The 72,089-nt window shown below is 34.6% G+C and overlaps 2 protein-coding genes across 2 annotated transcripts; one reads left to right on the top strand and one right to left on the bottom strand.

Annotated features, from left to right (window-relative positions):
* Nucleotides 1-17,496: 17,496 nt before the first annotated feature.
* Nucleotides 17,497-48,952, top strand: LOC120627046 (lachesin-like). The gene is made up of 11 exons (XM_039894885.1): nt 17,497-17,566; nt 31,758-31,817; nt 34,728-34,831; nt 36,963-37,170; nt 40,193-40,348; nt 40,968-41,096; nt 41,687-41,824; nt 46,255-46,404; nt 46,479-46,553; nt 46,826-46,909; nt 48,858-48,952. Exons 1-11 carry the CDS (start codon nt 17,497-17,499, stop codon nt 48,950-48,952), a joined length of 1,269 nt encoding a protein of 422 aa, XP_039750819.1.
* Nucleotides 48,953-51,312: 2,360 nt separating this feature from the next.
* On the bottom strand, nt 51,313-71,261 carry LOC120627045 (luciferin 4-monooxygenase-like). The gene is made up of 10 exons (XM_039894884.1): nt 71,227-71,261; nt 69,766-69,865; nt 68,901-69,108; nt 68,268-68,583; nt 67,588-67,750; nt 67,364-67,509; nt 59,403-59,535; nt 57,989-58,210; nt 51,503-51,673; nt 51,313-51,429 (listed from the first exon to the last, which is right to left on the bottom strand). Exons 1-10 carry the CDS (start codon nt 71,259-71,261, stop codon nt 51,313-51,315), a joined length of 1,611 nt encoding a protein of 536 aa, XP_039750818.1.
* Nucleotides 71,262-72,089: the final 828 nt, after the last annotated feature.

Genomic DNA, 72,089 nt, shown 5'->3' with positions numbered 1-72,089 from the left:
GTACACAAAAAAGTGGGTAATATAAAATACACAAATAACGAATTTAACCAAATTATAAATACTAATAACTATCCTTACTTCCCTAATTAATATTAAAAATGTATTTGTCACGCCTTTATGAAAAGCTACCAATCGTCAAGAAACTTGGTACAGATATTCTCAGATGTATGAAAAGTAACAAAGGAAAGTTTTCATCCCTAAAGCTCAATTATAAAAAAAAACCGGAAGAACGCATATTCATCTAGAATTGCAATTTATGAAAAAAAAACTCTCATACCGTATCTTGCAAAGCTTAGTTCGGATAGGTCGTTGAATGTCCATACCTCCTTTTTCGCCACGCTTGTACATTCGAGTTTAGCAACAAACAAGCTCAGTGTGTGATTGGAATACAAATTCCCTCCTGAAAATTCTTTGTTTTAAAAGAACTGTTACTAGCTGGACTTGATTTTAAGGTATGTGGTTTTAGTTGCATCGAAGTTGAACAAAAAATCCTTGCCTTTCTTATTAGGAAAACATACTTAAAGGAGCTGCTCCTAGTAATTATACAAAATTTAAATTAAAACTGAAATAATACTTCATAAGCTTTATTCCATTATTTATTGTCTCTTAGACTTGAACTGTGAAATTTAAACGCTAATAGTTTTTGAGGGAACCATTGTCATTGTTTTAACTTAAAGAAATCAGATACAGCCGTAATCACATCACATGCAAAAGTAAATTTCAGTTACTCCTGTCACTTTAGTAGGTACGTGTCGCGTTGCGTACGTTCTGTGCACGTGTCGGTCTTTTATCTTTAATAGGGTTGCCATAAGTAAACACTTAGAATGTTTTGAATTAGTTTGTATGAAAAAATAATTGTGATTCTTTTGATTTAATATTTTTTGCTGTCAAAATAGTTTGGAGATAAGCCGAAGATCTAAGCTCATATTTACAATTTGACTCAGCGAATCTGGTTTAGGTTTTTGGAACGCACTTAATGCAAAGACTAATATGAATAAAGCTCTGCATATTTTCCATGGCCACCTTCCACCATAAGATCAGCTCTATTTCATAATCATAATATGACTTTGATAACCAATGTTAATGCATAGCTCAATCGGAAAACTATAGACGGACAGACCATATTAAAATTGTTTGATAGATGTAATTATATTTTTGTATGTATATTTGAAAGAAATTTTTCAATTCACATAATAAACTAAAAAGAACTGTTTCGTATAGGTGTAGTACTTAAATGTTTTAAACTCGAAATAACAGATTGGAATTATTTAAAAAGTATCTTACTTCTACATAATCTTGATGTCAAAACCATTTATTTGAAACAGAATAATTAATTCTGAGATACTAACGTAACCCACTTTTGTTTCTACTGCCGATCTAATAAAATTTTAGAACATAATATAAACTAATGCGCCTTAACTATAATATTTAGATATACGGACGCGGACTTTTTTGGAGGTAATAATGACTAATCATGTTGTGTAATTTTTTTTTGTATTATTAATAGTTTTGCCAGCGTATGCCAAGTAATGCATTACATAGGCAAATTGTTGCTAGTTTAGGTTACATTTTTGCCATCTTTAACTTTTTTCTAAATAAATTTTAGCTTATGTTACTTCATCTTAGAATATATTTTAATATGTCCTATTAATAATAAAATTCTGGTGGATCTATGCTATAAAACCTATCTCCCAAAAGCATGAGGATTGTTCCGAGTAAGCTAGTTATGTTGCTGAAAAGTTATAGTGATTAGTCCGTCAAACAATAAAAAAAAACATATTAAACACTAATCGGTGAATACCATTCAGGCTATAATACTTCCAAATCATTGATTTAATATGCTCTGATTAAACTGAACTTTTCAATTCGAAAGTAAAATAAAACATGGTAATAAAATGGCTATAATAATTATAATAATAATGCTACATAAATAGATTTCATAGTCTATTGTGTACAACAAACGACTTTTCATAAATTCTCTTTATTTTAGTCACTTATAGTCACAATAATTTCACGTTACGTTTAACGATCATTTCTGAGATATCAGTTTATTTTTAGTTCTGACGTAGCTTGAACTTTCAGGAGTTACAATTACGTAAAAAGGAAAGTATATTTACGTCAAGAAAAAGTTTCTTTTCCCTGTGGTGCGTCATATTAACAACAATAAAGCCGCAGCCGGCATTCGTTATTGCCACCTTCCCGCATTTTCTTTCGTCACCTCCGTGTACGGTTTTATTGGCCTCCTTTACGCTTATCACGGGAAAATGTCTCACTCTGTGGGCTTTAGTGAAATCGTTCGCATAGCTACAACGGGCCAAACATAGTACGCCACGCTTCTGTTCCCATCGAATCGGTGCAATCCCACCCAGATATGTTTGAAAATACAGTTTTATTTTCGTCATTTCTCCATTTCACAGGCCACCTATCTGATTTAAAATGGATTGCCGCTTTAGAAGCGAAACATTCTATTACACCCCGATATAAATTTTCAATCACTTTGTTATGTTTTTATTTGAGGCAAAATGCAATTGGGCAGAAAGTTGCATAGTGGTATAAATACAATCGATTAATCATTGAGTTACAACGTTGACTACTTGAGAGTTAACAATTTATTTACAAAATTTTGCAAGAACCACGCCGATTTCCTTTTTTTTTAATTCACTACAAGTTAGCTCTTGACTGCAATCTGACCTGATAAGTACAGATAGCAGTCTAAGGTTATAACGGGACGTGGCAGTTATAGCGACGGCCGATTGGCGCAGTGGGCAGCGACCCTGCTTTCTGAGTCCAAGGCCGTGGGTTCGATTCTGGAACTGGACAACGTTTGTGTGATGAACATGAATGTTTTTCTGGGTGTTTATCTATATATTATAAGTATTTATGTAGGTATATTATTCATAAAATTATTTATCAATATCTTAGTACCTATAACACATGCTACACTTGCTTTGGGACTAGATGGCGATGTGTGTATTGTCGTAGTATATTAATTTATTTATTTATATTAAACCCACACTCCTAATCGGTTTCTACGCAACATCGTGCTGCAACGCTACATCGCTAAGCGGGACATATGGCAATATTCGGAATACAAACATTTTATTGGGACGGCAGCGTTCATTTCGAAGACCTATACCAGCTTAGAAATGATTTCATACAATATCTGCGTTAAGAATTGAAAAAGAAGAAATTGTAGCTGATATTCCGGGGCAACATATAGGATATTTTTTATCCCGATAAACAGCAAGTTTCCTAGTGTTTAAAGTTCTATAAAAGAGTCCACGACAGCATACGACTACTTTTTGGAGTTGACTCATTCGCGGACGAAGTCGCGCGGGCCGATAAAACTAAAATAATTACTAAAATATATTAACAATTTTTAACAATAAAACTAAAAAAAAACAAATTCATTTATTTCAAGTAGACAATATAAGCACTTTTGAAACGTCACGTAGGTATGCTCAAATACAAAAAAAAATATCTATGACTAGGCTAGACTATGAAATAAAATAAAACACGAATTCGGTAATGAATTCCCTTCATTAAGATTTCCGTTAAAACCAACAACTGTTTATTCGTGAATGCTGTTAATTAATATTTGTAACTGCAATGGAGTTTTGCAGTTAAAAAACGATTAACGTAAACGGCGAAAGACATAAATATAAACCGCTCAGCGTAAAACCGTTTTCATCACAAACATGTTTAGACGCCAGATTTATGTTTTCTGATCCATCTGCCTTGCCGTCTCGCATAATATTGCGGTCGGACTTGGAAAATAATAAAGGCGGGGAGAGATAAGGTTTTCGTCTGCTCCAAAAGAAACGTTGAAATTGACTTGGGACCATTTTATTTTTCATTTTCCACAATCCAAACATAGTATACGTGAATACACTTTGCCGTTTGATACATACATTCTCATCATTTTTAGATTAGGTATACATGAGATATGAGTTTTATTGTTTTTAAAATAATAAAATTGGCTAGGTACCTAGAATATTACCTACTTGTTTATTTTAATACAGAATGGAGTAAGCGGTTTTATTATTTATTATATTTTATCGTTATATGTGGAATTACTTTTTTTTTTTTAGTGGTTAATTTGATGTGGCGACGAATAAATTGCAATACCGATATTTACCAAAATAATTAATCAACTTTCACAATAATTTATGTATTTTATCCATAGACAACACTTTATCATTAATTGACGTGATAAATATCCAGCTTATCTTACTTACTAACGAAGAAGCATAATTTGAGTTAAGCTGCGAATAGTAATGTACGTAATTAGTCGAAGATCCAATTTGCAAGGTTGGAAGCTGTTGGTTAAACTCTAAACTCAATTTCTAATAGGAGCTAGGTATATTGAAAACAATATTGAACATAATATTTTAAATTTAATTATAATAATTAGATAAATAAAAGTTAAAAGCTAACAGGGAGTTATTGTGTTTTAAATGTTTATTTTGTAAAAACATACTTTAGGTGGAATTATATGTAATAAGGTATTTCTATCAAATAAAAAAGGTAAAAGTATCAATTTTGCCGTTTTCCTCAAAACCGATTCTTTATTCTATCGAAGAAATACCGCTATCGTTCCACGACAATATTGGGCCAGAGATTAAAACATCCATAACATACCAAAAGAAAACGAAATAATAAAAATAGGTTTCAGCGTAGCAAGTTTCTTCGGGCAGTGGAGCGGCAAGGAGAACCAATTTCTGAGCCGATGCGGGCCGTTTTGTTGGAAATAGCTTTCTTAAATCTGCATTTTCTTGCTGATTTACCAACTTTCATATAGAACGCGAACTTTCATGATATATTCAGAGCGGATAGGAACTTTGGACGAGTCGACACATTAAATTATTATTAAAGTTATCTGGCAACACTGAATTCCCAAATTGCTCAGCTAACTTTACAAAGTCAACATTTCAATTGAGAAAACAACGTGAGCATTGGCGTACGCTCATGATTGGGACATTAAAAAGCAATTAGGATTATTTTCAGACTGTGAATATTTTTTTGGTTTCGTTTGCCTATTGAACGCTAATAAGGAAAACCGGAAATTGTAGTACGAGTAAGTACCTACGCAGGGAAAAGAAATTACAATTTATTTTATTGAACTATTGCGACACCTATTGAAGTTCCTTCTAAAATATTTAAAATGTACATTAGTTTGACATAGATGGGTAACGAAATCGTAATATTATAAACCCATCTTCCAACAATTTTGCTGGTTTGCTTATAGAAAACAGTATAAGTTACTTATCTAAGCTTATTTAAAGCCCTCTTCCCAAATCAACCGACACAGCGACGTGACAGGAATTTCAACATGAAAAAACTCGCTATGAAAATTAGATTTGTAGCGTCAAATTATTCTTAGTTGATATTCAACAAGTAGGTGCCAATTTTAATTTTTGTCCTTCTGAGGAAAGGAGCCTGATTGAAAATACTTATTCATTTATGCAAGTAAGTGGAAATCTTAATAAGTGGATTTCTAAGTTAACTTAATATTTTGATAAGTTTACCTCTTTGCCTTATAAGAGTTTCTTAGTTAAACAAGGCACTTTTATGAAGTTACTGAACGATTTAAGTGTTAGAATTTAAACAGTGTCAATTTAGAAAGCTGGATGTATTATGACTGATTATACTGATTGACTGATGTGCATCGGTGGGCATTTTGATACAAATACGGTAAATACCACTTTTATATCCTACCGACACAATGACATGAACATTCGTTTTGAAATACTGTACTAAGCCGATTGGTTCTTTACATAAGAATCTAAAGATGTCTGATTAATAAATGATAACACAATAATGTATACATTTTTTTATCAATGCAAAGTTTGATTTTGGTGAGATTTCTCCTCCGCGCACCTCTGTAATAATAACTACTATATTATTATGCGCCAGTTTTTGTTGTCTATCTGGAAGTTAAGACAATGTAAAAGTGTATTATTTTCCGGAATGAGGAGGTGCGCGAAGGTTGCGAGAGTGCTCTGTGTTTTTAATGCACCGACTCAAAGGTAAAACACAACAGCGGTTACAAAAAAATATGAGTTACTTGAGTAAATATCATCATCATCGTTATTATCAACACATTACTTGTCCACGACAGGAGGGCACGGGCACTCTTAGAATGAATAAATGAATGAATAATGAATGGGTTACGCCTTAGTTCACCACAAGTGCCGGTTTTTAAAGTTCACACCCTATGAGAAGGTTAAAGAGAACTCTCAGGTATCAGATATCCTCACCGTTAATGCAGGTGATATTTTAACTGCTTGAATTAAAAACGCATGTTACACCGACAATTTGAGGTGCTGGGGATAGAGAACTCGGTAAGTGTTGATAAGTATTATTGTGTAATTGTTCGTAAGTATGTGTATAATAATGATAATTGTTAAAACCCGCCTATGCGCATTAGAGCAGAGTTGTGAATTTTTGCTAACTTGAGTCCAAAATAATAGAAAATGGGTTCGTTAGAGACGTAAAAGTTAATAAAATAGGAAGCAATCACGCGCTAACCAGAATAGAGGCAGCTATTCCGGTTGTATAACGGAATGAAATTTCAACGACCCACATAATAGAACAAGTGAAAATTTTAATCATTAATTAATAAAAAAATACATTTTAAATGTTTAAATATATTTCGGAAACTACAATTTAAACCCGCATCCCTCTGGTAATCGCGCGCCGAGTGCTTTGACAACTAAGCCACGGTTCTCATACCTCGGATGCCTAAATTATACTATGCTTTTTAATGCAATAAATAACATAATAAGAATATACTTATTTATATGCGCCACCTGGTAGAGATCGTTATGTAGCGATAAGGCTATCGATTTATTGTTGCCATTGAGTAGACTTGTTTATTTCTATTTTAATGTGTGTTTATATGCACCACATACCTCTCGTCTTGAGATTCGTTTTACGCCATTGGTTGCCTGGAGGAGATCGCTATGTAGCGATGAGGCCGCCAAGTTGTATACATGGTGTGAACTAGTTATTTATTAATTTTCCTGTATTTTCATATGTATGTATTCATTCATTCAAACTCAACGATTATTGAATAATTTCATTCGGTCATATGATTTCCATGTTTCCGTAACAGACTTCTATATGTTTCTCATTGTCCTCAGCCTATTAATGTCCCATTGCTGGGCACAGATTTCCATTCTCATAGGAGAGAACTTTACCGGTAGGTATCTAAATCTATTTATTGTATAAATGTTATCTAAATCGTTAGTTTCGTATGGGAATTACAACGTTGCATGACTTCTTTTAGATGGCGTTCTTTACGTTAAGGTTTTTTCAAGTTTACCGAGTCATCTTGTTAGGAATAAAATACTTACTTAAGTACTATTAAATTCTGTAAACTGCAAATTATATTATTATATTCGAGTCCAATGTTGACTTTAAAACTTGTCACAAAACTTTTCTTTCTTTGGAACGATGAAAGTTGTTACTTTTACATAACTTTGCCACAGTTCCTCTGCACCAGCAAATATGCTGCAGTTGGCATTTTCCCTCTTTATTCATTGTTGCCATAACTAGGTTAGAATAATAATTAGCTGGTCCTGTTTATAATGGTTAAAATAATATATATATGTCATTTATTATGAAAAGTGCGTAAATTATTAAACTTTGGATAACCATAACTAGTTACACATGTGTGTGTGATATTTTATGCATTGATTAGCATTTTTACAAATATACTTTTAATTCTGATATAATTTATTGCATAGTTTTTTAGAAATAATTCAAATTATATTTGTTTCTAGTAGTAATAGTAGTAACCTCACTGACTATTATTTTGTGTGTACGTAACTATACAAATACCAGTTTATAGGGCTGGATGATAAAATATGCTTATTTACGGACGGAGCAGATTGGAATTTCGTCACATTTTTCAGTGATATTGTAAACGTATAATAGAATTTAAATTCTACCTTCTTCTTGCTCTTATTAAATTCTATATAGTTCAAATATGTAAAACCACCAAACACGCAATAATTATCTACCTCAAATATCCACGATGATAATAATATACTTTTCTTTCTGTCTGTCTGAAATAGAGGATAAAAAAGATACTGAAGTATATACTGGACATATTCCAAGATAATGTGAGATGTAGGTCATTATACACTAATGAAATATGGTCGCATTGCAGATGCTAGGCTTTCTATCCCTTGAGACACTTTATTATAATATTATACTACTATTACCTACCAAATTTCGGACTAAATTAGATTTCAGCGGCTTGCAAGTTTGTACTTATTAATTTCTCTATTTCTAGAAAAATAACATCATAAGAGTGAATAAAGTGAAGACTGTTAAGTTATGGGTAAAAATGTACCTTTTATAAACCAACAATAGAAAAAAAATCATCTCTTTTTAAACAAAAATAAATAGTTAAGGATAAAAGCTTTGCCAATCACGCTTTGAATGCGGGTTAGTGATCGCGGTGCTGGCCTTCTTGCGCCGCTAACGCTGCAGCTTGTTACCAGTCAGTGGATTTTGGCCCAGCTGTTATGAAATATTTATAGCGCCATTATTCGGTCGTCTCTCGTCAGAGCCTAGTTGGTAAGTCAACGGGGTACCACGAGCAGGTTAAGTAGACGATTAGACAGGCTGACTGGTAATAGTCTCCAACAATAAATAGAAGTTGCGTCGTCCATCACGACTCTAGCCTATTTTCTTTTTCTTTTAAATAACATTAACTCAGGATTGGAAATTTATTAATCAATATTATGTTATAAATAGTATGCATCTCTTAATATAAATACGTTAGGTTTGGGTTATGACCAACTATAAATAAGGGAATCTAACCTGCACCTGAGTTTGTGCAATAAATTTAAAGTTTGGAATCGCTTTAGCTGATAAATTCTTTAAAAAGGACGCTTTGCGCGATTGTAACGAAGACAAAGACAAAGCACGATGGAAGAAATAAAGTATGTAGTATTGATTCAAATTCTTCTCCTAAAAATATACTTTACATTAACCTTATTTTTTTAATGATTCCGAGAACTTTTATCCCTTCCGGCCTACTACAAAATTATCGAGAATTCGAGCAAGTACCTACTGTTTAATTGCTTAAACGCACAGCATTCTGGATCTTTAGAGACCTCCACGAAAGGGAGACTGTTGTCTTAATCACTCTCTAGGCTATTAATTTCTTTTTATATTAAGAAGCGTTGATTGCGTAGTGGTCAGATCTTTCACCTGTCCTTGGAACTTATTTTATTTATTTATTTTATTTATACACTTTTTTTGTACAGCACAAATAGGAAAAAAAACAATGGACATAACAAAAATAAACTTAAAAAGTAGGATATTCTAATTGACTGATGTGCATCGGTGGGCATTTTGATACAAATACGGTAAATACCACTTTTATATCCTACCGACACAATGACATGAACATTCGTTTTGAAATACTATACTAAGCCGATTGGTTCTTTACATAAGAATCTAAAGATGTCTGATTACTAAATGATAACACAATAATGTATACATTTTTTTATCAATGGAAAGTTTGATTTTGGTGAGATTTCTTTTTCATATAAGAAATCTCACCAAAGGGCGGCCACGCTACCGCCACCAAGCGATAACGCTTAGTAGCGATCTCTTCCAGGCAACCTTAGGATTAGGAAAACCAAGGGAAAGCAATTGGTGGGGTGTATTATTATCACTAATAAATACTTTAAATGATAAAAACCGAGGCCGATGGCTAAGCATGCTTTTGGAGGCATGGAAGTGGACAGCATCAACCTTTAAACCTTTACAATTATTGGCCCGACCCTGGAATAACTAACCACGAACCCGGGACCTAGTTATCCGTAGTCGAACATGCTTACTAGGCCGTTTCACCTAATACATACGTCAACTCATTTATATTTCATTCCAGTTAATCACTTTCGCAAATCTTTCGGCAAATGGTGCGACTAAACCGCTGGATTTTGCTTTTAAGTCACGTACAGTATGAGCGGTGTGCTAATGATAATTTAATAGAACCAACCAAACTTCAGTTTGGAATAATTAAACTCGAATTTTGTAATATTAAATCAACTCCATATAATTTTTAGTATAGTCCTAGAGATAGGCGTTAAGGTTAAGATATTCTATAGAGCTTACTTTGACTTTGCAGTCCAAAGTTAGCGTTACAGAGACAGTAGACAGATATATGCCATACACACAACTTAGTCTAATTTTAACAGTTTTTTTTAAGTTTAAAGTATGCACTTTTAAGATCTCAGCTTAAGATTCACTTGGAAGATATCTTTTTGTAAAAACAAGATCAAATTACGGTATCACTTAGTTATATCTCTTCCCTAATGAAATGAAATGAAAAAGAATAATCCTCGAGCGTAATAACTATTACATATATGCGAGTCTGTAAAAATGTAAACTGATTCGTGTCAATCCGCCAAATTACTCTCATCGTTCCACAACTTTGTCAAGTAACAACTGGCAATTATTTTAAGCGCATCCATTTCTCCACTACTACGTTATAGAGACGATGGTCGTAACAAACGTCGTTATCCTACATTTTGAGGTCGATAAACTACGTAGCGGGAGCGACGCGACGACGGCCAGGCGGCGACCCGCCGGCTGACTTCAAGCCATTACACGATCAAAGCACACACTACTCAGAAAAAGTTTAATTCTTCATATATTTTCATGTCTTATCCAATAACTTACCATGTGTTTACTATACGCATCCATGTCCTAGTTCCAGCTGCAAAATTTAGCGACGGTCTCTTGCTCGAAACCCTGAAAAGAACATGGACATAGAAGTTCAGCCGGAACAAAAACGTCGCGTGATAGAATTAAAACTTTTACCTTCAGAAAACGCCATCGATCTTCGCCGTAAGCTTACACGAGATTTTTCATTAGAGATAAACGAATTCTTTTATGTTTCTATTAACTAATAAAGATTGATATTAATTTATTTTATATATCTGTAGGAAAATACTGATATTACTATATACATAAGTAACAGCTTTTTTATCGTGTTATATATTAACCCAAGGACTTCAAACGTAATCATTATTATAAAGGTAATTTAAAGAAACCCTGAATAACAAATCGTTTTCCAAAGAATTTTGTTTTTCAACGAATTAGTTTGGCCATCCAAAGGGGCAATGCTGCCAGCATCTTAGGAACTGTGCCTCGCTGCGGTGGTTTCGAGGACGTTTTAGATTTTATTTAGTTTTTAAATAGTTTATTTTAGGTTATAGTTATGTATTAATAAAAATTATATTTTCCAAAGATATTAAAGAGATTTTTTATCTTACCTATATTTACCTACTTGTACTCTTAGTTATTGGCTATAATGTTCGAATATATTTACATTTAAATAACAATTGACCGTGGGTTATTATTCGCGTTGCGAATGACAAAGCATCTAGATGACTGAAATAAAATATGTATTAAAATATACCATACCAACGGCATATATATTCGCACCGGGCAATCATGCGTTGAGAATATATCGTGGCCAGCATGCAGTTTTCGAGTTCGTCGCCAGCCCTTTTTTTATAAAATAAAAAATTAGATAGAATTTGCACTCGCAAATGAATAACAACTTTATCGAAATATACTTAAAAGTTTCCTGCCAGATTATATCCAACCTTGATGTTTTCCTATTCTCCGATAGGAGCTTTCGGCGCATGCTGTAAGGAACTTGTTACACTTAAGAACAACATTATTGCGATGGTCTCACTCAACACAGCGGCGTCGAGAATGCCTTTAGTGCCGAGTCGAGGACCGTTGTAAGCAGTCCCATGCATGATACGCCAATAACGTTGCACTTTCGTACCTACTTGAGAGTTGAGACTCGGAACAGAGCCATTTCGCAGATTCATAGATGCAGAAACATTTAACCAATTGGTTCAACTCTTTTTTTTCTACTTGTATGTCGCTATGTATTTTTCAAGTTCCCAAGGAAAATGTTAAAAACCCATTTAATTTCAGGGTTTCGCAACAAATGAACTAATCGTGTTTCGTGTAAAAAATCGTGATTACATTTCAGAAACTACTTTATATCAGCCTGAAAATAATTGTTTAATAACCAGTAATTGTCTAAATTTAGGGCACAGGCAAATTATTAAAAAATATACTTTCATATAAAATGATCAGAAAAGACCCAATATCTAAAGTTAAATTATAGGTTCATGCAAATATTAAAAAAAGCTCTTTAATATTTTTATAGACATCAAAAAAACATTTTATCGTTTACAAACCACTTAGATGCGGATGGCTGGTCAAATAATTAATTCAAAATAACAGCTATTTAAAAAAATTATTCAAAGACATGTTAGATAACCCCGGTACATCAGCCTCACTTCAACTAACAAATCAGTCTAACTTTTATTCCTAAAAAAACTAAAAAAAGGCTTCTATAAAAATGTTGACCACATCGCAAATTTACACGATAACACTAAAAACTATGTATTTGGTATGTGCAGTGGCCTCAGTAACATAAATGGGTGCTAAAACTATTTATCATGTCAAACTAACCGAGTACAATGTACCGAAAAAGTATTAAAAATATTTTCAAAAGGCAATAAATACGTTTTTATTGGAATAGCAAGTGAATGTTAAAAAACTATTCATGTTTCATCAGATGTTCTAATTCTAGTTTTCGATATACTTACCTTTGACTGCGGCTGTGCTCGCTTTAATCTAGCTTTTGTCAATTAATCCGGATTGTCCTTATCTAGAAAATATTTATTTAAATATTTTAACACATATTATTTTAGGATTTTTTTTTTCTGTAACTTTTGTCCAGATTCCGAATATCTATTTTGCTGTACTTTTAATAGTGTTATAAAAAAATCACATTTATATATTTCTTAGGATTAGGATTTATTTCAGTATTTATATTTATTTATTTTTACAGTGTCATATCCTACCAGAGGTTGGCAACCATTAGGCTAATTGAACTATGTTAACAGCTGCTCTACATAGTGACTTTATACTCATAGTAAACCAATGACGTAGATTTTGCAGCCAGGAAATTCGCCTTAAGCGGCCTACGCTTGCATGAGCTGGAGCAGATCGTATTTTTTACTGCGCATCTGCGTATCTGCGTACCAGATATTCGAGCTTTCTCGATATTTAATTATTTATCATTTAAGATTATAATAATTGTTTATACATTATTAAGTATAATATATATATTTTTTGCAGATTATTACAGCAGATTTTCTACAAACAGACTCTCGCGGCATACGTGAGGATGTACGTATTCACGTAGTTCAACACAGAAATGTTATAGTATAATTTATAAAAGGCACTTGCGCAAAGGCGTAGCTTTTAACCAAAAAACGCATTCATTGGACATTTGATAGGGAAAAAACAGAAGTTTGTATCTAAGAGAGATTATTTGTATCATACCTGTAAAAATCACCTAATGTGAAGTTCAGAGATACGAGTAGATATTGTGCTTAATAAGGAAGCTGACTGGACCGGAACAATTCACTCCACTTATTTCATACAATTAAGTGGTGTTATTATAGCGTTATAATCATAAATTAACGTGTTGTTCTGTTCATTTACGCTAGTTAAGTTTTCGCTTTTAGCTCTAATACTTAATACAAAATGTTTTATCCGCCTTTATTTGGGTACAAGGTAATTATTATCTGAAGTTACTATTGTACTAAAACAGATAAAGTTTTCAAGTTGAGGCAAGGTAGGTAAGAGAATACAGAAAGTGTAAAAGCCATTGTAGTCTTGGATTTATTTTGTACGTGTAACATTAACAAAGCTCATAATAAAATGTGCAATGCAATTTGTAATAAAGTTTAAAGGAGTTAGAGCTCTCCAAGATACTCCAATCTAAAATATGTTCAATATAATATATTCAATATGTCCAATATTCATAGCTCCAATATCCTTAGTCACTCAATATTTTTTGGTGAGTCATTTACAGTTACTGCTGTTCTAGAATTCTCTACTAACAGACGTTTGAGGTTCAGAATCCTTACGTATTTTAAGAATTACGTTACATGATTTTGCGACGCAATTTTTTTTTTACAATTTTAAATTATTTACTGCAAGTTTTGTCTGGAAGAGATTTCTTTAGCCTTAGAATACCGATGTTTATGAAATATTGTAAGTGTACTAAGTGCAGTTCAGTAAAGGGTATCTTCTGTGGTCCGTAGTTGATAATGCTAACTACTTGACCAACAAAGCACTTAGAATTTTAATCATTACATTTCATATTTACTTGCACAGCGTCTAAACTCAGCCCATTACCTCTGCACAGTCTTAGCAATATTTACTACCGTACTTGTAAAACAACTCCCAACAGTCTGCAATTATTAGCTAAGTTACTAGGTCTATTACCTATATTCAGAGTTCCACCAGGACTGTGAAATGCGATCAGTATATGCCAATTAAGTTCTAAAATTACAATAATCAGGGTAAATGGTATAAGTTTTGTCAGTTTGCATCGTACTGCTGTGCCCTTGTCTAGGAAAAGTGTGAACGATTTTTTTTTTTCCACTAAAACTTAGCCCTTAACTGCAATATAACTGGGTGGTAAGTGATGATGCAGTCTAAGATGGAAGCGAGCTAACCTGTTAGGGAGTATGGTAGTTCTTCCCCTAATATGTTTCTACGCGACATCGCACCGGAACATTGAATCGCTTAGCGGCACGTCTTTGTTGGTAGGGTGGTAACTAGCCACAGCTACCAGACCAAAACCCACTGATGATATAGTTTGTATGTCCCTGACGGATTATAAAGACTGTGACCCTAATTTTCTTTATAAACTTTGCCCCCTTATTAATAAACGTGGTGTAATGTTGGAGTAGTTAGGCAGAACTCTTTTGTCAGAAGAATTTTAAAATGTCATGAACGTCACATGAATGACCGTGGCAAGTAACATAGACAAGTTAGGTATAAGAGTTGCCTAGTGAATCGATTAGTGAAAGGATATTTTTTTTTAGGAATCTGCTGTCATTAGGTGTTACTTACGGCATTGCCTTGTCCGTCGTCAGTGAAAACGTGCAAAATTGTGATAAAACACTGCTGCTGGAACTATTCTGATACGTTTTTTAATAAGGGGTAGGGTTATACATTTCGTATTAACGACAGATTTTATATTTCCTAGAATAAATTTAAATTACTGCAAGTTTATTTTGGCTTAGTATTTAAATTATTATTTAAGTATTTTTTTTTTTTATTTATACTTAACTAAATAAAATATTTTTGTTAACATACATAGAATGTTCAAATATTTTTTTTAACAATGAAGAACCGACTTGTAAACAATTAAAAGCAAGAAATTAATATTTCATACAACATTTTTTAGCCAGGTAAAATGGTAAAATAAACTCGGTTCTTTATTATTTAAAAAGTAATAATAACGCTTTTTAGTGAGAAGTTTTGCAATTATCAAAGTTATAAAAGCCAACTATGGACTGCTCATCACCCTTTACAAGATATTGCTTTTCCAGAGGCCGTAGAGTTAATGGTTGAGGGGTTTCCCCAGCACTTAACTATCAGCTTTTTCTATTGTGATGAGCCTAAATGGCTTACCAGCCATATATCATAATAGAACCCATGCAATACTAATTATTATATAGTTCCACGACCATGGTGGTGTTGGAAGACCATGGTCTTCGTCGTACACATAACTATATGGTGCTTTTCGAAAGAAGATGTTCCTTTAAAAAGTACTCAAATTCCTATAATATTTAAAGAGTTACCTCGATTTCTCCGGGATTTCTCAAACAAATCCTTACCAAATTAAAACACGACCACCTCTGAGGTATGACGTACCAAACAAAAATAATCTTCAAAGTCGGTTTATATAATAATAGGCGGTGTATAAATTGAGCAACAAAAAAAAAGACAGTCGAGTTGGGAACCTCCTCCTTTTTTAAGTCTTCGTTGATAACTGTCTAGTATTACACAAAAATAATAATATAATAATCTGTGTGGGACTGTGTCGCACACAGATTTATTATTTTATTTACGAAAAAACTTTGAGGATAAGCCGATGATCCAAGCTCATATTTTCAATCAGACTCACCGAATCTAGTTTAGGCTTTTGTAACGCACGTAATATACAGGACTATTTTTATTATATCCAAAACTTCTAATTGATCATTTTCTTTTAAGGTTATTATGACTTCAAAATCTTAATAACTGTCTTAGTCCCTTTTTATATAGATATATATCTCAAACAAAAAGCCTTCTACTGCCATCTGCTCTTACAAAATATCTGTATAAACAGAAAGATTAAGTGGGTAATTCAATTATTCCAGGCTGACAGTCACGAAATTCACTTAACAAAATCTACCTTAGTGTATAGTCAGATTATGCATATTTGACCGCGAGCACTCTAGAATCTAGAGTCGCGGTTTATTCGTTGGCTATTCGTATTTTTTTATTTTATTACGCTATTATTCGGCAGATAATACAATGGCTGCGAGTAGATGTGTGCTTGAGTCCGGTTTTCTCGCCCCTTTATTATGTCACTAGACCTACCCGACGAAATTTATACGAAATATTTTGCTTACGTATGGTATATACCACATTATATCTACATATATTCGGCCCACTATGGGACACTGGTCTGCTCCCATAATGAGAAGGCGTTAGTCGTAATCCAGCACGCTGCCCCAGTGCGGATTGTTAGACTTCCAACTGTAGGACTTCGACTTCACTTTCGGGAGGCCGAGTTCGAATCAGCGCCCTGAAGTGGGTTGTAATGGGTTGATATGATACTGATGTTGATGATGATGTGGTTTCGGCAAATTTCTTAAATGTTGGAATAATAAGTTTTAACGGAATATCGAATGTTATTTTATTTAGACTACGGATCACATGGCCAATATTTTAAAATTTTAAGGTATTAGATTTTCCTGATAAATAATTTTCTGTACTTAACAGCGCGGAGTCAAGAAATTGGCGTTGCATGAGGACAACGCCAATTTCCTAACTCCGCGCTACTAACTACGCATTCGTCTTTTGGTACTTACGCCGTCGGTCTCGGTTATTCCCGTTTATATGGTGATCATTATATAAGGTTCCTAATAAAAATATCGAAAGCCAATCAACCTGCCAATACTCTAAAACGATCCCTCGTTTGAAAAAGGGGCTTGTGCTTAACAATAGAGCAATAACAGGCTAATGATTGAAAGTGTCTTTATTAATTCATTTTTCACTAAAGAATAGTTGAAATTGTACACCTTAACCGTCGCACCGTTGAATGACGAAAGAAAAGCCACCGCGTATAAAGGCTAGCGAGACGGTTTGTCTACTTGTTCCCGGTTTTCTCGCCCTTGTTTTTCCGGCTGGGGTAGTTAGCGCGCCGTAGTGGCTTGCGCCCCGCGGCAGTGCTTCCGCGAACCGCCCAGCGATGGCACGCTCGCCCACCGCCCTCCCGCATAATCCTGCATACGTCCGCGAACATAGGTGAACTTCAGCGACTAACATTTGCACTGTATCCCCCGTTTTTTATGACTACCAAAAATGACTTTTTTTATACATTTATATTGTGTGATATGGATAACTTTATTGACAGCATGCTGCAGTACGACAGGTGAGTAGAGAATGCAATTAGCATTTTTATTGAGTTTTCCCGCAACTTGTGAAAAAGTTCCTATGGAATGAGAAAATCTATTTTGCTTTAATTTATTTTATTTACTGTGACATCTTATTTATATAACTGGTCACCTACATCATGTTTAGTGCTAAAGAAATGCATTTGTCAATTTGTTTTTTCTTCGAATTGCATAAGGTCATTCATTTCCTCAAACGATAGAGTAAAACAGGATTTTATACGATTTAAAAATTATAGTTCTTTATTTTCTGTACCATATTTTCACTCTTGTTCGTTTTCCTTCCTGTCATCTACATTTACCAGTATTCTAAAGTACGATGAGAACTAAGCAAAAAGGAAACGAAAAGTAAGCGCTTTAACATAAAGCTCTATTTTCAAGTCCTCTACATTTAAGCTAACTCAGTTATTTTAATTAGAGCCCGCATAATTTAATTTGATAAACATTACGAGGGTAAAATAAAGGTGAGCTGAATTAATATAACCGAGAGATGACGACTCTACTCAGAGACGGGCGAATTCTTGAAAAGTAAGATTTATTCAGAGGGTTCGGGATAAGAAGCTCTCGTATTTCTTTAACATAATTCAGTTAACAAGGGGAAGGAAGACAAACAAAACGGACAGGGGTCGATCTGTGAGTCATACACGGATATCCGTTGGCATCTCCAGTGACAGTTATGGATGTATTCCATTATTGCAATAAATAAAGCTGAGTAATCTTTTATAGTTATACTCGTACGAAAGGCGCGACAAAACAACAAGCTTTTACATACCTACGTTGTTTACGTTTCACATAATAGGTGGGTGGTAGCACATTTCCTAATGGAATATATTATTATCTTGTCACTGTAACTTGTATCAATATTACAATGAATATTTATCTGTTTTCTTTTTATAACATATTTTGTGTTATCTTAGTAAACAATTTTCAGTAAGTACTTAGAAGGCAATTTCATTAAGCTTGAATCGATAAATTATCTGCTATTAGGTCTTTGTACAACTTGTTCAAAGATAGCACTAAATAAAAACGTGAATACAAACATCTTGTACACTATGTAATTAATCTTCACCAAAAATTCTTACTCAGAAAGTGTTTCTCCACATTTCTAAAAATAAATAACGAGCAATAACAATAAATTACAGTAGGTATTTATAGATTTTCCTTTTCTTTCTGCTTTTTTTAGAATGGTGCCACGTGTGCCAATGTGGCTAGTAAACTTTATTATAATGAATTAGAAGATTCTAATGAAGACAAAAGAGTTATTATCGTATAGACGATTGTTATGCATTACTTTTTTTTATTCAACTATATTTAATAATATTGGGTTGTTTTCTACCGTGATAAATATAAAACTAAACATCAAAAAATGACAGGACATGTTCGAGGATAATGTAAAGAGAATGAGGCAGCATACATAACGTAACCATTGTTTATTTAAAAAAAATATTTATTCGAAACATTCAATAAAGTATAAAATGTCTTTCGATTTACAATGCAGACCAATCTATGTTGGAACTAATGTCAAATCAAAAGTCAATTGAAAGATTAATTCTCCTTGATACAATAGCTGATTGAACTATATGAAGTAAGAGTGACAATTGTTTTCAAGTATCATATTATTTTACAAATATACTGGCTCAATATCTATTAAAACGCAGATCACCGTGAAAATTTCAACAGGAATTCGTGTATTTGATATTTTTCAAATGTATAGCTTTTTAAATAGACTTAGAAAAAACAACAGAGCACTTTAACCTTTTAGCTAAATGGTAATGTAAGGGGAAAAGATCCCTAAAGGTCGGATTTGCAATTCTATTGCAACACTAGAAGTGCCTCGCCGTTTCGTTTGCGTTATATTTTGTTACTTATTTATATGTTTATTATTAATCAAGTTGAACTAGTGCGTTCAAACTTACAATAATCATTACTTAAACTGTTTCAATTGTTATAAGAAGAGAAGAAGCAAAACGAAGAAGAAAAGGAAGACCAATGGTTCAATCGATCAAGTTAAGACGTATCAACTTAAAATAAAATACATAAATTCAATATTCTATTATTTCAAGCCTTTTTCGGAAGCTGTCGGTTTGTTTGAAGTGACTTTCACTACAAAACATGTAACTCTATCTTTATAATGCTCAGCAGTGGGATAATATTATATATAATATAACTATAAAATACAAAGTCAAAGCCAAGTCAAGTCAAATATTTCTTTGTTCAAATAGGCATATAGATGGCACTTTTGATGCGTACATTACATGTAAAATATGACATAGAAGTGAGTTGATGGCGATAACTAAATTCGTCAACTTAAAACTACAGCTACGAGGGTTCCAAACGTGTCCTGGTCTAAGAAGAAGCCCACAACAAACTTAGCCGTTTTTTTTTAAAAGCTTAAAAGACCTGAACATATTTGCGTTAATGGTGTAGATGTTTAAAAAAAAATCTCTTATTAAGCAGAAGTAGTATTAGTAAGTACTAATACGAATACTATATACTATAGCTTTGGAGAAATGTTTACAATTTCAAGTATCCTATATTTCGGCATTCGATTATAAGTAACCTTAAAACAATTTGGCAACCTCGACTAATGACTTCACAGCATTAGCATGGATGATTTTTTTTTAACAATTTGTCGCCTATTGGCGCAGTGGCCAGCGGCCCTGCTTTTCTTTTTCGAAATCAAGGGCGTTGGGTTCGATTCCCACATTTATTAATATTTACTTCAATATAATTTAGAACGTCAATCTTTTGTGTGTTGCTATTGTAATCCATGGCCTTATTTTACCATATATATTAGGTAAGTAAATTGTAGGTAGTTGTTAGACAATAAAAGCGGTCAGCGTATTCATAAACATACCTAGTGAACACTCTCAAACCGACAGTAAACAAGGTTGAAGACGCCGCGGGGTAGAATAGCGGGAAGTGAATTCAAAGGGGATGTTTGTCACCCAACTATTGACAGGCCTGAGAAGGCGGCGTGCAGTATAGCGTGCGCCTACCTGGCGGATTTGGCAGTAACCAGGCCATCGACGATGGGACCCACCATGCATTGGGTTGAGATCGGTGAATACGCAAGTGAGTCCCGTACTCTCACTTATAGATTTGTCGAGGAACACACAGACTTCTTAGTGGATGGAATTTCCACATTACTAATCCGTTTCCCCTAGCGAAGTTGTATGTTTCGGGCATTTTCTCTGCATAAAAAAAATATATACAGTTTAGTATATACGCAATAGTATAGTATGGCATACTACTTACTTATATTATGAAAATTAAGCTTGATTTGCTATAGTCCGCGAAAAGCAGGAGAATCCGTATGGTGTTTTTAACTTTTTACTTAAATGTTTAGTTAACTTACTTAACAATTATTCATTATGAAGTCAAGATCTCCTGAGGATGCTCCGGTTCTGGAGCGAAACGTGCGTAGAGGGTACTTTTCTGAAGATCTGTTTGGTGTGGAGTGTAAGGATTGAAGAAATTATAAATTACACCATACAGACATCGCGGAATATAGCAAATTAAGCTTAATTTTCATAATAAATCATGGATTTCCTCAAAGTGACGCCTGTTTCTATCCAATATCCAATAATTACTTATATAATCGATAGCCATAGTAATTGAAATTAAGAGCGTCTATAAAATGCAATTTCCACTCATGAACCACTGATTGATGAATTGTTATTCATTGAAGTCACGTAGTTCGGTCGAGCTTTAGGAAAATCGTTTATAAGGCCGAAGCATTATTCATACTGCGAAGTGCATTTTAATATTAATGCCGATTGTGGGCTGTGATTGCGTCTTTCAGAGTTAACTCCTTCGGAATATGTGTATTTTAATAATTAACGATACCAAAAGGCGTATATGCAAAATGGGCTTTAGTATGTTCTAACACTACAGATAATTTTGTGTACATAGCCCAGCGGGGATAGCCCACTTTCGGGGGACCGAGTTTGAATCCCAGCACGCACCTTTAACTTTCAAAGTTATGTGCATTTTAAGGAAATAAAATATTAACGGTGAAGGGAAACATTGTGAGAAAACCTGTTTATAATAATTTTGCTCATGTTGCCCTAATCCTAAGGTTGCCTGGCAAAGATTGTTTTTAAGTGATAAGGCCGCCTTTTTTATTCTACTCCAGTCCTAGTGTTTCTCTCTATTCGTCCTTTATTTTTCTTACAGTGTAGCGGTGTTTTAATAAAGAGTTTAAATAAATAAATATGACCTCTCTCCATCGCGTTCCTTTATCAAATATTTTTCTAGACATCGGATTCTTTCAATATTCAACTCGTATCTTCATTCCTTTTTTATTACCTCGCAAAACGAGTCTGGATTCATGTCACTCACTAGGTCACAGATTATGCATAATTTTGGTAATTCTTACCTTATAAACATTCAGGAAAATGTAGTTTTGCTAACTTCTTACCTATTACCAATCAAAAGACACCACTAAAAACGCCGTTATTTGTGATTGCACGTAACTTTGCAGGCGACATTGGACGCGTGTTGGTTGCGCTAGGTGGGCCTTAACTTTAGACAGCGCTATTTTACAACAATGTACAGCAAATTTATCGATTTCATAACTATCACTTTTGATACCGTCTGATAACGTCTCAAACAAAACTGAGTGTATCGGACATGCCCCGTATTTGTATGAAAACGGTATCAAATATCAAGTTATAGTAATAAAAAGGTTAATTCTGGTACTCACTTTGTAAAATTATTATAACGTCATCTTATTTATATTAAATCATCTATCTGCTCTTTGGGTGACCCAGTCATCTACGAGTAATTTGACATGTAAATAGGAAACTTTAAAATAATACAACCACATTCAACTATATAGACTGATTCATCTTTCGATTCGACTCGAGCATGTCTAATGATTCACACGCTTTTCAATAAAATCAATCGGTTGAATGCTACTGGCCATTAATAAACAAAACACGACAGACAACGTCAAACCACTACTTGGCGACCAAATCTCTTTAATCGTCCTGGGTGTTGTTTTCTTAAGTTCACAAGTTTAATGATACCAATGATATAGCGCAATAATTTGGTGCTCGATATTTGCAAATGTTTCCGGTGAGTTTTAAAACTTAGTATATTTATCGATTTCTTCTTACTCAAATTTTTGCTCATGTTAGTCTTAACTGATGCCTATACTTTATTTGAGATAAAAATAGCCTATGCTAAATTATATCGCCTTTTTTTTATTGCTACGCAAACTAACAAAAAAAAAAGTTTGGTCAGTACAGTTATACAAAAATATTGTTAGTAATTAATATGTATACAAGGTACATCAAAGTAATCGGAGCAATTTTGATAAGTAGCAAACATTAAATTAACTTGAGAAGTCTAAACCGCAACTGAGTGCACGCCTTTGAGGTTAGGCTAGAGGTAAATATAACCTAGCCATCGAAGTTTCTCGATAAACATTACAATATTACTATTAAATTATATGAAAAAATCTCACATTGTCAGTAATTTATGTGGCAGGGGAAAGCTAACCATTGCCATTTTCTTTTCTCTCCCAATAAAACTCAGGCACGTTCTTTAAAATCAATTGTACGGTTTCCTCATCAACAAAGCAAAACTTTTTAAATTGGTTTAAAGGTTTCCCTACTTTTTTCTTAAATTCACCTGAAAAGCAATTTGCTTTAATTGTTTCTATTTTCTCAAACTCATAACTTCAGAAAAGTGATTTCGTAAGAGTTAGAATGACGGACGTAGAGCCATTCGTTGTTCTTAAAAACACACCGTGAAGAAACCTGCATACCCAATATTTCTCCATAATGTTCTCAAAGGAGTGTGAAGTCCGCCAGTCCGCCAGGGCCAGCGTCTACACAGAACTTTACTAGTTACACGTTTATCATGAATTAAAAAAATTCTCTTCTCAAATCCGGCTTTCGGAAACCCGTGGTAGACTCACTACAAACAGACAAACTTAACGATTCAGAAGAGCTTATAAAGTAGGCTTATTTTAAATAAAAGGTAACAAACTAAACGCCTCTCCCAACGGATAGTGTACGCATAATCACAACGCTGAATGAGGCTCTGCCAGAAAAAGTTTTTTTCCTAGGGCTCGAAGAAGCGAAGGGATCGTCGGCCTGAGGGCGCAAAATGTAAAGCCGAACCGCAGCTCTGAGGCCGTGGTGTGAGCCCACGTCCGGATGACGTTAGAAGTAGGAGACGCTGTGCAGAGGTGGATTGTGTGCACTGCTAGGGGAAGATCGCAGTGGATGGTACTAGTAGCATAGAGGAAGCTTTTGCCCGCTCTCCGTTAAATTCCATTAGTTGCCTCGGATTATATTCGTGGGAAGCAGAGTAGTAGTGACAGCTTTATTCTGATCAGCTGAATCACAAACCGGTTCAAATCAAATAAAAACGAATAACGAATAATATCTCCTATTTTTATAAAGTGGTCAGTCTTAAGGGGGGATTTGAATGTTGACTCAGCGTGACTCGTATACAATAGCGTTCAAGGATTTGTAAGCTCCAAGAACTATTTATTTTTAACATAGATTATTAATAAACTATACTTCTGTACCACGTTTGCTAAAATCAAAATAATTTTAGTTATTTAATTATTTAGTCAAAATTTACTTATAATTAAGCAACAATTGCGCGTTTTAGATGGAAAATTAAAAGGTTGTTTTCAATCGTCACTAAAGAACAAAATAGTATCATTCTTTAGAAATAAAAGTTATTCAGTTATTATTATTATTAATTAATCTTATGTAATTAGACTTTTCCATCATGTTATTTGAATATAAAGTTTAGGACTCTCTTCTCCTCCTTCGCTCGCGCGGTTCGAGTGACATATTTACGTTTATGAGTATAATATTATACATGTACCACATATAATGATATCAGTATAACCCTTAGGTAAAATAGTTGAAACCGCGGGAAACAGGTACCCTTGTTGACATACTATTATAAATTAGATATCAATGCAGCAGACATTTTAACGTTATTCAAAATCCTGCGATCCCTAGAGTGTTTTTTAAAAAACTTCCACTTAAAAAATAAAAAAGTGCATTGAATAAATTATTGAGTTATACAACTGTATAATATCACATTTTGAAAGAGGACAACTCTTTTATTTTAACATTTCAGCTCAAAGTTGCGAAAAGTTTCTTCATAATAGTTTTCGTAATGTTTTTATTTTTCATCTTTAAACTCTTGGTGCAGTTTTAATAGGGTTTCGTAAAGTTTTTTAATATTGTTTTAATTACTTTGACATGAATTTTAGAGTAACAAATCCAGCTCAATAATACCAACAAGCAAAGATTTTGTGATGTCAATATAAAAAATAGTCATTGGTGTTTTCATTTAGCTGCACGACAAAAAGAGTTTAGCCGCGTGTTGACGTCAGATCAGGATATAGTTGTCGGTTTCTCTAGCTAGCTAGTTTAGCTTCCTCTTTTTTACTGCACCCATCTACTACGATCACCAAACCGTCAATGACAATGACAAGCGTTGTGACTATAGGCAAACCCTCGCGTTGCAAGAGGACTTTTATTATTAATATTGATGATGATGATTGTTAATGACATTATATTAGTCACAAGGCTCTCTGTTCAACATCTAAAAGTTGAGTTCTAGTAAAAAAAAGTTGAACAATGATTTGTCCTCGAACATATGAGTAGATTTCTTTTATCTTTCTGTAAATTTATTTTCCAAATATACGCTAGTTACTAATAATGTTTTAAAAAAAACCCATTTTCTATTATTGAGTTTCGAGGCGTTAAACACTCAACGATAACATAAATTTCAAGCGGAGCGGTAACGCATCTAGCCATCAAAATGAATGTCAATTATTCAACCGCTGTTTATAATGGAACAACCCTGTCGCAGAGAGGGGCTGTCAACGCTCCTCGTTATATGTCGAGCAAAAACCAATTCTACTTAATGCACGAGATGACTACGCTCATTATGGGCAATCGAAAAACGTCCAGTGAAGTTCATTACGCCGATTTAATTAACAACAGCGTAAATATTATGTAATTATGTAGAACGTAGCTTATATTATTATCAAAGAGAACTTATTGTACCTACGAATTAATTTTACGCGTTTATTTAGATTTTGTAGTTTATTTACGCTATGGGGTCATCTATTACCTATTCTACATTAACCTTGATTTTTGTTACTTAAGTTATTATTTGAATATTATTACGTTGTGAACCAACAAACTTAGTTGTCAGACTATGGTTGGTATGGGCCGATAGTAAAATAATACATTTCTAATATTGTCACTGGCTATCGATAAAATCCTCAGAGCCTTTAAATAGCATGCATACTAATTATATTTTAAATCGTTTGAAGATTTAACGGCACAGATTCACAGACGAGCCGTTATAAATTAGAAACAGAACAACCTGCTAAGTCTCTTGTCGCCTCTTTTCATTAGAATCTGCCTTCCGAAACGGTGGTAGAGTCACTACAAACAGACCAATTCTAAGTTTAAAGTGCTTATAAACTAGGCCTATTGAAATAAGTGAATTCTGAATTTGAATTTAAGTAACTAAAACTGTAAAAAGCACCTAATTTTTTTTCTCAGGAGTACAAAAATAAATTCAAGTAAGATAGTCATAAGGTAAAGAGATTACCTAGTACAGTATCTAGCGATCATAGTAGGTATAATTTATTCAAACGCCCGCCTTTAAAGGAACATCAGTGTCGCTGAAAGGGGCTGTCAACACTGCTGGTAATGGTATACGTGTGGAACAAAACCACTTATTATATGAAATGACGGAGCCAATTATAAAAGAATTTATTACTGTGTTTATTACATGTACCTGTTAAAGTAATTTTTTGGTAATATGTTGTACTCGTACATTCATATTTCATGGCTGCATTCTTATACATCTTTGTGCTTTACAAAGTATTTATTACTCATGACGGTAGAGCAGAATACAGTTGTCATCTCCCCTCCTCATCCTGCGGGAGTCACATGAGGCGACTAAGGGATTATAACGGAAAACGGACAGCAGAGCCCTCTGTACTACTAAGACCATGTACTGCGATTACCAACAAAGTGTTGAGTGTTGGCTTTTATTCTAGCAGTGGACTGTCATAAGCTGTAGAAGATGAAGAAGTGTTTTACTATAAAGTATTGCGAAAAACATTGTATGAAACACGTGTGCATCCTTCATTAAACTGGGCTGCCATAGGTACGATAAGCGAGCCGAGAGTAGACAAATATAGCACACTTTTATTATAATACTAGCTGTTGCCCGCGACTTCGTCTGCATTTAATTTTGTTTTTTGATGTGGCATTCAATTAATTAGTAGTTCTAAAGTATTCAGTATTGCAAAGCCTTAAATGAGGGGTTTGCTGCTGTCCGCTGAGGAGTTCTGTCCTCTATCTTCAACCACATTCATCAGATCTACACAAAGTTTGGGCAAAATGAAACACATATTATTAATACATTATTTGTTGGATTTATGGTGTCAAATAGTCAAACACTTTCATCGCCTCTCCCAAAGGATAAGAGCTTAATGTCGGGATAAAAAGTATATTATATTACTTCTAGTACTTCCAAAAATATGAGTACAAAGTTTCATGAGGATTGGTTTAGTAGTTTTTGCGTGAAAGCGTAACAAACAAACCTTAACAAACTTACATTGCTATTTATAATATTAGTAGGGATTAGTAGGGATAGGGATACCGTTAGGACTGAAGCACATTTATAACAAACATTTTTACTCCATAATGGGAAGAGTTATTTCCCATTGATTAACAAAACCAACCATAATGATCAATCTAGGTTTATTTGCTACAAAATAAGATTGACCTGCTTAGTATCGTAGGAAAATAATACAAAAACATTATGCAGGAGGAAGTTACAGCCGCTTTAGAAATGTTTCTATTTAACCCAAAATAACAAATTGAAGGCCGCTCCGTATGCATTAGGGTAAAGTTTCCAACATAATAAAGTAACTTAGATTTACTACACTTTAGCTTATAAATCATATTAAAATTGTACCAGCTTGGCATGTGGTTGAAATATTAACGAACATACGAAACGGGAATATAACTTCTTTACCTTTAGAAAAATTACAATGTTGGTTTTTCTTCTCATATAAATAAGGTTTGAGGAAAGCCATGCTATTCTATTACATAGTTTTCCGTACTTTAATAAACACAGTGTTAGTGGAGCTTCGGAACTAGGTGGATGAATGCCTCAAGACCTTGGAATTCAGAATTCCCTGCAAATACCTATTTCAGTAGCGCACGTTTGATAGTATAATAATATAAGAGTAGCTGTTTCCCGTGGTTTCACCCGCATTAACTATGGGTCGTAAACGTCCCTTTCTGAACTGGATATTTTAATTAAAAATTACGTATCTTAATAACTTTAAATCCAAATAACTAAGCGGAAAGTTTATCTACATACCATTTTCTTGATAATAAAGTGACGATTGCCTATGCCTGTTGTCTAGACTTGACCGAGGATCTACTTGATAAACCGGAGCGACTGCAAAATTTATGTATTAGATTTATATTTGGCCTCCGGAAATTTGATCACATCTCAGTATATCGGAACAAACTAAAATGGCTTCCTATAAGGCATCGGCGTAATCTGCATGTATTATCTATCCTCTACTCTACTCTTTTTCTTCCTTGGACACCACCCTACCTTAAGGAACGATTCAATTTTCTTGGCCCGTGCACATCCCAAGGCTCTCAGCGATCCATCCGAGAAAATGTGCTTAGAATGGTGAAGTGTAACTCTCGCAGTTATTCAGAGTCCTTTACAATAAAAGCGGCAATGCTGTGAAATGAACTCCCTGATGACATTCGGCGCTCTAAATCCTTTGCGATTTTTAAAAGTCGTGTAAGGTGGCTCTATTTGTCACTATAAACATGTTAATATTATATGTATATGTGTGTGTATTTATGCATATTTATTAATATATATTATATTTATATATATTACATAATTGCGATTTCCCGTCTCTCATTGCCTTATTCCCATAGTTAAGGTAGCCTGGAAGAGATCACTGTTAGTGATAAGGCCGCCTTTTGCATATAATTTATGTTAATGTAAGTGTTCCTGTGTGTGTTTCCTTTATTATGCAATAAAGTTGTTTAGATAAAAACAAAATATTTATTGCATAATAATGACGATTAGTAGGTACCTATGAATTTTTTTATTGTGTATAGTGTCAATATATAGTGGCCTATATATTGACACGTATATGGCTCCTGGAACTTTCTTTAGATCTACTAATGACACATATTTTTACATGGACGCAATGTCCATGTGGAAATGGATGGATCTATAGCAAGCAATACTATGTATAGTATTGCTTGCTATAGTAAAGAACAACTACTGAGTTTCTTGCCGGCTCTTCTCGGTATAAACTGCTTTCCTTACCGGTGGTAGAGTCACTACGAACAGGCATACTTGACGTTTCAAAAGCGCTTATGAAGTAGGCCTACTTGAAATAAATGAATTTTGAATTTTGTCGTCTTCCCTTATGCATGCAGGAATGAAACAATCTTGACACCTTCATATTCTAGATTTCAATTATGTTCGGTTATATGAACGAGGTTGTTTAAATCAAGAGTGAGAAAGTAGGTAGTGTCTCTGTAAGTTTTTCGCATAATCTTATGTTGCTTCCCCACTTCAATGGTACATGCCACCACTTTGTTATCACTAAAACATCTTTTATGATTAACCCCGTTAACGGATACTGTTTTGGCCAACGAACGAAATTTCTGGCCTCTCTTATTTTCAGTATATGGTTATATTTACAGTAGATTGATAGGTGTTCAAATTCGCTTTAGCATGAAAAATCGTAGTTCTGGAGCATTACGTTTTAGTAATACACTAGTGACTACACACACACAAATGGCGAAGAAGTGACCTCGCCTCCTAACTCGTAATTTCGAATACAGTGTTACCAACTTGAATTATTAATAATCCCTACGTTAATAATTCGTAAATTTAGTTTTTTTCGAAATCGCTTGAAAATACGTTTGTGAAAACATTCGAAGTTATGACGAGAGCTAAACCACAAACATGAGTCACGACCACAGAGTTAAATTAATTTAACTTTTGTGAGTTTATCGTTCTGCCATGATTTGTATAGATAACCGTATAATTTAGTTTTTCGACCACAATACTATTTTATTAATAACAATTTGAAATACGTTTATTTTGATCCTGTTGATATGTCGGCTGTGCATGTTACATTAGGGAATTTTGAGTTACCTTATGTGCGTGTGAGCTTCACATTTGGGGTACGACCCAATACAACTTTTATACATCTTAAAGTAACGAACGTTTACCATCTTTCAACAAAGTAAGACAAAAAGATAAATGCGTTTACACATAAAAGTTGGAGTTGGTATTATAAACTGGACTAATTTGTTGCTAATAACTGTTTATTGTTATAAAAGAAAAGGTTAATTGTAACTATAACTGTACTTTAACTGCATTACCAAAAATGTAATGTAATGTAAAAAAAAAATCAAATGCTTTCTTCGTACTACCGTACGTGTTGGAAGTGTGCAAACACACGCATTTATTTAAAACGTCAACGTTTTGACATAGTTTTTAACTCAGTGACTGACTGTACAAGATGATATTATTCTGTTTATTATATTATTGAAAAAAAGGTCTTAAAAATGAATAGCGAGGTCTGCAAAGACTTTTTTTAATTTAGTAGTAGATAGTATTTAGTTATCTCTATATTTCAACAATTAAACCAAATCATTGTATTAAGTTTATTTTATCGTTAAGAAATGAAATAAAAAGTAATTAGTAAGTGTGAAAAACTCGCCCGCTGGTGTAGAAAGGTTGAATAAAATGATTACTACATACACATTCCCATAAAACAAAAAAAAACTTCACTCCATGTAGTTGTGCACGAGGCAATTAAACGGTGGAAACTTTTAACGACCTAAAGTAAAACGACGTAAAGTTTCACGTGTTATTGTAGGTAGGTACTCAAATAACGCGGATAATATTAAAATGGACGATGTTTTAATATGATAATAACGTACTAATTCTTTTATAAAGCCAGTAATGTCGTTATACTAGGGCAATTAGCTAGTTTACTAACTTTGCCATATTTCTAATTAATATGTTCAATAATACAAGTGTTTTATTACAGTCATTTTCATTTTTTGTAGCATTACTTTCATGTTATCTATTTTATAAGTAAGACTCCTAAATAAATATCTATTAAGATGAAAAACGAAAGAGTTAGTTTTTTATTGCTTTTCAGGCAACACTGGTTCATGCGTCAGATTACCTAAAAATATACAGTCATTTTTATTTTACGTAGCATTACTTGGTATTATCTTTTTTATAAGTAAGACTCCTAAAGAAAAATCTATCAAGATGACATACGCTAGAGTTCGTTTTTTATTGCTTTTTATGCAACACTGGTTCATGTAGTATAGTTAGTTTGTTAGATAAGTTAGTTAGATAAGTTTTGGGAAATACGTTTTTGATAATAATATACATATTAACTAGTTAATATGTAGGTAGGCAGCTAAATTGCCTGAACCATGATGAAAACAATGACAGCAAGTCGCCGAAAACTAAGCTACGTGAGAGCTTCACTAAGAAAATAGAGCTTGAGTTAAGACTTGACAAATATTAAACAGTTGCCTTTTCGGTGAACCAGCCTATTAAATATTGGAAATCGAATGAATATCCCTTCGGTAGTTTGTGAGATAGGCGCCATCGCTTCGTTTGATATTTAAAACGATGTAGAAACACTCATAAAGCAATACAACTCTACAGTCTAATAAATCTATTGACTACTTTTTAATGATTTATTTTATTCATTTAAACTTTTTGCATAATATAGGAAACACACACAGGAACACTCACTTAAATATAATTACGTGCAAAAGGCGGCCTTATCTCTAAAAGGGATCTCTTCCAGGCTACCTTTACTAAGGGAATTAGGCAATGAGTGATGATTGTTAGTTATTTTTTATAATTAATGTTATATTATGTAGCCATTTTAAATCGGTCTCAGTATCTATAAAATATATAGGTACCTTCGTTTATGATACGGGCATGTAAGACTAATTCGAAAGTTTATTTGGTTTTATAACAAAAGAAAATAATTCACTAGGTATGTTGATATATTTATAAATAGTAATTCCTAGTACTGTTCATCAATCACCAATTTAATTGCAGGTCGGGAATTGCCCAACGGACAGAATGTAGTATCAGTAGCTCCTATAAAGGTTTTCGATGGTGAGTTCTACTTTTAAATCGTATATACTTGAATATTGCGTATCCAGTATAAACCCAAAATAAAATTTATAAACTTTTAACAATACTTCATACATCCAAATCTCATTAGGAATTTCGAAGTTATGGAAAGTTATGGATAATTAATAAATTCAAATATATTCATACTTGTGGATCTTGAACTCCGTTTTGGGTAGTTAAACCTATTTTTTATTACAATATATGACGTGCGCTTAAAATACTTTAAGGCATATTTTGTTTTGGCGATTACGCAGTCAGTTAAAAATAATAACCAAACAACCTAGTTCCCGCCAACATAAATTATGTTATAATCAGAAGGGATTATATCTTCGTTAGAAAATTTACTTAGAAATGGTTTAATAAAACGAATTTTAAAGATACCTTTATACAGAGAATTTTGTGAAGACCAACAGAAGCTTCCACAAAGGTTTCTTCCTGACTGTAAGCTCCAATTTATTCAGCTTTTCCTTCTTAATACCTACTTTTACATACAAAGGAAAATAATAATTCTTATAGCATCTATTTTTTTCTAGAAATAATTCTATTTATTCTATTTAAAGGTATTTATAGTTTGCTTGAGTTTTGTAAGCATTAGCATTATTACAATAGTTAAATTTATATAGAAAAATCTTCATCCCACGACCAACGTATATCAAAAATATACATGCAAAAGTATGTTTATGTATTGTATACATCATAAATATAAAAAAGCCAAAAGTCTCCCGATCCTTGTCTACCCTATCCGGCAAGAAGTTTTAGTCAAAGTTCGAACCTACGAACTTATTTCTATCAATTAAATTTTCCAACCTAAACTGAAGCCTACTTATGGATCATAAATTTATATGTTTTACCTTATTAGACAGAAGATTCTCATGTGAGTTATTTCTCCCAATTTGCTAATAGGTCGAAATAAGAGGATTTCGCTTTTGACTGGGACCTCTTGTCAGAACTATTGACTCTAAGCGACTAGAAGTAGAATATCACTGAACGTTGACTGTAGCATATAAAATATAGTTTATCCCAATTCCGCTATATAGCTATGTGTACAAGTGATTATATTGTATTCTAATAATGTTATTTTAACACCTTTTTGATCTCGCGATACTTGAAACTTGTGGCGGATCAGTCACAGAGTAATGCATAAAAATAGCCTATTATATAATGTAACCTTCCTCAATGACGGGCTATCAAATGCAAAATAGATTTTTTCCAGATTTCCTGATAATTCAGACATAAAAAAAACAAAACAAGTAAAACGAACTCTGTAGATAGTTTCGAGGCAAAAATTTTCCAATACTTGTACTCAAAATGTTGTTTTGTGTATTTTAATTTAAATACTAATTGTAATGTTTTTGTGTTAATTTTACATACAATTTAAATCTTAATTACTTACCTTAAAACTTTATTCAATAAAAATGGAATCAATGATAAGGCACTGTCATGTCCTGTTGTTATATTTTCATAAAAAGTAGGCGTCCTTGTCACTAGTATTGATCAAACAAAGGTAAGGTGAGTAAAGTAGAAAGTGGGACAATTGAGTTGATATAAGGAGTAGGCAACTGGTACGTACCTATATTTCAAAAAGAAATACTAATATAATATTTACTGGACTGTTTATCATTTTAAAATATTGAATGATACGATAACAAAATACTGTTATTTATTAATGGCACAAATTGGTTTTGTAATAAAAAGTTAAAAATAAAGAAAGTTAGAAATTGTCGTTATTCAAATAACGCAATCGTGATTTATTTAGCCAGCGATTTCATCTTTTAAGCGTTGTTTACCGACACTTTAATTTGGGAAGGTTTTTAAAGGGGTGCGATACATTATTTTGGCAGCGCGAGGCAAAGAGTGATACCAACGACAAACCGCTATTTTTCGTGACGCGCTGGACATAAATCATGCACCCCTCGGCACGGCAGACACGCCGGCACCCAGCGATCGTCATGTCCTTAAACCTGTGAACATGACACTAGCGGACGCGAGTGCAATACCTACGTGATTTGGAATCGTAACAACTATAACTTCGTATTTTCCTATATTCTATTGTAAAAAGAATTTGAATTTCCATTTATTCCGAAGAGTATAAATATCGAATCGAAGATTTTAATTCTGTGATTCAGAATTTTATATTTTTCCCGTGAGTCGTAATTATATATATTTTTTTAATAACTTCTAATTTCAATAAAATAACCTTTTATAGCGAGGAAGTTGATGGGGCCGGGTGGGGAACTTAGGATAGGTATCTTCTCGAGACGTGACGCGTTCGAATAAATAATATAAATAAATAAATAACTAATTTTACTTTAAGTGAAAAGTTTTTTAATTGCTATCCATTTATATCACAAACGCACCAACATAAGTTTCATAAAACGCAATTTTACTTTTCCTTATCCCCATATCATGTATCAACTCAGTACGAATGACAAGAGGCGTTACGATAACTTTACAATTATAGTCTTTGAATAAATGCATAATAAGTAATCATTCTGAGTAATTTTTACTGAGTTAAATTACTGACAATACACTTCCTATATGAGAACATCTTCATAATTATATCGCAGTATTTTTTTTATTTACTTTAGCCCTTTTCAACGTGTAACTTTCATAAAATGAAGATAAATGTCTATCTGACATCATTAATTTATATCTAGGCAGTAAATCAATTAATCAAAGGAAGTAAAAATTCTCTCTTAAAAGGTTTGAATATCAAATTTCATAATTGACGCTCGGCTCGCGTTCGCTTAATTAACGTGAACAAACGCTGACTCAGGGAATCTCGTGCTCAACCCATCTTATCAACGTATTTTATGGAAGTTCTATTACAAGTAAACATATCTGTCTTCTGTAGTAATTGTCAACGGGACTGTAATGGATGTTTCTTTTCAGAATCTATGTATCCGAGATTTGCTGAGCCAATACCAAATGTCACGGTCACTGTTGGCAAGGATGCTCTGTTGGCGTGCGTCGTAGATAATTTAAGAGGATTTAAGGTAAATTATTTGTTTTATAGAACGCGTTTTGATAGGTATTCTTAAATATTTCGTACATTATTTTGTTGTCCTTAACAGTCCTACAATCCATTTCATTATAATTTGTGTTTTCTAACCTCCTTTTATATCATTATCATCTTTGCTATTTGAGTTATATTACATCATTTATACACTTCATTACCCCCTTTATGCTTCTACAAAAATAACAGAAAATATCTCAAAAACTGCCTAAGGAGCCGAGCTAGGTTTAAAGTAACCAAACACAACTTAAACTATAACATTACATGACCGCAAAACTACAACAGTAAACGGACATACCTCTTACAAACAACGATACATTTTCAGTAACCTTTGTCATAATAACCTGCCACTTACCGATCCTATAACTTATTACTAACAATGGTCATAAAAATTACTTCATAGTTAGTTTACAGTCTTTATACTATCTAGAGAATTAACATATCAACAACCTTAAAACTTAAAATGCGGTAACAGAATGCGTCTGTACACCGCGATGACAAAATGTAACCCCTTTGATATAATTTTTTTGTAAGGTCCCTAAAGACAGCTATCACACCGCACTGTTCGGTTATGGTTGTTCGAAACACACAGTGATCTTGTTACACAAAAGTTCATATACATTGATTTATCATAAATTACATGAAATAAATTTAATCTTTTTATATCTAATAATCTTATAAATAATTATTATTATTAACATAAGCCTTCTTCATGTAGGACTATGAGCAAAGGCCTGCTCTTTGAATAGAAAAGAAAAATATAGACCGATCCCAAGTTTTCTAAACTCTTTTTAGGTTAGTATGTCATATTATATCAATTTGAATAACCGTGACCGTCAGCCTAACGTGTTCGAAGATTTGGAGGTAAGCTCCAAATCTTTAGTCATTAGTCAATCCATTTGACAGCCGGTTGGCGCAGTGGGCAGCGACCCTGCTTTCAGCGTCCAGGGCCGTGGATTCGATTCCCATAACTGGAAAATGTTTGTACGATGAACATGAATCTTTTTCAGTGTCTGGATGTTTATACGTATATTATAAGTATTTATGTATCCTGTTCATAAAAATATTCATCAGTCATCTTAGTACCCATAACACAAGCTACGCTTACTTTGGGGCTAGATGGCGATGTGTGTATTGTCGTAGTAAATTTATTTATTTATTTAATCCTCTATTTTGATCGACTACATGCGATTATTGCAACTCGCCCTTAAAACCTTTCTTAAACTTTAATCGTCAGACAAATATTTTATTCCGTTCGTTACGTCATACATTTTCTATTTGCCGCCACATACCTTCACTAGCAGTTAGCGAGCTTGCTTGTTTTAGATATTTCTTACAGGACACGCAGGCTTCTACGCCACTCCTCTATGCAGGACACGTAATAAATTCTACATTAAGTATTCAACATTGTACAAAGGAACTCAGAAATATTCGCACGAACCAAAACGAACTTAAATCTAGAGCATTTTCAATTAATGCAGCGTACAATTTAAAAAATGAAATAAAATGTAGTTTTAAGAAGGTTCTTTATGCACTTTTAAGATCAAATTTGACAGGTAACTCACCTGATAAGCAGTTGTAATTACTTATTTACACATATGCCTATAGTACTTGACCCTCATAAGCCATAACGCTGAATTGCTTATCGGTACGGTTATGCCAAATTTACAGAATTAAGAACATACAGAAACCGTGTACACGACTAACATTGCAGCATCGAAAACCACTCCACTTTAGATTGTTTTCTCGAACAAACGGAAATTCACTTCATACCATTTAGTATTCGGTAGTATTATTGTACCTTTAATGTTCTAAGCGTTCACCATAAAATAGGAAAAAGGGAAAAAAAAGGTGACGTTTTAACCCGTTTTAGACACAATGCACTGCATACAATAAAGGCTCATTGATGATTCTGTATCTTCTTAATTGAATGGCCGATTTGCGATAATAAAAGACAGTACCTATCTACCTACCTTAATACAATTTTGAAATTTATTAATAATGAAAAGTAAAATAACAAAACAAATATATATGATATTTATTCTTTGAAACTAATCTATTTAATGTCCTATTGCATGAAAATACAGAATTAATATTATTATATTTACCAGGTCGCCTGGGTTCGTATGGACACCCAAACAATCCTCAGCATCCACCACAACATAATTACCCAGAACCCGCGCATCAGCCTGTCCTACAACGACCACCGCTCGTGGTACCTCCACATCAAGAACGTTGAGGAGGTTGACCGAGGATGGTACATGTGCCAGGTCAACACCGACCCGATGCGTTTCAGGAAAGGATATCTACAAGTTGTAGGTTTGTACACACGAACGTCACTAAAAAAATTAGCACTGCAAGTCTCACTGCACAAGGTGCAATCATTTCAGCGTTTAGTCTTTTTTCATTAAAATGTGGAGGTAAGTTTAATACTTATTACACTAAATAAATATTCTCTATCTCATATAATCCAGTGCGCAATCGTAAAACACTGTCTCCTGCGCAGGTTAATCGACAAAGGTCTTCTTAAATATTTTATACTCGGCAATTTAAAATATTTTTTCGGCAAATATTTTTTCGATGACAATTATTCATTGTAAAGTCAACATCTCCTGAGGATGCTCCGGTTTCGGAGCGAAACGTGCGTAAATGGTACATTACCGAGGATCTGTTTGGTGTGGATTATACGGATTGAAATTAGAAATTATAAATTACACCATACAGATTCTCCTGCTGTTCGCGGAGTATAGCAAATTAAGCTTAATTTTCATAAAGGTCTTTTTACGAGACGCGACCTTTATAAACATTTATCATCATAAGTATCTATCATACCTTGTATAGCGAAGAAAATCTAATTTACGATTCAGAAAGCTTAACTAAACGAGCAGTTATCCAGATATTGCTATCCTATTCAAAGTATTCTCTGTGGAAGAGTATAGCACTATTTTGAGAAATGTCTGTTATGATATTTGAGTAAACGAGGATAATCTAGATAAGCAAACAATTTAAGCTAAGTTGATGTTACTGTCGTATTATTCACTAATTTGTACTTGAAACATTTTCGTCAACATTTCTCTTTGTAGCAAACAAGTGACACAATATATTACCATCCTTAATTAGGTAATTAAGTAAGTAAGTTATTATCGAGGCAAAACACCTACCTACACGAATATACTTGACTTTGATATTTCTTGGCAAAACTTCGTCAAACAAAATTTAGACGAGACGAAGCGTTAAGAATTTTATTCTTATGATTTATATTAGCTAGCTGTAGGATTATATTGGGATATTCCTCACAGAAGTTTAACATTCTAAAACGTTGTACTAAAATATTTAGCAACAATCTTTAAAGCTGTTTCAAAGCTTCTGAACCAAAACTAATATCGTAGTATTATAGTAGTATTATATATAAAATATTTCTGATCACATACCATTTTGTCGAATAGCAAACACATATGAGAACGTCACTTTACCACTGAGATCCCAATAATCCAAGAAGGTGTTTAAAGAAAACAGTTGACAAAATGCACATTGTGAGATGGGACGGATAAAGCAAGATTATTTTTCTGGATAAATTACTCGAACTAGTTATTTTATGGTAGTCTATTCCACGCCATATACAACTTAATTGATGATATTCAAATTGTAAGAAATAATTTAATTTATCGGTGAATGTTATAAAACTCAAATTTTTCTTAGTTAAAGAAGGCAAGCGAAGGAACGTTATTTGAGTCGCCCGTTGAGTTAATAACTTGTGTTTTATAAAAACAAATCCCCAGTGCGTCATACGATAACTATAGGTATCTTTAGCCAAATATTACCAATGAGTCTTCATACTCGTAGTAACATTTCGATAACTATAGGTATCTTTACGACTATTACGTAGACTAAAGATTTACTTATATTTAAAGCAATTGAAGAACATCAGAACCCAGCTTTTAGAAGTAATAAAATATTTTTATCACTCCCAAGTCCGCAAAGCGAGTTAAACCCTGATTTGAATGTTAAAGTATACCCCGTGAATCTCAAACTTTTCATTTCAATTTAGAAGGATTCATTTTAACTTCCAAGAACAATGATCCAGGCGCAAAAAGACTTCCTCCGCAATTTATCCATTTCAATAGACTTACAATAGGTAAAAAATTACACAAATAAACCAACTACCCTTTTTATCTACGATTAAAATAATAAATAAATTTAACCTTTGCTCCTTTATTTAATTTGTACTTAAACTTAAAATCATTAACATATTTTACCTTAGTGAATAATAAAAGTGGTTCTTAGAATGCCAAGATAAAATAGATAGGTATTGGGATTCACTTGGTTCAGATTCCATTCGAACAGACTTCATGGCAATTTACAATAATAGGCTCACATTTTATGCCTTTCAAGATAAAGCAATGCAGTATAGAAGATGTTCTTTACTATTGCGTTTTGTGTGCTCATTTTTGCACAAGATTGCAATACTGACACTGGTAATAACAGCTAACGTAAGACAAGGACCAATTAAGTTTAGAAGTTAAAAGTTCTAACTCCAATCATAACATACCAAGTCAAGATCAAAAAAAAAGTTTCTTGCTGTTGCGCTGTTAAGTGCTGGACTGAATACGAGCGGCCAATCAACTCGGTCACCGCTCACACATGAAAATCGATCTTTAGTTCGGTCGGTAGTTTAGTTCGGTTGTAGAAATAAAACTTTGTTCACTCTATACCTTTACCGGTACGAAATATCAGCTAAATTTTAAGCCCTGACTCCAACTCATAGTTAATGATCAGTGTCAAGTATTCGTCATAATGACTGGAACCGGCGATTTGTGCTTAGCACGAGAAGCAAGGGAATAAGTTAATGAGTACAGTTCGATATACTAATTTGAAGAGAATTTTTTGTCGGCCGATTGGCGCAGTTTGCAGCGTCCCTGCTTTCTGAGTCCAAGGCTGTGGGTTCGATTCCCACATCAATCGAAAATGTTTGTGTGATGAGCATGTATTTTAATCAGTGTCTGGGTGTTTATATGTATATTATTCATTAAAATATTCATCAGTCATCTCAGTACCCATAACACAAGCTACGCTTACTTTTGGGCTAGATGGCGATGTATGCGTTGTCGTAGTATATAAGTACGTAGTATATAAGTATATTAATTATTTACTCCAGATACCCAATTGAATGAATATTGCTTAATCAACGCGATCGTTTGATTTGCACTATCGTAACTATGCAACACTACCTTCTAACAAACTATGAATATTATACAGCTCGGTAACTATTATTATAAGTATAACAAAAAAAGCATTATCGAAATTTGAAGCAAACACCGTAATTACTTATCGACATGTCCAGTTCCCCCATCGATCATCGACAACATGACGTCCACGGATATGGTGGTGAGGGAAGCCACCGACGTGACCTTGGTGTGTCGCGCCTCGGGTTACCCCGAGCCTTATGTTATGTGGAGGAGGGAGGACGGTCAAGACTTTAATTATAACGGCGAATCTGGTAAGTTTCGTCGATTATTGTTTTTAATATTAATCCACGAACCCTTTTCCACGTCACTAGGCCAATTAATTTTGATTCTTAATCGATATTAGAATTTCTTTACACTAGAATTTTAACTTCTAATAACACTCATATTTATTCTAGGCTACACAAAAAATATATACGGCCTATTTCATCATATTACAAAAATGAAAACGTAACGTATAAAAATACGATTGAATAAACTAACTTAGAAGTTACTTTGTGAAAACAAAAAAAAAAATGACGGTGATATTTAATACGCTAATTGTAACTGAAACAATGTCCCTAATTCTGAACCCACAAAAGCCAAGCGTGCTTCTACTGTACTTAGTTTAATATCATCATATCTCATTTAAAGAATACCGTTTGGTATCGTACATTATTAATTCGAAGCATGTACGTTTTTGTAGTAATTTTTAACCTTTATAAAGCCAAAATATACAACTAATGACGAAGAGATTAAATCGTTCGGTAGATTGTGAGCAGTATAAGCTCAATGGGCATACTGTAGTAGGCCTATAGAAAGTCCTCTCTCTAGATCTATTCTCTACTCTGAAAGTGAACTCTATAAAGTTTAATACTACATTTTTATTGCCAGTAAGCGTGGTGGATGGGGAGACGCTTACCATAACAAAAGTGTCTCGACTACACATGGGAGCCTACTTGTGTATCGCATCAAATGGAGTGCCCCCTTCGATAAGCAAACGGATCATGCTCATGGTTCAATGTGAGTATAATGTTGGTAGATCTCAAAATGTAAAACCTAAATCAAAAAAGTAGAATAGGTTCTTGTTTTGAGATTCTTATCTGTCCGTCCGTGTAGGTATCAGCGGGCTGTATCTCATAAACCGCAATAGGTAGAGAGTTTAAATTTTCATTTTATTGGTGCGGTGGTTACAGAGTGGGTATTTTTATTGTCGCTATAAACATAGAAAATCGCGACAATTTCTAATTTATTTTTATTTACAATGAAACTTACAATGGAACCCATCCCGTGCAAGTGAAACAAATACTCATTACTTCAACATTAATTGCAATTAATATCGCATATTTGTAAAGTGCTAAAAATTTTGATGGTTAGAAAAGTATAATTTTTTTTGTTTTTTAAATTATTAGTTTGCCGGTGTAATTACAGGCATATGAGCCTACTACACCTCAGGTTTATTTATACACAGGGCACTTTGTACGACGTGTTCCTTGCGTGCGATGTTTTGATAGGTTTCTAGGCAATAGTTTTTCATTTTATACCCGGTGCTTGGTCCGCAAATTATAACTACAAAAAAATACTAAGATTTTTATACAGGCTTTTTGTCATAGTTCCACCAATGCTGTCGATACCAAATCAACTGGAAGGGGCCTATGTCGGCCAAGACGTAACTTTAGAATGTCATACGGAAGCGTACCCTTCCTCAATTAACTACTGGACCACGGACCGCGGAGACATGATCATTTCCGGTGAGATTTGTTTGAATATATTACACTCCTTGTCATAACCGACGGATATTATTGTCATACTAAATAAATTTATCGTTTTGACTATTGTTAGAGCGCTTCCATATTGTCCGATCCGTTTTATTCTCGTACACACTCAACAATATTTTTTGTCCGCCAACTATAAAAAGGTTTGTTTATTTGTACAAATCAACGGATACGCCGATCTTGATGAAATTTTACATAGCGATAGCCTGCAACTTGGCGATCGACTTATAAGTCGGGAAAACAATCGGTTTTAGCAAGGTTTTTGCAGAATTAAATTGGTCGAGGGCAACAGCTAATCGAAGTTTATATGCTAAAGTGTCTCTATGTGTGTTTACTTATTTGCTTGTTAAATATGTTCATCGCAACCACTGCAACTATCTTGACAAATCTAGATAAAAAAATACTTGCAACATAGTATACTCACAATACAGGAAAATCAACGGAGGACGGTTTCCGAGCAATTTTAAAACATCAATTTTGTTAATTTAAAATGCATATAAAAAATTTCGGAACCGACAGGATTTTGTTACTTATATACGGCTTAGCAGCAATGCCGGTCTTTACAAAAATTTGCATTAGCTTGCATTTATACTCAGGAAAGTAAACGGTTCCTGCGGAATTCTTAAAAAAACCGAAACAAACACGAATGAAGTCGCGGGCACATAGCTAGTTGGAAACTTACGCCTTTTACCAGCAGTTTTTCGGTAATAAATATGTAATGGAACCACTTTGCAATCCATCTACAGGGTGTAAATTACGTGTATACCAAATTTCATCTCGGTTCAACGATTAAGTCGAACATAGATAACAAACTTGAACATAACAATAACAACATAATAACAGACACACTTCTTTGCATTTCGAAATTATATTATGAACTCATACAGATGAATATACCCACTCACAAAAGTGTAAACTCTGAAATAAAACTGAGAATTTTTCATTATAATCTGTGTCAATTCTTATTTCCATAACAGGTCAATAATTGTATGTATGTGCGTTCATCGATCAATCTACATATTATCAGGCAATAATAATACACTATTATTATATCACGAACTAATGAATAATAACGAGATACAAACTACAACAGCGATCTATCAAAATCCACTACGAACCTCGTATAGATACTCGTATATTTAAATCTCAACTTGTTATCGACGAACACAATAGAACTGCCGCAATACATTCATCATGCCGGCTTAAATAACATGTGTCTCTGTCAAATATAATACCACGATTCATCATTGATTTATGGGCTGATAATGAAAATAGTTCGTGTTCGAAGCCGAGGAAGCGACATTGTGGCTATTCAGGCGTTCAAAGGAATGCTGTGGAATGGAAATATATAAAGGTTTTTATTCCTTTAGTAAGGGAAAACGTTATAACTGTCTCTCAGAAAATATGAGATTTATTCCCTTAACAATGTAATTCGAATATCTATTATATTCGAATTAGTACTCAAAGTTTACTCTTTCTTGCACTTCAAACGATACAAAACGCTTTTGTCATTTGGCAGAGTGCTTTGAGAAGTTAGGACAGGCGCGCAAAACAATTGTCATACAAAAAGCGTGTGACCATAATTTATCCACACCTTTCTTCGTAGTCTCTGTACTCAGTTTACTATACGTTAAAACTAGATAACACTCTAAAGTAACTTGCTTAACTTGCTTACCAGCTATCACAGAGAGTGGATTAATATCTGACTTCTGCCACTCGTTAATTACGTACCCTAAATGGCACGGTTGGGTGAAATCGATTACGCATTATTAACGATAACTATAAAGTGTTTAAAATTACCTATAACTTTAATAGCTAATAACATTACACAATACAATATTCCTTCAAAAACGTGGGATGTTGTCACGACTTAGTTGTAAATATTCAATTAATTATTTTTATCAGTATATCTGTATCTGTATTTTTAACAAGTTACATGAATCATATCCACGTACCTACCTACGAAGACGTGCCTATCAATGATGTTCTGTTAATAATAAGAGTTTAAAAAGCTTCAAGACATAGTACAAAAAAATATATAATTTACAATCTTTATATATATATTTCTTATGTGCGTGTGTGTCACTGAACTCCTCCTAGACGGCTGGAATGGATTTTTTTGGTATACGTTTTGGTGGCACCCTGGTTGGTTTTGATTTACAAATTAGCCTGACAGATGGCGCTGCGGTACGCTAGTATATAATAGTTTACCATTTAAGTCTCGATAAATAAACAATCCCAGCTAATACAGTATATTATAGCTTATGAAAAAGGGTTTTTAAAACTTCAGTCCTAATTGCTATAATGGTAAATACAATCAACATAATTTGTATTAATACAAAAGTGTATCAAAATTTCTACGGTAGGTACCGTAGTTCTGGCTGTCCGACGGTAAACTTTTCACTTTACACCAGCGACGGCCCCGTTTGCAAGGGAAATTAACTTCTGCAAACTCTGCGTGTTTTTGTAAACTTTTTTGACAATGTTCCACCTCTGCAGTTATTATGCACAAAGGAATTAGTAACTATATTAAGCGGTGAAAATGCCTAGTAGTAATATCATAAATTGTATCTACGCTTATATTTCTTGTCTATCGGTTCGCGTGTAGTGGATTTTAATCAAATTCTAAATTTTAATTTCAAATAGGCCCTCATTATAAGCACTCAATCCAATAAGAAGATAAAGTCTAATATTCAAAGACAAATAATTGAACTGCAAACACGTGGCGCCGTCGTGGTTAACAGGCATAAATCTGAAAGCAGTAAATTTAAATGCCCATTCTCCCATACCTACGTTTTAAGACCACAAACTTGCCCCTTTATGTGAATATCGTAGTACCCTATCACACGATTGCACCCCATTTGTTTCTTAACGGTCCATTTATTTCATAACTATCAAAGCGGTACACTACCTACTGGGGGCTTACTATATTTGAGGCAATATACTTGGTTCCAAGATATATCTTACACAACTGATTATGCTTGGGAAGGAGATGAACATCCTGGATGTAGAGCCTGCGCACTTGGCTGATTAAAAGCACCTAGTAGCTATTCAAAGCTGCTGTGTCCAAAGTTCAGGTTGCCAGAACGATTCCTGACCTTCGTTAGATGCGGCATTGTAGGAAGAAGAATAGACTTACTATCTTTGCTTATAGCAGTATGAATTTAAAATAACAGTTTATGAAGACACCCCTTGTTAACTTTAAACTAAGGGTGATAATAATTCTGAAACAAGATTGTCCACATTATTAAAATTATACTCCTTATAGGATTGGCAATAAGTCGGGTTGCTTAATACAAAATACAAAATCACGTATTTCCGGTACTGATCCAAACTCATCCCAACTTATTTACTGCTAACGGCCCTATCTTAATAGTTAAGAAACTAAAATTGATAACAGACACTGTAGTGGACTCGGTGGCTTATTATTATATTCTTTTCGTTTTTGAATTTTTGTGAAAAATTACTGTAAAAGACCACATGTATTTTCTTCTAAAACACGAAACTCTCTGTTAACAAAAAAGCCTAACTTTTAGGGCCTTAGCTCTTTTTATAACGAATCTCCCCCGTGTTAAAGTAAGCATGAAAGTTATGCTAGGGGTGGAAATGATTATTTTTAGTCGAGCGTTCGTAGTACGAACCCGCGACCTTAAGATTTACATTCGCCATTTAACTTTCGCCATTTAATAAAAAAAGTCAGCTAGTTTATGGTTTTTAATGAGGAAACAAAACAAATGCCAATTTTTTTTCTGTTTGGACTTGTCTGTAGCTGAGTTAACCTACCTAAAATGAAAAAAAAAGCAAATTTTTGTCAAGTAAAATGTAAAATTACTTGTATAGTTTTAGATATACCTACTTTATATATAGTTTCCTATTTCATAGTAGGTACCTAACAAGGAGAGTACCTACCGAGCAGTTATACATTATACTTTGCACCCACTTAAAAACGATGTAGAAAATATTTATTTCTTGCTTTTTGTTGTTTAACAAAGTCGGTTTATTTTTGACAATAATTTTTTTACGCAATTTATAGTGTTGTTAACATCCAACTAACTTTACTAGTTTTGTAAAAATTCTTAGCATTATCTTTTAGATCAAGGTGTGTTTTAAAAATTTCGTGAATATATAATTTCGTATTTTTTATTAGTATTACTAAAAATTATTGCAAGGATTGTTTACACAATAAGGGAAGAAAATAAGAATGGACTATATAGGTACTAGATATACCAACATAGGTTCTATATAGGTCCATTCTTAGGTTAGGTTAGGTTTTAACTTCACAATACTACACTACAAACATCAAATTGGAAAGGCATAATATTCTGTTTCAATAAAATGCTAAAATTTAAATTGGATTTGTAAACACAGACACAGGTTTTATATTTAAGTAGAAATGGAAATTGTAGGTGGCAAGTACGAAGCGTTCCCGGTGGATAGCGGCTACAACAAATTTATGATGCTCAAGATTCGCAATATCACCAAAGAAGATTTCGGATTTTACAAGTGTATCGCGAAGAACTCTTTGGGCGAGACGGATGGCATCATCAAACTGGATGGTACTTGTCCACATTTTTAAATCTGAATTTATTTTAAATTGGAAAATATACTGAATTTTCATGTCTATTTTTAGAAATCCCTGCTCCACCGTCTGTCTTCACGACCACGCTGAAATCTGTTTTGGATAATCAAACGATCAGGAAAAAGGGTTCGTTTATTTAGTTAATAAACTAAATAACTTTAGCTGTGTTTTCGTCTTTGTACGTTTCGACGAATCATATTGTCGAAACGTACATACGTGTTGTGGTGTGAAATTTCACATGTTGCTGTGTTTCAATTAAAATAATTTACGTTTCGTCCAACAACATTGAATTAGCCCCTAATACCTTAGCTTAAAGAAGTGTTATTTTAAATTTGTAGTTTTAGTAGCAAAAGTAGTAGTTTCTTATTGAGTATCTTATATAGTATTTTCACTTGCAGGTCAACTTCAAATAGTACAAACGAACGATGCTGTCAGCTCTACATTCCAAGGTGAAGCGTTTGGTGAACAAATTAGAGATTTTGGTAACGTATTATTTTAAGTCACGAAAAATTTGCAACGGGTAAGTTTGTAAACGTTACTTATTTACAAAAAATGGCATGATAGCCGAATGGTTAAAAAGTCGGCCTTCCTCTCTGGGTGGCCGAGTTCGATCCCCGAAACGCACCTTAAACTTTTAGAGTTATGTGCGTTCTGAGATATTTATTAATATCATTTGGGTGGGTGAAGGAAAACATCGTGCGGAAATGTTCATGCTTGAGAGTTATTTCTAATGTTTTCAAGCGCATAATAGGTTTCCAAATCTACACTGGGCCAGCGTGGATTACTAAGGCCTAAACCATTCTCATTCTGAGAAAAAATACCCATTTTTATTCTGAGAGAAAGTGGATAATTGTAATGGTACGGTAATAGGTTAAGAATGATGATGATGAAATTTTTATATGGATGGGAAGCAAGTCAAGCAATGAGCCCAAATAACAGAAGTTACTAAAGTTTCATTTAAAGTTGACAATTTGGTTCCGTTTAGAGATTTGTGTACGACAGAATCCGCGGCACTATTTCTACGAATAGAACGCTGATTCTCTAATACATTCATATTGTAGTTCAGTCTTAGTCACTTGTCATAGATTATAATAATAAAAATTATTTCCTATAAAATCCTAAACAAAATTATAAATCCAGTTTTGAGTGTAAGTTTCTCAGGAAGTTCAGTTACAATTCATTCTTGATTAATCCGTCGCTTCCTTTGATTTGAGATCAAGTTCAAAGAATTCAGAAATATCATTATTACAGCTACCGGCTATGCCTCGATTGTTCTCTTCCTTTCGGTTATAACTTAAGTTTGGACAGCGAAATATCACTTACAAAGTCATTAAGGAAATAATACTGGACTATGTTCTGCTATTTCAATTTCCGTCAAATAAAAGCAAAGACTTCAAAATGAGGGATAATCGATAACCGCAGTTTTGCTCGCCACACAACACGGATAATATTACGCACTTTACGGGTTTCAATGGTTCATTTCTGTATGTCAAACAGGAGCTTTAAAAGTTTTGGATAATAGTAAAGCTTTGCAAAATGTACTACAACGTTACATTGTAATTCTTTACAACTATACAATTTTACTAGTGAGTTAAATAAAACAATTTACAAAGTACGCAGGTATATCCGGATTCGATACTACGACACATTTTAAATTTATAGCTTCAAGGTGTGCCAGCCAAGCGCGATTTATTTCAACAAAGGCGCAAAGCATTGAGAAGAAACGATGTACATTAGATACCTACTCAGATGAAGAAAATTGGTCAGGGCTTAAGAAATTGAATATTCAACAAATACCTACCTACTATTATTTTTAAGCCTTAGGTCGATGAAATCTTGTCCTTAGGCCATCTGCTTGTTCCGTCTATTAATACTATATAACTATCTTTAAAGTTTTTCAAAACAAAGATTCTTGACCAAATTTCTCAGTAAATCGTTTTTCGATGTACATTATTAAGCAAAATTTTCTTGAAATTAGTGGAAAAAAAACTCATCGAGAGACTGCGTTTTAGTTTCGAAGTTCGAACCCAGTCACGTCGCGCTCCAGTTGTAGGCAAACAGCAAGTAAACTGACGTATTTATCCGTAAAAGTCAGTAATTACCGAAAAAGTGAAAAGCGAAGTAACTAATTAAAGATATAGATAATATTTCCATTTATGTTTTCCCAAATATAATTATATGGAAATAACAGATTCACGAGCAAACATTACTTGGATAAGCAAGAAATAAATAATTAATTTTACGCCATATTTCTTTAGCCTCTTATAATCTCAGCCTAGAACTCATTACAATGACTAATTAGCGCGCGAGGCTCAAATTTAAAATTTACAGCACATTTGCATTAATGCGCCTAAACTCGAAATTCATAATCCCTGCAGACCTGTTCTCCGCTTTAATAAAAAATTTGCTAACGAAAATTTTCTTTTACAGATTTTTACGAAGAAAATGCAGCGACGAAAAAAGACAAACTATTATGTTTAATACTAATTGTGATAAGCGCAGCGACACAAATGCTCTGTTTATAACTGTGATGTAAATAAATATGTTTTTAAATACAGTTATAAGTTCCTATATTAATTATTTTGTTTGTGGCTGAACAGACAATAAATGTATGAGATCAATATTACTTTATGTTCGGTACGCACATTAGTAAATTAGTACACTAGCTTATAATTATGTGCTTGTTTCTTTCTAAATAATCTTGTGATTGCATTTAGTGCAGAATATTTTATATATTTATTATGTAAAATCGCTTTATCTTGATATCGAGTTTTGATCAAATCTTCATACGTATGAAATAAGTTGCACACCAAATACTTAGTCAATGTTATACAAAACTAACGAATGTAAGATAGTTAACGTTAATGAACATAGCGTGAATATTTTGTAATATCTTATAGCCAGATGTATGATTTTGAAAAAATATAAATCCAGAGTTTAACTTTCGATTATAAGAAGAATTATTTACCTACATAACTTACATTATAATATGACGATCCACTTATTAGCGTTTATCGTATGAAATATATTTTATTTATCTGTGCTATCAATAGCGTATAGCAGGCACAGCTGGACTAAAGCCTCTACAACAAGAGGGTTTGCCCAAAATCACCACGCTGGGCAGATGGTTTGGTGATCGCAATGAATAGTAGTAGTACCACAGAGAACGCTGCTGACCGTCCTCATTCATTTTCCCCCACTCGCATTGAACGATACCCGCGGAAGATAGGGCTGGTGACAAAGCATTCTTATCTGTCTTTACCGCACGTCACAGCAAAGGTCAAATATTAAACAAATGCAATCTTTATCAGTATCATTTAATAAGAGTTTTTGGACGTCTGTTGCATGGATGTAAAACCAAAACACCTCAAATAAAACTAAAACCTACGATCACCATTAAGTCACGCGAGTTTTAAAATACTTCTAAGTACTCTGGGATAATGCATAACTTAAGTTATTTAATATTATGTCAATTAAAGAAGTTGTGTTGTACATTTTTTTTAAATTATAAAGCCATCATCGAATAACTACTTATATAACGCCTTTTTTGGATATACTCACCCAGCCATCGACTTTACAATATAATTTTTTAAGCATAGGTTCTTCAAGCATATTAAATTCAAATTCAAAATTCAAAATTCAAATTCAAAATTCATTTATTTCAAGTAGGCCTAATATAAGCACTTTTGAAACGTCAAGTCTGTCTGTTTGTAGTGATTCTACCACCGTTATTATTTTATTAGAAATCATTTCTAATATTACCATTATTAGAAATGATTATATATTGATTATTTATACTTTCGTAGTGCTTAAGAAACATTACATTGTAAGATATTGGGTAAGAAATAAGTAAGTCATTTTTACCTTTTCGTATGTAAATGTTCTCATTTTTATATATTTTTATTTTATTTAATATTGAATGGCCGAAAGATATGATTATGCTGTAAATGTTAGACAAGTTAGAACATACTTTATAGAAATATAGAAAGTTTTGTAATAATTTACTTGCTACAAAATGAAACTGCCAAATGTGTATAAAATAAAGCGATGCTTGAAAAAAAATACGTTTTCTCTTATTTATTCAACAACTACCTAAATGAAAAAATACATGAAAGGGTAAGTGCTAGTGCAAGTAATATAAATTCCATTAGAATGCCGAAAATAGCTCTATCACAATTATATTTTTAAATAATGATTAGCAATACTAGCAGTACTTAGGATGATGATGGTGAAGCTCATTCTCTGTGTTTTTTGTTTATTTAATGACAATTTAGCCTTTGACGGCAATCTCACCTGGTGATGATGAGTAATCTAAGATTGTAGCGGGCTAACCTGTAAGGGTGTATAGACGTCCCATTAAACTATCTACTAGCATTAAATAAATAAATATACTAAGACAATACACACATCGCCACCTAGCCCCAAAGTAAGCGTAGCTTGTGTTATGGGTACTAAGATAGCTGTTGAATATTTTTACGAATATAATACATAAATACTTATAATATTCATATAAACACCCAGACACTGAAAAACATTCATGCTCATCACACAAACATTTTCCAGTTGTGGGAATCGAACCCACGGCCTTGGACTCAGAAAGCAGGGTCGCTGCAAACTGCGCCAATCGGACCAAAAAGCCCTTTTATATTTTAATAATTTAAATATTAACGATAAAATTAAATTCCGTAGATTCGTTACGTTAATTCGAATATCTTGATATAAATAAATATTGTGTAGGAAATAAACTAATAATTATGTACATATTTTTCATTTATAATTATTATGGTATTTTAATAGTGGACCGAAATATTTTTATTTTTACAAAATTAAATATGAGTAGTAAATATTTCAAAAAAAAATTAAGCCAACTAAAATTTAAATGGAGTTAAGGAAATTGATTTAACATTTCTCCTAAATGACGCCGTAGAATTTTTCCTCTGGGGCTCCTAGGAAGTTTGTCTATAAACTTTACTCCTCCTTTTAGTTGCATATATTTGGGCACCTGGAATCGACAGTGTGCAATATACACTCTTTAAATAATTATTTTCAATAGTTGCAAGATTTTGTACACTCACTTCTGAAGCTAGATAATCTAACAACTCTTCCTCCGTGACCTCTGATTCTAGCCTCTTTACTACAAAAGCCATTGGTATTTCTCCGTCATCAGGGTCTGGTTTTCCAATAACACTGGCTTCAAGAACGTTTGGATGCATTTCCAGTAAATTTTCGAGTTGTAATGGTGCAATCTGTGAATAGCAACCAATGAAAAGAGAAAGTATAAACATGTTATTACTACGAAAAATCGTGTCCACCTAAAATATGCGAGTTGATGTCGACATACTGTCTAGTACATTGATTTAATATGTTACTATTCTTCTAGTACATCTTATTTATGCATATTGTTTTTATAAACGTTATAAATAAAATAACAATTACAAATTCTGCTTAACAATGAGACACACAGTTTCAACAAAGCACTTTAACCGGTAAATACAAATGTTTTAGTCCGGAAATGGGTATATAGTGGCCAATGGACACGTTCAAACTACAAGTGTATGTTGGATAGAAGCAGGCGTTACTTTGCGGAAATCTATACTTATAATAAAACTGTAACTGGAAGATTTCTGTACATTTAATATTTTTGAATTTTTTTACCGGGGGATGGTTTATAATCAATATTGAGTCCAAAACAGATTTTTATTTAATTTTTGTCTGTCTGTCTGTCCGGGCATCACGTGAAAACTACTCAACAGATTTAAATAAAATTCGGTATAGCGGTAGCTGATATTCCAGGTCAACATATAGGCTACTTTTTATCCCGATCAACAATAGGTGTCCTGTGGGAAATGGGATGAAATTTTTTATCAATTTTACTTCATAGTTTCGTTAAATTTGAACCGATTTTGATAATTATTTTTTTATTTGAAAGTGTATACTATCAACCATGTATTGTTTAATTTTAATGAAGATCTGATAAATATAATTGTCGTATCCAAACAACGGAGTTTAGATTGACGTGGTTTTGGATAGGCATAGTTGAGGACCTGAAAGTGACAAAGGTACTTTTTACTTTTTACAGCAAAAGCAGCAGCGTCCGTGCGTGCGTGTGTGTGTGTGAGTGTGTGTGTGTGAGTGTGTGTGTGTGTGTGTGTGTGTGTGTGTGTGTGTGTGTGTGTGTGTGTGTGTGTGTGTCTGTTGTGTGGTTATTCAAGTTGGACCTATCGTTTAGAAGTTACGACGGGTATAGAAATGCTAAAAGCAAGAGAAGCCGAGGTCGAGGTGCGAGTGGACCGAGGGTCGCCCGGCCGCGTATCATACAGTTTGGAAATAAAATGGTGGCGCTGAAATAAGGTTCTTGGTTTTTTTAAGATATTAAAACGGACAATAACCGATTAGATGCAGACGAAGTTGCGCGGGTCAGCTATTCCATAATGTATTATGAAAATTAAGCTTAATTTGCTATACTCCGCGAACAGCAGCAGAATCTGTATGGTGTAATTTATAATTACTTCAATCCGTATACTCCACACCAAACAGATCCTCGGCAATATACCCTCTACGCACGTTTCGCTCCAAAACCGTAGCATCCTCAGGAGATGTTGACTAAGCGTATGATATATCTCAAGGCTGGTCCTTAATACTCCCCGTGGATGAGATATCTAAATCTATGACGTACGTAAGCGTTTTTTTTAAATAGTAAAACTAACTGTCCTTTCATTGATTTTTGCGAGCTATAACAAACGAGAACCTAATATAGTATACCTTATTTCCTTGGTAATTAATTAAGTATTTCATCCTTTCAACGATGTATAAGTACTTATCATCGTCATAGTATCCAACGTCACCAGTTTTTAAAAAGCCTTCTTCGTCCAAATAAATAGATGGGTCGAGTCCAATGTATTCCTTCATTAACATTGGGCCTCTTACTCTAATTTCTCCAGATTGGTTTGGGCCTAGTTTTATGTCGTTTTTTAGGTCGACTATCTAAAATGAAAACATTTATCTAAATAATTGTATAGGTACTATCATCCATGGTCAACAATAGCCTGTAACTTTCCAGTCCTGCACTAAACTCTCTAAACGAGAGGGTTTAGAGAACCCATAATCTCAACGCTGGGCAGACGGGTTGTTCATCTCAGTAGATATGACTTCAGGCACATAGGACGCTGCGGTCCGTTCTCCGTTATATTTCCTTAGCCACCTCGTGCGAAACCCGAGGGAAGAGGAGAGGTGGCGACTACTATATTCTCTTACTCACTCACTACACCATATACCTATACTATAGATGCTTTGAAATATCATAACGAAAGTTGCTAACAGCCAAATAATCAATAAGCCTCGTTTCGGAATAATAAATGGACTACATCATTGCTCTATAGGTTAGCATGTTCAAACTTGAACCACGAGGTAATGGGATCGATTTCCGATCGGGTGAAGAATTGTAAGGGTTTCTTTTTTAAAGTTATAACTGACGTTCCAAGGAGATGGCTCACCTAATGGTAACCGGAAAAAATACCCTACAAACAGAGCAACAATTTGCATGGCAATCTCGGCATGATGCCGGTAAGTAACTACTGCTATTACTTCCCCAGTCAAAAGAAGCTCGACTACTAATAAATTATTGGACTTTACTCTTAACATTCCCATTAGGTGTTTCGCTTCCATAGGACCACTACGTAGATTACATACCCACTAATATTTCGTTTGCACAATCACTTCTTCTTCCTACTGTGGACATATTATCGAAAATGGGAAAACAGTATGAGATAAATATATTTTATTTAAAACAGGTTATTTTCACATTTGTTTTATAAATATAACCTAAAATAAACTATGTAAAACTAAATAAAATCTAAAACGTCTTCGAAACCACCTCACAGTTCCTAAGATGCTGACAGCATTGCCCCTTTGGATGGCCAAACTTATTCTTTGGTCAAGGTAACTGCCCACTCTAGGATCACCGGTAGACTCGATAACCCTTTTTGATAATATCTATCCTATCCAGGTTTTCATATTTACGCCTCTAGGCATGCTCGGCACTGGTAGCAGTCGCACCCACCATTGACGAGGTGGCCTGGATGTTGCATCCCACACATGTGACCTTCCCAGCATGTCATAGATGGTACTATGTCGAAAACAGGTTAAATTTTTGTAAATAATTTAATTGTATACTTGCTTTGATGGTAATGCCAGGTGCAGCCATACCAACACTTCCTGGCCTAGGACCCTTAACTGCCCGAATTTCTGAAGTAGGTTCTCCACATTCAGTCATCCCATAGCCTTGCAAGATATGTTGTAGCTTAGGTAGTCTAAACAAAATTCAAACTAATATTATAAATGCGAAAGCGTGTTGGTTTGTTTATTATTTATGATCAGCTCAGCCACTGAACCGATCTTGATGAAAGGAGATGGGGCAAAACATTTTACTTCTTAATTTTACATAAACGAAGATATAACATAAAAACTTTATCTAAATAAAGGCGACCTTACTTAACACAAAGTTTTAGCAATTTTAGTAGTGTGTGTTTTTTTTTATAAGTAAATAATTTAATATTATTTATTCTGGCCAGCAAACGCGTTTATACTTTTAAAAACTGTAGCGTAATATTTATATTAATTTATTTTCAAACTACATATGTTTTTTAATTAATTTAAACAAAAAGCAAGGTACTTAAGTAAAAAAAGGAATTAATTGAACTTATTTATATTTTATTGATATCTGTCAATGTCATGATTGTCTGTCTAGTCGATTGTATTTTAGTCGTTTTCGCGAAAATCATAATCCTCACTAATTTACCTACCTTACTTGCCCTCATCTGGGAAACAATATTTTAATAGTAAAAACTTGAATAAATATCTACAGAGATTCTAGTGCATATTATTCAATACAATATAATGTCAATTTAATTTTCTCAGACAGTATGGAATTAAAAGAAATAAATTTTCTTGAAATATAACTAAACCTAAGCTAACCTAACCAACCGTAACTAACAATAAGCTTATTAGGTCAATGTCCAAAAATTTTAAGCTTGTCCCAGGCTCCATGCAAAAACGCCCAATCATTTTTAAAATACACAAATACATAATTTATGTAAATATAAATAAATAATAAATATAATAAATATACTACGACAATACACACATCGCCATCTAGCCCCAATTTAAGCATAGCTTGTGTTATGGGTACTGTACTGATGAATATTTTTATAAATAATATACATAAATACTGGGGGATTCTTATCTCGAAGGACCTAAATATGTTCAGTTTTACCAATAGTTACACAAATTCGGCAACAAGCAATAAAAAGAACTACTCACAGTTACTGGAACGTCCAGGTTACGCAGCAGTCTTCTTCCAGCTGATTGAGCACGGCACAACGCAAAACTAATGAAGAAAAGGACTTGAACTACGCCTAGAGCAATTCTTTTGTAATAGGTTTTGATTTTTGATGTCGTTACGAACGAACGTTGTTTCGAACAATAATGGCGATAGTCTATACGTTATCCGACCGCTAGGAGCGCTGGTGGTGCCTTGTGCCACCGGGCATTCGGCCAATCAGCGATCGCCGGAACGGAACCATAGTAAGCAGGAGTGAACTCAATACTACCAGTTGCAAAAATTGGATAACTATGGTTTAAAAACTGAACACACCCCCTACCGAAACCATATAATGGTTTCCTCCAAGCGGTGAAGGATAAGAGTAGAAAAATTAGAAAGAAGTATTTAAAATTATTGTTATTATATAAGCCTTACAAAATATACATAAGATAATAAGATACTAAGTTAAAGGATAATAAAAGATAATTTTCTTAATCAACATAAGGTAAAGGGCTTAATTTGTTTACAGGTCTTTGTAACCTGCTCTTTTGAGTGCGTAACGTAACGCAACGAACAATACCATCGGGGCCTGGGTGTAATACTTCTATTCTACCCAAGGGCCAATGACATGGCGGGGCATTATCCGTTTTAATAAGAACTAAATCGCCCACATTAAGATTACCCTTAGATGTGAACCATTTTGCTCTTTGTTGCAAAGTGTTTAAGTATTCGCGACTCCAGCGTTTCCAGAATAATTGGGAACTTTTCTGAATATACTGCCAAGAGACAGTCTACTGACCGGAACTTCTTCCAGGTTATATTCCGGCACGGCCGTTAGACCTTTTCCAATAAGAAAATGTCCCGCAGTTAATACGTTAAATTCGTCCGGATTATCGCTAGCTGGTAATGGACACAATGGTCGAGAGTTTAAGATAGCTTCGACTTTGCAGAAAACCGTTGACAGCTCTTCGAATGTCAAAGACCTGTCTCCTACACAGCGTACTAAATGGTATTTAGCAGCTTTGATTCCCGCTTCCCAAAGACCTCCCATATGGGGTGCGCTAGGTACATTGAATTTCCACGAAATTTGCCGTTGAGCACAACCATCCAGAATAGCCTCGCTATCGCGTAGAAATCTCTGTACTTCTGTTAAATGCTTACTGGCTGCAATAAAATTAGTTCCCTGATCAGAGTACAGGGTCTGACATAGTCCTTTTCTAGATACCATCCTGTCAAGGCATCCTAGGAAACAATCGGCCGTCAACGAAGATAGGAGTTCTAAATGAACGGCTTTGGTAGAAAAGCAAATGAATAAGGCTAGGTAAGACTTGGAAACCCTTGCATTTCTGCGCAAGCCCTCTTTAACAAAAAATGGGCCGCCAAGGTCTACCCCTACATGCTTTATGAGGGAGCAGCCGAGTCGGTGGCAGTGGCGCCATCTCTGGTTGCAAAAGAGGCGGTTTATTTTTAAAACAAACCTTGCATTTAGATAAGACAGATCTAATAATGCTACGAGCGGATAATATCCAATATTGTTCTGATAATATACTTTGAAGCGTGCGCGGCCCTACATGTAAATATTTTTTATGTGTGTGTGTGAGTGTGTGTGTGAGTGTGTGTGTGTGTGTGTGTGTGTGTGTGTGTGTGTGTGTGTGTGTGTGTGTGTGTGTGTCTGTTGTGTGGTTATTCAAGTTGGACCTATCGTTTAGAAGTTACGACGGGTATAGAAATGCTAAAAGCAAGAGAAGCCGAGGTCGAGGTGCGAGGGGACCGAGGGTCGCCCGGCCGCGTATCATACAGTTTGGAAATAAAATGGTGGCGCTGAAATAAGGTTCTTGGTTTTTTTAAGATATTAAAACGGACAATAACCGATTAGATGCAGACGAAGTTGCGCGGGTCAGCTATTCCATAATGTATTATGAAAATTAAGCTTAATTTGCTATACTCCGCGAACAGCAGCAGAATCTGTATGGTGTAATTTATAATTACTTCAATCCGTATACTCCACACCAAACAGATCCTCGGCAATATACCCTCTACGCACGTTTCGCTCCAAAACCGTAGCATCCTCAGGAGATGTTGACTAAGCGTATGATATATCTCAAGGCTGGTCCTTAATACTCCCCGTGGATGAGATATCTAAATCTATGACGTACGTAAGCGTTTTTTTTAAATAGTAAAACTAACTGTCCTTTCATTGATTTTTGCGAGCTATAACAAACGAGAACCTAATATAGTATACCTTATTTCCTTGGTAATTAATTAAGTATTTCATCCTTTCAACGATGTATAAGTACTTATCATCGTCATAGTATCCAACGTCACCAGTTTTTAAAAAGCCTTCTTCGTCCAAATAAATAGATGGGTCGAGTCCAATGTATTCCTTCATTAACATTGGGCCTCTTACTCTAATTTCTCCAGATTGGTTTGGGCCTAGTTTTATGTCGTTTTTTAGGTCGACTATCTAAAATGAAAACATTTATCTAAATAATTGTATAGGTACTATCATCAATGGTCAACAATAGCCTGTAACTTTCCAGTCCTGCACTAAACTCTCTAAACGAGAGGGTTTAGAGAACCCATAATCTCAACGCTGGGCAGACGGGTTGTTCATCTCAGTAGATATGACTTCAGGCACATAGGACGCTGCGGTCCGTTCTCCGTTATATTTCCTTAGCCACCTCGTGCGAAACCCGAGGGAAGAGGAGAGGTGGCGACTACTATATTCTCTTACTCACTCACTACACCATATACCTATACTATAGATGCTTTGAAATATCATAACGAAAGTTGCTAACAGCCAAATAATCAATAAGCCTCGTTTCGGAATAATAAATGGACTACATCATTGCTCTATAGGTTAGCATGTTCAAACTTGAACCACGAGGTAATGGGATCGATTTCCGATCGGGTGAAGAATTGTAAGGGTTTCTTTTTTAAAGTTATAACTGACGTTCCAAGGAGATGGCTCACCTAATGGTAACCGGAAAAAATACCCTACAAACAGAGCAACAATTTGCATGGCAATCTCGGCATGATGCCGGTAAGTAACTACTGCTATTACTTCCCCAGTCAAAAGAAGCTCGACTACTAATAAATTATTGGACTTTACTCTTAACATTCCCATTAGGTGTTTCGCTTCCATAGGACCACTACGTAGATTACATACCCACTAATATTTCGTTTGCACAATCACTTCTTCTTCCTACTGTGGACATATTATCGAAAATGGGAAAACAGTATGAGATAAATATATTTTATTTAAAACAGGTTATTTTCACATTTGTTTTATAAATATAACCTAAAATAAACTATGTAAAACTAAATAAAATCTAAAACGTCTTCGAAACCACCTCACAGTTCCTAAGTTGCTGACAGCATTGCCCCTTTGGATGGCCAAACTTATTCTTTGGTCAAGGTAACTGCCCACTCTAGGATCACCGGTAGACTCGATAACCCTTTTTGATAATATCTATCCTATCCAGGTTTTCATATTTACGCCTCTAGGCATGCTCGGCACTGGTAGCAGTCGCACCCACCATTGACGAGGTGGCCTGGATGTTGCATCCCACACATGTGACCTTCCCAGCATGTCATAGATGGTACTATGTCGAAAACAGGTTAAATTTTTGTAAATAATTTAATTGTATACTTGCTTTGATGGTAATGCCAGGTGCAGCCATACCAACACTTCCTGGCCTAGGACCCTTAACTGCCCGAATTTCTGAAGTAGGTTCTCCACATTCAGTCATCCCATAGCCTTGCAAGATATGTTGTAGCTTAGGTAGTCTAAACAAAATTCAAACTAATATTATAAATGCGAAAGCGTGTTGGTTTGTTTATTATTTATGATCAGCTCAGCCACTGAACCGATCTTGATGAAAGGAGATGGGGCAAAACATTTTACTTCTTAATTTTACATAAACGAAGATATAACATAAAAACTTTATCTAAATAAAGGCGACCTTACTTAACACAAAGTTTTAGCAATTTTAGTAGTGTGTGTTTTTTTTTATAAGTAAATAATTTAATATTATTTATTCTGGCCAGCAAACGCGTTTATACTTTTAAAAACTGTAGCGTAATATTTATATTAATTTATTTTCAAACTACATATGTTTTTTAATTAATTTAAACAAAAAGCAAGGTACTTAAGTAAAAAAAGGAATTAATTGAACTTATTTATATTTTATTGATATCTGTCAATGTCATGATTGTCTGTCTAGTCGATTGTATTTTAGTCGTTTTCGCGAAAATCATAATCCTCACTAATTTACCTACCTTACTTGCCCTCATCTGGGAAACAATATTTTAATAGTAAAAACTTGAATAAATATCTACAGAGATTCTAGTGCATATTATTCAATACAATATAATGTCAATTTAATTTTCTCAGACAGTATGGAATTAAAAGAAATAAATTTTCTTGAAATATAACTAAACCTAAGCTAACCTAACCAACCGTAACTAACAATAAGCTTATTAGGTCAATGTCCAAAAATTTTAAGCTTGTCCCAGGCTCCATGCAAAAACGCCCAATCATTTTTAAAATACACAAATACATAATTTATGTAAATATAAATAAATAATAAATATAATAAATATACTACGACAATACACACATCGCCATCTAGCCCCAATTTAAGCATAGCTTGTGTTATGGGTACTGTACTGATGAATATTTTTATAAATAATATACATAAATACTGGGGGATTCTTATCTCGAAGGACCTAAATATGTTCAGTTTTACCAATAGTTACACAAATTCGGCAACAAGCAATAAAAAGAACTACTCACAGTTACTGGAACGTCCAGGTTACGCAGCAGTCTTCTTCCAGCTGATTGAGCACGGCACAACGCAAAACTAATGAAGAAAAGGACTTGAACTACGCCTAGAGCAATTCTTTTGTAATAGGTTTTGATTTTTGATGTCGTTACGAACGAACGTTGTTTCGAACAATAATGGCGATAGTCTATACGTTATCCGACCGCTAGGAGCGCTGGTGGTGCCTTGTGCCACCGGGCATTCGGCCAATCAGCGATCGCCGGAACGGAACCATAGTAAGCAGGAGTGAACTCAATACTACCAGTTGCAAAAATTGGATAACTATGGTTTAAAAACTGAACACACCCCCTACCGAAACCATATAATGGTTTCCTCCAAGCGGTGAAGGATAAGAGTAGAAAAATTAGAAAGAAGTATTTAAAATTATTGTTATTATATAAGCCTTACAAAATATACATAAGATAATAAGATACTAAGTTAAAGGATAATAAAAGATAATTTTCTTAATCAACATAAGGTAAAGGGCTTAATTTGTTCACAGGTCTTTGTAACCTGCTCTTTTGAGTGCGTAACGTAACGCAACGAACAATACCATCGGGGCCTGGGTGTAATACTTCTATTCTACCCAAGGGCCAATGACATGGCGGGGCATTATCCGTTTTAATAAGAACTAAATCGCCCACATTAAGATTACCCTTAGATGTGAACCATTTTGCTCTTTGTTGCAAAGTGTTTAAGTATTCGCGACTCCAGCGTTTCCAGAATAATTGGGAACTTTTCTGAATATACTGCCAAGAGACAGTCTACTGACGGGAACTTCTTCCAGGTTATATTCCGGCACGGCCGTTAGACCTTTTCCAATAAGAAAATGTCCCGCAGTTAATACGTTAAATTCGTCCGGATTATCGCTAGCTGGTAATGGACACAATGGTCGAGAGTTTAAGATAGCTTCGACTTTGCAGAAAACCGTTGACAGCTCTTCGAATGTCAAAGACCTGTCTCCTACACAGCGTACTAAATGGTATTTAGCAGCTTTGATTCCCGCTTCCCAAAGACCTCCCATATGGGGTGCGCTAGGTACATTGAATTTCCACGAAATTTGCCGTTGAGCACAACCATCCAGAATAGCCTCGCTATCGCGTAGAAATCTCTGTACTTCTGTTAAATGCTTACTGGCTGCAATAAAATTAGTTCCCTGATCAGAGTACAGGGTCTGACATAGTCCTTTTCTAGATACCATCCTGTCAAGGCATCCTAGGAAACAATCGGCCGTCAACGAAGATAGGAGTTCTAAATGAACGGCTTTGGTAGAAAAGCAAATGAATAAGGCTAGGTAAGACTTGGAAACCCTTGCATTTCTGCGCAAGCCCTCTTTAACAAAAAATGGGCCGCCAAGGTCTACCCCTACATGCTCAAATACTTTATGAGGGAGCAGCCGAGTCGGTGGCAGTGGCGCCATCTCTGGTTGCAAAAGAGGCGGTTTATTTTTAAAACAAACCTTGCATTTAGATAAGACAGATCTAATAATGCTACGAGCGGATAATATCCAATATTGTTCTGATAATATACTTTGAAGCGTGCGCGGCCCTACATGTAAATATTTTTTATGATAATATTCAATTAATAATCTAGTAAACAAACTATCTTTCGGTAAAAGACGTGGATGTTTAGAATTGTAAGGCAATTCCGAATAGGTGATACGACCCCCTACCCTGAGAAAGCCCCCTGCATCAAGAAAAGGAGATAGTTTTTTAAGAGACGGAATAAAAGTAATATTTTTAGATAAACGATCTATTTCATCCGTAAAGTAAGACTCTTGTACCAAACGGATCAGTGCTTCTTGAGCTGCATTTAATTCCTCAGTGTTCAAGCATCGTGACTGAATAGGTGCGTGTATCCTATTGCGAAATCTAAGAATCCAAGCGATGGATCTCTGTAATTTCGTATATGATGAAAATCTATTTAACAAACGTTCACAAAACTCTGCTTTGGTCTCCGGTTGGTCAAGTATAACTTGTTTGGCAAATAAATTCTGTGACAGTTTTAATTCAGGGGGTTGCGATTCGTGGTCCTGAATAAAAACAGACACAGGCCATTCCGTGGGGGGCTGGTATAACCAATCAGGGCCCTGTAGCCACCGCGAGCTTTCAGCCACAAGCTGCGACGGTGAAACTCCACGTGAACAAACGTCCGCTAAATTATTCTCGCTGTTAACATGCCGCCACATATAAGAAGGTACGACCTCGGTAATTTGTGTAACACGGTTACAAACAAATGTTTTTAATTTATAGGCTTCTGTATGAAGCCACGACAATACGATTGTCGCGTCAGTTAACGCTGTGATTCGGGTAATTTTAACTCGTTTTATATTATCACAAATAAATCTTAATAATTTACTTACTTAGCTCCCATGAGCTCTAAGCGAGGAATCGTCAATGGTTTAACCGGGGCCACCTTCGATTTCGCCGCTACTAAGCAGACTTTAACGTTACCTAGTTCATTTCTAGAGATAACGTATAAGCAGGCTGCGTACCCGCGCGATGACGCATCGCAAAACCCGACTAACTCACATTCCGTCTGTCCGGGCAACAGCATGTGCCGCGCAATAGGTATCTCAGCTAAACGTGGTAACTCCGCAATATACGATGCCCAGCGATCACCGATTTCGCGTGGTAGTGGGTCGTCCCACCCGAGGCCTAGCTTCCATAGCTCCTGCATAATTGACTTTGCAATGAAAGTGCATGGAGCGATAAAACCGACCGGGTCATAAATTGATGCCAAGAGTTTCAAGACTGACCGTTTAGTTAATACAGGATCTGTTTTGGAAATAGAAAAAACAAAGTTATCAGACAGAGGTACCCAAGTCAAGCCTAGCACCTTAACAGTGCATTCGTTTCCATCTTTTATAAAGGTCACGGGGCATTCCCTGTGATCAGTGGGAACGCGCTCAAGTAATTCCACGTTGTTACTCGTCCACTTTTTTAATAAAAATTGTCCGCTTTCAAATATACCGATCAGTTGGTCCTGCATCGTGCAGGCCTCTACGTACGTATTACAAGAATATAGAATGTCATCCATGTAAACTCCTTCTCGAATTACCTGAGCTGCTAACGGGAAACGCTCCTCTTCATCTTGCGCTAATTGAATTAAGGTACGGATAGCTAAAAACGGTGAACAACTCAGTCCGTAGGTAACGGTTTTTAATTCGTATAATTTAATCGCTTCAGTGGCAGATGAACGATATAATATGTGCTGATAGCCACGATCGGATTCCTTTAGTCTTATCGCTCGGTACATTTTACATACATCGCACACAAGGCAGTAATTAAAAAGACGAAAATTTAAAATGATCGCCGAAATGTCGCGATACAGATTTGGCCCGGTCAACAATATGTCGTTGAGCGATATATTATTATCGGTGCTCCGACAGGACCCATCAAAAACTACTCTTAGAGGGGTCGAAGAAGAACCCGGTCTCAATATATTATGATGAGGGATTATATATTTACTAGGCGCCGCGCCTACATATAGCTCCATGTGGTCGAGCGCCTCGTATTCCCGCATGAACGCGGCGTACGCCTGCGACAGTGACGGCGTGCGCGCAAGCCTGCGCTCCGTGAGCAACAATCTCCGCTCAGCCGCGGTGCGCGAGTTACCGAGTGGCGGATGATTCGGCACGCGGGGAAGCGGCACTATGTAACGGCCGCTCGGTTCCCGCGAGTGCTCTTTAACAAAGATGTCTTCGGCTAACTGATCGAGGGGGTTTATCGAAGGTGTGCACGGAACTTCTTCGATAGACCAGAAGGCACGTAACGTTTTGTCCAGTGACTCATCCTCCGTAATTGATAAAAAATAATTTTGTGCCGCACCGTTAAGTTGATCTTTGGAATCTATAATAAGTTTACCGCTAATCACGGAACCAAATACAGTCTCGATTACACTAGGAATTTTATCATTAACAAATAAGGGCTGGCTTTTAATAATTTCCGAGACGACATCGTTACCTAACAAAATATCTACTCGAGCCCTTTTGTAAAATTTTGGATCCGCTAGGTTAAAGCGGGTATATTGTTTAATAACGTCACACGGGAAGTTGACGTTAGGCATTTCCGAAGCAACCTTAGCTACTACGACCATGTCCACTATTAAGGTTGGACGGTCCTGACGCCGCGGTTTTATGGTACAAGTTACCATGCCTTGATTTTTAATATATTCTCCGCCAAGGCCGGAAATAGAAAATGGACATTTCTTACGAGGTAGTCCCAAACGTTGGGCACATTCTGAGCTGATAAACGAAGTTTGTGCTCCGGAATCAATTACGGCTCTGAAGTCCTGATAATGTCCGCTAATATCGAGAATGTGAGTCCGCGTAGTCCCTAAAACTACCCCGTATTGGTTCTCCGCATTCGAACACAGTACATTCTGCGTCGCAGTCGAGTCACTCACGGAGCGAGCCGACACGAGCGCTTGCTGCGCTTGCGACGTGGTGGGTTGCGCGGGTGGTTTTATCGGTACGGCCGAAGTGTTGACCTGACTCGCGCGGCCCATATCTTTGTGTAAAAGAAAGTGATGAGGTGCTGCACAGATCCCACAGGTCCAAGTACTAGTGCAGACTGATTTATCATGGGACTTAAGACAGTTCCCGCAAAGTCTTAATGAATTGACACGGTCAATTCGATCGTCCACTGACAATTTTCTAAAAGGTTCGCACCTATAAATCACATGATTTTGATTGCAATGAGGGCATATTAATTTTAGTTTATTTTCGTCATTCGGCCTATTAACTCGCGAGGTAGCAAGAACCGATTTTGAATTTTGGCGCGAAGACAAATTTTGAGTACCTTTCAAATTAATATTATTGCTACCCTGTTTCGTTTTCGCTACATTTGAAGACGACTGGGGAAAAGTGTGGTCTAACACCTTAATTTGTTTATTAACAAAGTCCACTAACTCGCTAAACTTAGGAATGTCCTTCTGATCACGGCTTTCTTCAAATAGCTTCCTAGTATGCGTATCAAGGCCTCTCAAAGCGAGGTGGCAAATTAAATAGTCGTCTAGATTATCAATTTCAAGCGCTTGAATCGCTTTAAGTGAATGATCGAATGTTTCTATAAATAAAGTAAGGTTTGCGCTTGTGTCTTTATTTAACGGAGTAAAGTTTAACATTTTTTCAAAATATCGACCCGCTAGCGCACGATTATCCTGATATTTATCAACTAAGCTTTGCCACACTAGCGGATAATTAGCTGCAGTGATAGGTAACTTTTTAATAATATTAAGAGCATTGCCCTTGACACACGAAAGCAAATAATGAAATTTATCGATGTCTGCAAAGTCTCGGCTATGCACGAGCGAATAAAAGGTGTCATAAAAGGTTGTCCATGACTCAATATCACCATTGAATTCAAATAAGGTCAACTTAGGAAGCGACGGCTTAGCTAACTCGCTATTATTTTTTTCCGAACTACCGCGCAACTGTTTAGCTTGATATTTTCGAGCAACAAGATTGCAATTATCGTATAACGTCTCAAAGGCATCTAATTGGGACGTAGATAATTTCATACCCGGTTTAAGTTGCATGTCAATTTCTAAAATCTCCATAACAGTATTTTCGAACTTAGTTCTGACACCGTCTAACTCGGCAAATTGTGCAAGAAAACCTTGCATCTTATTAGTATCATCTTTAATAGATCTCGACAAATCAAATAACTTTTGTGCTTTCGTAAAGAGATAATCTCGTTTAAACTGCAATGTCTTTAACTTTAATTCTAACTTTTCAGTACGCGTAGGTTCCGCCATGTTTTATCAGTTAGAAAATGTTACCGGCAACCGACGATACGCACTCAAAAGAATGATGAAATACCTAATTTACAATTAATTATTGTAAAATAATATATATAATCAATTATACGTAAATATAAGTGAATTGTCTACGTACGAGTAAAATATGCATAAATACTGAAGTAAATAATTATAGAACAAATACGATATTGTCGTGGATTTTAAGGTTATCCATAGGTATTTGGCAAAATATACTATTAAATATGCGGCTCGAAGGCCAGATATGGGGGATTCTTATCTCGAAGGACCTAAATATGTTCAGTTTTACCAATAGTTACACAAATTCGGCAACAAGCAATAAAAAGAACTACTCACAGTTACTGGAACGTCCAGGTTACGCAGCAGTCTTCTTCCAGCTGATTGAGCACGGCACAACGCAAAACTAATGAAGAAAAGGACTTGAACTACGCCTAGAGCAATTCTTTTGTAATAGGTTTTGATTTTTGATGTCGTTACGAACGAACGTTGTTTCGAACAATAATGGCGATAGTCTATACGTTATCCGACCGCTAGGAGCGCTGGTGGTGCCTTGTGCCACCGGGCATTCGGCCAATCAGCGATCGCCGGAACGGAACCATAGTAAGCAGGAGTGAACTCAATACTACCAGTTGCAAAAATTGGATAACTATGGTTTAAAAACTGAACAAATACTAAGAATATACATATAAACACCCAAACACTGAAAAACATTCATGCTCATCACACAAACATTTTCCAGTAGTGGGAATCGAACCTACGGCCTTGGACTCAGAAAGCAGGGTCGCTGCAAACTGCGCCAATCGGCCGCCAATGTAGATTGCATCCTGGAGATGGGAATAAGATTTGATGGTAAAACATATCTGCTGGATTTAAAATCATGAAATATTGCACCTTGAAAACGATCCAGCATGAAAGATAATCTAAAACCACCTTCTGGGATTACGAAAGCTTTTATGTTAAATCCCGTAGGTTTATATAGAATAAATATTATTTTTACTCATAAAACTGACCTTTGTTTTACTTGTTCTATGGTATTTTTGTGAAGAAGGGTTGATCTGGAGTAAATGATCGTTAATGTTTCTAAATTAAACCTTTCTAGGGCTTCAGCCTTTATGATAAGGTTAAGCTGATATGGCAGAACCATTAGTATGTTGATCTAAAAAACCAATATTTGAATTATAAATAATTATTAGGTTTCATACTTGATTAAAAAAATATCTGAAATCTAACAAACCTGATATTTTTCTATACATTGCAATATGTTCAGAATAGTAACGTCATCAATATATACTACTTTCTTTCCAGCGTAAAGTAATTTAAAAGTCATAAAAGTATCATAATTAAAATTCCATTCACCGAGAATATAAGCTGTCTGAATGTTCCACTCATCCTTGTAACTGAAAATTTAATTTTTATTTAAGAAATAAATAAGCATAAGCCTTTTGCTGTGGAATTAAAAAAGAACACAATACCGCAGTCATTTTACAGCTAAGTCATGTAAAAAGGGGGCCAGTGTTTATACAATTCTTTTTCATCACTAGTATATGGTCCATACTGATACTCGTATTATTACGAATGCAAAGTGTGTCTGTTTCTTTGTAACGGTCTGATATACCTTAACCACAGTACCAATCTTCATTATTTTTACATGGAGGTAGGTACTTGTATCCTTAAATATACCAGGGTAACGTCCCCAAAAGATTAAACCTAACCTAACTTATTTACTTATGCATGCTTCAAAGTTAAACCGATCTTGTTGAAATTTTACATAAAAATATTTCCTGCATCCTAGAAAAACGGACAAAGTTACAGAAAAATTAACGAAATCGCTGCCATGATAAATATCTCTGATTGATTGAATTGTATCTTAATTAAATTCTAAAATAGGCATTAAATAAAATAATTCAATCATACTTATCCGGAAGACTGCTCATAATAGAGTTCAAATGAGTTAGTCGAATTCCTTTTGGCGCACCCGTCGTTCCAGATGAGTACAATATAAACGTTGTGTCTACTTGTCCAAGTACTCTAACTGGTTCATATCTTTCAATGTCGATATCTTTTGCAACTAGATCTTTTATTGTTAAGGCATTTTGTTGAACACAATCAAATGAAATATAAGATTTAATAGAGCCACAAGAGTTTAGGACTTCTTCATGTCGTTCCCAGAAAAGTTTAGAGCATATTAAATGCGTAGGTTTAGCCACGGATAACTTTTGTCTGAGTATGGCTGCAAAATAAAACGATTATTCAGTTCAACTGCGAAAGTGTAGTCGTTGTGTCATTTTTCACGCAGCAACGGTTGGCGTGTTATTGCTTAAATTGCAGAACTAATTTTGATGAAACTTATTAAGTACTTTCATATCGAAAACACTTTAATATAAATCAGTTTGTTGCTTTCATAGTTTGTCTTTATTTCACGCTGTAAACTACGGATTTTACGTTAGTAGTTAAGCAGGTATAGTATAAGCGCATGGTGCGCATAGGTTTGATTCTTTTTTAAGCCTATGATATCATATCAGTGCTTAAACTATTTGAACAACTAACCTTTGCCACTATCTAGGCCATAAGGAGTACACGTAGCTCCAGTAAACAAAACGCTTAAAACAGTTGGCAGGTACGTGATGCGCTTTTCTGAACCTATAGCAACGACGTCACCGTTTCCAATCCCCAACGATGTAAGTGAAGTGGCCAGATTGACAGAATACTGAAGAAGTTGCCGGATCGTTAAAGTTTCTCCAGTAGTCCCATTTATCTACGAGAATAATAAGGTCAACATTAAAAGTACACATAGTCCAAAAATATTCATATATCAAATGACGGCAACAATCATAGTCAAATGAGGGAATGAGAGATATTCAGCTATAATTTTTTACCTATAAATCTTAATTTCTGTCACCCTAAAACTTGTCTAGAACTTTCTTATTGCAAGTATCTCGATTCATGTAGGTTTTATGTACAGAGGTTTAAATTCTCTACAAATTTTGTTTAAACATCTTTTTTATATCTTAAAAAAATTTCGAAAACCAGGAAATTTATCATCTTACTGCTGAACACTGACTGCTCTTTGAAGCACAGAGGTGGACAGCGCGTCTGGAACTATGCCTTAAAAATAGCATGTTATAGATTAACAATAAAGTAGTATAAACTGTAATAGAGTAACAGCAACAGACAAATTTGATCAATCAAAAGTGCCTACATACCTAGATACATACATAAACAAGACTAAAATTATACTTGCCAAAGCTAATGCTTCTTTCATTTGCCGTAGACAATATTAAATATATTATTCCAAAATTGAAATGTCTGCTACATTTGGCAAATATTGTACTTAAAATAAATTATTTTTAAATTTTGAAACTAGGTAAAGATACTGGACCCTTATTTTTAGCAACACTTAAAGTATACTTACCAATGCTACTGCATCTTTCATTTGTCGCAAACAATCTAAAATATATTTGCCAAAATTCAAATGTACCGGAACCGTAATATTTTGATCACCAAACACAGAACTCGTCAGTTAGAGGCATGTCGAATGTTACTGTGTGCACGAGTACTACTATTCTGTTTTAGGACTGACTTGTTTTATGTTAAATACACGCTTAAGAATGCATATCAGTAAAAAACACTGTTGTTTTGTACTTTAAAAATATATTAATGTAAATCGAATACTGCGGTAAAAGCCGCAAGCGCCGTAATAGCCTTAAGAGCCACAAAAATCGCATCGCATTGAATTTTTTCTAGTGGAAAAGCGGACGACACAAATTCAAGTAGCAGTAATATGTATTAGACGAAATGATCATGAAAAATTACAAAAAGTTACCTGCACCGTGACAATAAAATTCTAATTCATGAGAAACGATAATTTTTTATTAAAAAAAATCCGTTTTAACGAAATGTTTTGCATTACCTATATACTATGGATTTCTGCAAAGTAATGTTTGCTTCTATCAAGACGTGGTTGAGTCGTGCTGTTTTTGGTGTTTCCAACTCCCAACGCAAACCGATCGGGTGTTATAAATTTGACGTGTGTTTGTGTCTATGGAATCGTGTTTCCCGAACCGATTTTAATTTAATTCTGATTGTTCTTAGCTATGTTTGATAAAAATCTGTCCAAAATGGCCGCCGCCACAAAATGGTGAAACCATTTTTTTTCATAACTCTCTCAATATGGGTATCAATTGGAAGCTTGATCAGTAAAATAATGTACATTATATTGAAAGTTTGGGATTTTTTAATTTTGTGTTATAGTGACAGAAATGGCGCTGCGGTTACTGCGGCAATGCGCAATCAAATTATTACTAAGTTACTGCCAAAGATAACAATTTTAACTTATAGTTATGGTGTATGAACAGAGTCAAGCCATGATGTACAGTACTGGATTTATTATTTAGTAGGGTTTCCACTTTCTAGACTCCATTCAAAGACTCACATGATATCGTCGTTTTACCTAGTAGGAGTTTACTAACGCTGTATTTCTCGGTATGGGGATCTAGCTGAGCTAGTAACTCCGATAAAATTCAAAATTCAAAAATGTTTTATTCATGTAGACCTTATTAAGGGCTAATGTTAGTGATGGTAATAACGGCATTCCTTAACTTAAAACTAAAGAAGTCTAAGAAGAACCCACAACAAACCTAGCCAGGTTTTTTTTTGTTATCACCATCTCACAGTCTAGTTAATGTTGAGCTATGAAGTAAGAGCAATTCATACCCAAGCTTTTTATCATACATGTAATCCTTAATATTATAATAGGACAATACTACAACGGATTTCTGATTTGGTAACGTGCGATCTAGTGACTTCATTACTGATAGCACAGAGCGACCAAACAAGTTGACAAATGTTTATCTTAGTAACAATAATAACAAACCAATCGTAAGCTTGCAATCCTAAAAATAATTGCATCCTGATAGTGCAATTAAGAAAATCACGCCTGTTTAACTCGATTTCCCTTTAAGAAACCTATTACAGGCCGCAGGGGCCATTTTGAAAAAAGGTACGAGCTAAATTGCTCCGAGGTGGAGCGAGTAAATTTGAATGTAAAGAAGTTTCTTTAACAAAAAAAATTGACAATGCAAATTTTATATCCGGATAGATTTCTTTGTTGAGGCACTTAGGGTCGAGATAGAATGTAGGTATCTTTCTAAAATGGTCTTCAGGTTTCAATCCTAATATAGTTAATATTATAAATTCAAAAGCGTGTTTGTTGGTTTATCCTATTTTTAAGCAGTAACAGCAGCAACAACGGATTTACTTTATGCTATCATAGATTTTAAATTTTCTCGAACTTAAGCCATGTAAATGGAGATATAAAATACGTTTGTGCAACAATAAATATGAATTAAAAAAAACTGAAAATCTCTCTAAGAAAATAATTAAAATAGTTAAAATCAATACTAAATTAGATTTAGCTTTAAAAACAACCATTTACCTACGCGTTTATTTCAGATGAATCTGGCGTATTGGCATTGGTTGCAAGAAAAATGTTTATATCCGAAAATCTGGCATTGAAGTAAATATAATATTATTATTTAGTCTAGCAATTCAAAGGGGCAATAGTGTCAGCATTTTGGGTATGCCTATAAGTGTTAGACGGCTTACATATTTTGTAAATATTAATGTTACTTCGTAATTATTATAATGTGTTTTCTAATTGGAATTATATTTATTATTTCAGATTATAGTAATATTGACATTACTTGTATAATTTTATAAGTTGCCTTTTAATACTTG

This window comes from Pararge aegeria, chromosome 10, assembly GCF_905163445.1.
Source record: "Pararge aegeria chromosome 10, ilParAegt1.1, whole genome shotgun sequence".
NCBI lineage: Eukaryota > Metazoa > Arthropoda > Insecta > Lepidoptera > Nymphalidae > Pararge > Pararge aegeria.
Note: the sequence above shows the minus strand (reverse complement) of the source record. Positions and strands in the feature narration are given on the sequence as shown.

What these genes read in the sequence shown, in the direction of transcription:
- LOC120627045 (XM_039894884.1), bottom strand. Translation starts at nt 71,261, where the DNA reads ATGCAATTATTTTTAGGATTGCAAGCTTACGATTG. An exon ending in TGGCCTAGATAGTGGCAAAG is followed by an intron (nt 68,584 to 68,900) that starts GTTAGTTGTTCA and finishes TTTATTTTGCAG; the next exon opens with CCATACTCAGACAAAAGTTA. An exon ending in ATGAGCAGTCTTCCGGATAA is followed by an intron (nt 67,751 to 68,267) that starts GTATGATTGAAT and finishes TTAAATTTTCAG; the next exon opens with TTACAAGGATGAGTGGAACA.
- LOC120627046 (XM_039894885.1), top strand. Translation starts at nt 17,497, where the DNA reads ATGACTTTTTTTATACATTTATATTGTGTGATATGGATAACTTTATTG. An exon ending in AGGATATCTACAAGTTGTAG is followed by an intron (nt 37,171 to 40,192) that starts GTTTGTACACAC and finishes CGACATGTCCAG; the next exon opens with TTCCCCCATCGATCATCGAC. An exon ending in TCAAACGATCAGGAAAAAGG is followed by an intron (nt 46,554 to 46,825) that starts GTTCGTTTATTT and finishes TTTCACTTGCAG; the next exon opens with GTCAACTTCAAATAGTACAA.